The sequence below is a fragment of the Mauremys mutica genome, chromosome 2 (assembly GCF_020497125.1).
Source record: "Mauremys mutica isolate MM-2020 ecotype Southern chromosome 2, ASM2049712v1, whole genome shotgun sequence".
NCBI classification, from domain to species: Eukaryota; Metazoa; Chordata; order Testudines; family Geoemydidae; genus Mauremys; species Mauremys mutica.
The window spans coordinates 5,653,303-5,714,250 of NC_059073.1; the positions used below are offsets into that span (position 1 = coordinate 5,653,303).

The 60,948-nt window shown below is 63.7% G+C and overlaps 4 protein-coding genes across 8 annotated transcripts in view; 2 read left to right on the forward strand and 2 right to left on the reverse strand.

Moving 5' to 3' along the window:
* The window catches only part of LOC123364357, a 3,185-nt gene extending 1,152 nt beyond the window's left edge, over positions 1 to 2,033 (reverse strand). The window contains exons 1-3 of the mRNA XM_045006419.1: positions 1,811 to 2,033; positions 1,006 to 1,117; positions 1 to 181 (exon numbers count right to left, since the gene is read on the reverse strand). The exon at positions 1 to 181 is cut by the window's left edge and continues 1,152 nt beyond it. Of these exons, the coding sequence (XP_044862354.1) occupies positions 1 to 181; positions 1,006 to 1,117; positions 1,811 to 1,989 (472 nt within the window). The 5' untranslated portion in view covers positions 1,990 to 2,033. The remainder of the gene's footprint in view (positions 182 to 1,005; positions 1,118 to 1,810) is intronic.
* A 373-nt stretch (positions 2,034 to 2,406) lies between these two features.
* LOC123364355 (flap endonuclease 1-like) lies at positions 2,407 to 11,307 on the forward strand. Of its 4 annotated transcripts, none has more exons than XM_045006412.1 (12): positions 2,407 to 2,790; positions 3,485 to 3,605; positions 3,943 to 4,033; positions 4,464 to 4,566; positions 4,938 to 4,983; positions 5,524 to 5,609; positions 6,020 to 6,156; positions 7,692 to 7,752; positions 9,116 to 9,247; positions 9,618 to 9,769; positions 10,438 to 10,591; positions 10,945 to 11,307. In XM_045006412.1, the coding sequence occupies exons 2-12, from the start codon at positions 3,524 to 3,526 to the stop codon at positions 11,029 to 11,031; spliced, it is 1,131 nt and encodes a 376-aa protein (XP_044862347.1). In that variant the 5' UTR covers positions 2,407 to 2,790; positions 3,485 to 3,523; the 3' UTR covers positions 11,032 to 11,307. The 4 variants fall into 4 exon arrangements, with proteins under 4 accessions (XP_044862347.1, XP_044862349.1, XP_044862346.1 ...); XM_045006414.1 differs by having other exon boundaries at positions 2,776 to 2,785; positions 3,480 to 3,605; XM_045006411.1 differs by lacking the exon at positions 2,407 to 2,790 and adding an exon at positions 2,817 to 2,872 and having other exon boundaries at positions 3,480 to 3,605.
* Positions 11,308 to 23,527: 12,220 nt separating this feature from the next.
* Positions 23,528 to 54,841, forward strand: KIFC2 (kinesin family member C2). Of its 2 annotated transcripts, XM_045006387.1 has the most exons (19): positions 23,528 to 23,652; positions 31,763 to 31,844; positions 32,134 to 32,309; positions 34,611 to 34,863; positions 38,974 to 39,170; positions 39,613 to 39,678; positions 40,423 to 40,560; positions 41,367 to 41,564; positions 42,302 to 42,475; positions 42,857 to 43,004; positions 43,225 to 43,355; positions 44,449 to 44,560; positions 46,596 to 46,777; positions 49,544 to 49,648; positions 50,096 to 50,226; positions 51,400 to 51,523; positions 51,850 to 51,979; positions 52,798 to 53,027; positions 53,487 to 54,841. In XM_045006387.1, exons 1-19 carry the CDS (start codon positions 23,572 to 23,574, stop codon positions 53,610 to 53,612), a joined length of 2,784 nt encoding a protein of 927 aa, XP_044862322.1. In that variant the 5' UTR covers positions 23,528 to 23,571; the 3' UTR covers positions 53,613 to 54,841. The 2 variants fall into 2 exon arrangements, with proteins under 2 accessions (XP_044862322.1, XP_044862323.1); XM_045006388.1 differs by lacking the exons at positions 23,528 to 23,652; positions 31,763 to 31,844; positions 34,611 to 34,863 and having other exon boundaries at positions 32,181 to 32,309.
* Positions 54,842 to 55,737: 896 nt separating this feature from the next.
* On the reverse strand, positions 55,738 to 60,199 carry LOC123365200 (forkhead box protein H1-like). The gene is made up of 3 exons (XM_045007890.1): positions 60,076 to 60,199; positions 57,768 to 57,872; positions 55,738 to 56,667 (listed from the first exon to the last, which is right to left on the reverse strand). Exons 1-3 carry the CDS (start codon positions 60,196 to 60,198, stop codon positions 55,738 to 55,740), a joined length of 1,158 nt encoding a protein of 385 aa, XP_044863825.1. The 5' UTR covers position 60,199.
* Between the last annotated feature and the right edge of the window lie 749 nt (positions 60,200 to 60,948).

Sequence of the window (60,948 nt, forward strand, 5' to 3'; positions counted from 1 at the left end):
CACCGTTCAGCCAGTGGAATCCAAAAGCCAGCAAAGGGAGGCCAATGACGGTGGAGACCCAGGTACCGGACTGGGAATCTGCTGCCAAGGTAAGCCCAAGAGGTGTCCAGAAGAAGCCAACTGCTCCCACAAGTGCTGCCAGGGCCTGGAGGAGGAACCCTGCGGCGGCCCCGCGATTTATCTACAAACACACAGAGGCAAGCAATGAGCGGCAGGCCACGGTCACAGGGAACTCAGCAGAACAGACACAAAGCAATAGCTTGGACACCCAGGGTAACAGCCTGAGAATCCATCCCCCCAGCTGGTACCCAGAGTTGCATCACACTGTCAGCGGGAGTCCATCCTTCACCAGCTCCACTGCTTCCTTCCACACACAGCTCCTCACAAAAACATCTTTGCCTGTGTTCCTTCCTTCCTCTAGTGCAACTGTGAAACCCCTTTTGTTCCACTGACAACTGCCCACCCCCAAAGCAGATTCCCCAGCGCCACAGACACTGACGCCGCCTCCTGCCCTCACAAACAGATTCATCCTTCCCCCAGCTTCTGCAAAAAAATCATCTGGAGCTGGTGAAGCAGGTATGCCGCCAAGGACCGAGGAGTCATCCGGTAGAACAGAGCACATTAAACTTGGGCCCCAGGCCTCCTTATCTGACTCTTGACACGTGTAAGCGTTACGCTAACTCGCAATCAAGTGCCACGGGAAGAAACCGGGTAAGTTATCATTGGGCCTGAAAATCTGTTTGTCCAGTAAATATGGGGGCAACCAGACGCGAACGAGGGACAACGCAGATGGCCTTTCGCTCGGTCACAGCGCTAGCGCGCAGTGCGTTGATTTGTTCTCTGCGCTGGCAGTTTCCGTTAACAAGGCCTGTCTCTGGCAGGTGGAAGAACATGAACAGCTGCTCACAGCTGCCACCTGGGCACGGCCATGGTCAGAGGGGCACATTGGTCCCTTCCTGAGCCCTGCGCCTCCCCGACACGATGCTCTGCGGCAATCGCTCTCACCTGGAAAGTGCGGACAGCTGAGCTCAGACACACGGCGCACAGCCCCGCGCTGGGGAAAGCCGTGCCCCACTCCGCGGGCTGGCCAGCCATGGGGGCAGGGGCCCTAGCCAGCCTGAAAGGGAGAGCAGAGAGCTGGGTTACCGGGGGCCCGCAGCGCCCTCCGGCTGCTGAGCAGAGCCCCAGCCCCAGCCGCACAGGCAGGACACGCAACAGCAACTGCCTGGGCCGGGGCAGAGCCGTCAGCTGGGAAACCTCCTGAGAACTTCACGGCCATTGCCCGCCCCGGGGTGCCCCCCCCCGCTCCCAGGCTGGCGCCCCTCCCCCCGGGTACCCCTCCCCCGACCCCTCCGGGTGCCCCTCCCCCCGGGTACCACTCCCCCGCCCCCCAGGGCGCCCCTCCCCCGACCCCCAGGGCGCCCCTCCCCCCGGGTACCCCCCCCCGTGTACCACTCCCCCTCCCCCCACGGCACCCCCCCCCGCGCCCAGGCTGGCGCCCCTCCCCCTGGGTACCCCTCCCCCGATCCCCTCCGGGTGCCCCTCCCCCCGGGTACCACTCCCCCCCCCCCCACGGCGCCCCCCCCGTTCCCGGGCTGGCGCCCCCCCCTCCAGTTACCCCGACCCCCAGGGTGCCCCTCCCCCTGGGTACCCCTCCCCCGACCCCCAGAGCGCCCCACCCTCCGGGTGCCCCTCCCCCCGGGTACCCCTCCCCCGACCCCCAGGGCGCCCCGCCCCTTCCCTCCGGGTACCCCCCGCTCCCGGGCTGGCGTCAGCCCCTAGAGCGCCGCGCCCCCCGCTCCGCGCTCACCGGCCCCCCCACCGCACTTCCGGCACCAGGCGGAGAGCCCGGGCTACAGAGTCCTGGGCTAGAGAGGCGCAAGGGGAGTCACCATAGAGAGGCGCAGAAGGGCCCAGGACTGGGCGCGCTCTGTGCCCGGACACAGGCAGCGCTGCGCTTGGCGCCCCCTGCAGGCGCGGAGGAGTCATGGCAGCCCATCGGGCCGGGCCGGCCCGCCCCGGGCACTGAGCGCCCCCGGCCTGGGGGTCCCCCCATGGGCCGGGCCACCCCGCCCCGGGCACCGAGCGCCCCCGGCCTGGGGGTCCCCCCATGGGCCGGGCCGGCCCGCCCCGGGCACTGAGCGCCCCCGGCCTGGGGGTCCCCCCATGGGCCGGGCCGGCCCGCCCCGGGCACTGAGCGCCCCCGGCCTGGGGGACCCCCCCATGGGCCACTCTCCCCCTCGGGGGCATCAGCCCCCCCGCAGCCTCAGGGCTGGAAAAGCCTCTCTGCCCCCAGGCAGCCTCCCCCCGCCCATCCCTGGGCGTCCCGCTGCCGGGACCTGCCTGCCCAGGGCCCGGCCCGGCCCGGCCCGGCCCTGCGGCTGCCCCCGCTCCCTCCCCGCCCGGCTCCTCGGCCTCGCAGGCGGCGCAGCTTCGGGGAGGTGCCGGGCAGCGCTGCCCCGCCCCGCTCCTTCCTTCCTTCCAGCCCGGCCCGGCCCCCGGTGCGCTCCGGCCTCCGCGCCTCCCTGCCCGGCTCCGCACCCGCAGCGCCGGTTCCGCTCCTGTGGCTGCCGCTGCTCCTGGTTCCCTGCGCCTAGACCCGGCTCCGAGCCCCGGCCGCGCTGCCCCTCGCGCTGGTCCCTGCTCTGAGCTCCGCTGCCTGCCGGGGGCCTGCCCGGTGTGGGTCCCCGTTCTGGGGAGTGTCTGCCCCCTGCTCCTCCGTGCCCAGCCCCCGGGGCACCCCCCATCTCTGCCCAGTCCCTGGGACACCCCCCATCTCTGCACCCCTCTTCTGTGCCCAGCTCCCGGGGCACCCCCCATCTCTGCACCCCTCTTCTGTGCCCAGCCCCTGGGACACCCCCATCTGTGCACCCCCCAGTGCACCCCTCTTCTGTGCCCACTTCCCTGGGACACCCCCCATCTCTGCACCCCTCTTCTGTGCCCAGCCCCCGGGGCACCCCCCAGTGCACCCCTCTTCTGTGCCCACTTCCCTGGGACACCCCCCATCTGTGCACCCCTCTTCTGTGCCCAGCCCCCGGGGCACCCCCCATCTGTGCCCCCCCAGTGCACCCCTCTTCTGTGCCCACTTCCCTGGGACACCCCCCATCTCTGCACCCCTCTTCTGTGCCCAGCCCCCGGGGCACCCCCCAGTGCACCCCTCTTCTGTGCCCACTTCCCTGGGACACCCCCCATCTGTGCACCCCTCTTCTGTGCCCAGTCCCAGGGCACCCCCCATCTCTGCACCCCTCTTCTGTGCCCAGCTCCCAGGGCATCCCCCATCTCTGCACCCCTCTTCTGTGCCCAGCCCCCGGGGCACCACCCATCTGTGCCCAGTCCCTGGGACACCCCCCATCTGTGCACCCCTCTTCTGTGCCCAGCCCCTGGGACACCCCCCATCTGTGCACCCCTCTTCTGTGCCCACTTCCCTGGGACACTCCCCATCTCTGCACCCCCCATCTGTGCCCAGCCCCCGGGACACTCCCCATCTGTGCCCAGCCCCTGCAGAGATTCCCAGCTCGTGCCCATGGGCATTGCCAGGTTGGCAGATGTGATTAAGGAGGAGGCTGCGGAGGCCGTGAGCTCATTCCCTCTGCGGCAGTATCGAGGTGAGCGCCCCTCAGCTCTTCCCCAGCCTGGAGCACGGCGCCTCCTGCTGCCCCCGCGGCGGCAGGGGCCTGGGGGCAGATGGGGATTCGGAGCGCAGAGGAGGGTGGCAGAGGCTGAGATCGCCTGGGAATGGTGTGGGTAGTGGCTGGGGACATGCCAGGCAATGGGGAGGGGGGTGAATGGGGAAGGAGCCCTGGGGGGTGGCATGGAAGAGGAGGAGTGAGACTCCCCAGGCAGGCAGTTCCAGGGAGCCAGCCCCTTGGGACAGGATGGGGGGGGGGGCGGAGCGATGCCTGTTCCTGGGGGAATAACCCGGCTGTTCCCCTGGCTTCCCAGACCGCGTCATAGCCCTGGACGCATCCATTGCCATTTACCAGTTCCGCACGGCCATGCCGAAGCTCTTCAACCGCAACGGGGAGAACATCAGGTGAGTGGCCTGTGCCCCCGCAGTGCCCGGCTTCCCCAGGGCAGCTCCCTGCCCCCAGAGCCCCGAGGCAGCCCCAGCTCCGCGGTGTCGCTCGCTCACTCACACGCTGACGTGCAGTGCCGGGGGCCCAGCGGGGACAGGTCAGTGGCCTGATGGCTTGTGTGCGGGATTCGGAGCCAAGAGCCCCTGGGGCCTGCCCTCAGCCTTGCCACGGACTTGCTGGGTGGCTTTGGGCAGCCCCCGGCCCGTGGCTCCGTGCGTGGGGCTAAGGCTGCTGACACCCTCACGTGGAAGCTGAGAGGCAGCTGTGTCGTGCCGGGCCTGCACCCACATGGGCTTCCCGCGTTCTGTTGGAGCGGCTCCCGCTGCCAGGCTCTCGGTCCCGCGTGGCGCACGGGCCGTGGTGGCAAGCCGCAGGCTTTTGTCTCAGTCACTTGCAGGGGCTGTTTTACCGGACGCTGCATCTCCTGGAAAATGGCATCAAACCGGTGTTTGTCTTTGACGGGCGGCCCCCTGACCTCAAACAGCCACTGGTCGGTATCAGAGACGTGCTGGGATGTTTGTTAATGGCGCTGGGTGGGCTGTGCCTTTAAGGGCTGAGCTTCCTGGATAGAGAGTCCAGGCGGGGAGCTTGTTGTTAGGTCACTTACATGCGGGAGTGGCCCCAGGCGCAGTACTGTAAGCAGAGCTCCTGCGAGCACTGTGTGATCCCTGAACACGGCAGAGGGGACAGAACATGCAGCAATGGGGGCAGGGCGGGGGTGGGGATACCCGGCTGATCAGGGGGCGCTGCTGGAACTGGGACAGGGGCAGATGTTCTCTGTCCCAGCCAGTGGGGGACGCTGCAGGGCCCGGGGTGAGAAGGGGACGCGCAGATCCTTGTAACAGATTCCTTTCCTTGCAGCTGGCCAGGCGGGCGGAGGCTGCCGGGGCTAGGAGAGATGCTGCAGGTAAATGCCCAAGCCCGTGGGATTCTGCCGTGCCGCATTGTAAAGCAGCTGGGGTCCCTGGCTCACCTCATCTGCCCTGCCCCAACTAGGGTGATCAGATGAGAGGGAGAAAATATCGGGACACATCGGGGGGGGCGGGGGTGTCTGCCGGCAGAGCAAAAAAAAAAAAAAAAAAGGCCGAGTGCTGCTGGCGGAACGAAATCTTGGGACAAATTGTGTCCCGACCAAAAATCGGTCGTGACGCGGGACAAACACCTAAATATCGGGACGGTCCCGAATCGGGATGTCTGGTCACCCTAGCCCCAAGCGGGCCCTCCCCCGGCCCTGCCTCAGAGAGCTCCCTGGGCCCGGCAGGGCCAGCGTTACCTTCTCCAGCAGCAGTAGTCAGTGGCCCCTGTCCGGGTGCCAGGCCTAGATCAGGGCCTTCGTTGTCCAGGCCTGGGGTCCGGTTTGGACATGCAGCGCCTGTTTGCAGCAGCAGGGGGCACTGGAACTGGTCCCGGGGCGAACCCCTGACCCACATTCCTCCGCTGGTTACAGAGTCCGGCCGGGCTGAAAACCTGCCGCGGCCCCTGAAGCAGGATTGCGAGACCCTGCTGAGCTACCTGGGTGTGCCATATGTGCAGGTAACACGGAGCGGGACAGCACGGGGTTGGGTCCCCCGTGGGTCACGGGGGCAGCTGTCCGGGCTCCCCAGGAGAAGGGAGAGGCCCCTGTGCTTGGGCGAAGCCGGTTGCTTTGGTTGCAGTTTCTTGCTCTGCAGGGCTGGCCCGGGTGGCTCTGCTGGCCAGAGGGTCCATGGCTGAGTGTGACAGAGCTGCAGGGTATCGCTGTTGGAGATGGGGGTTATTTATCTAGGGCCTACACAAAGTGCTGTTGGGAGGGACACGGACCCTTGACAGAAGCAAAGCAGTTGCTGTGATTTAAAGGAAGCAGTGAAAGCTGGTCTGAGCGGGGAAGGGGGAGGAGCGGCCGTGTGCCCCCGGAAGGTCCCCACGGGGATGCTAGCAGAGCCGCTCTCTGTACCTGTGCGCAGGCTCCGGCTGAGGCAGAAGCCACCTGCGCAGCTCTGGTGAAGTCTGGCAAGGTTTGGTGCACAGCCACGGAGGACATGGACGCGCTGCCTTTCGGGAGCCTCCGCCTGATCCGCCACCTGAGCTCCAAGAACAACTGGTGAGTGGCGGGGGGCCGGGCAGGGGCCTTGGCGGGTCTGAGCCCTGCAGGGGGCCGTGGTGGAGAGAGGGGGATCCGGGAGCTGCTGGCACCGGGGAACTCGGGGATGTTCCAGAAGACTGGCATGAAGCTCATATGCCAGGATTTTAAAGGGGCAAACAGGATGAGCAGGGTAATTATAGGCCTGTCAGGCTGACGGCCATCCTGGGCAAGGGAATGCAGCGGCTGAAACGGGACGCAGGTACTAAAGCATGAAAGGAGGGTGATCGAATGAACCCAATCCGCACGGGTCTGGGGAAACCAGATCCTGTCAGACTCACTCGGTGTCTTTTCTGACCAGATGACAAGTCTGGCTGACAAAGGTGATAGCGCTGGCGTAACAGACTTACACTCCTGAAGGCGTTTGGCCTTGTCCTGCATGTCGGTTTGATGAAGAAACTAGAACGATATAAAATGAACGTGGCACACAGTGAGCACATTAAAAACTGGCCAAGTGACAGTCTCAAAATGTAACGGAAGCCAGGGACTCCCCGCTGAGCGGGTGTTCGTAGTGAGGCCGCACAGGGATTGGTTCTTGGCCCTAGGCTATTTAACATTTTTATCAATGACCTGGAGGAAAACATAAAACCGTCCCTGACAAAGTTTGCAGGTGACACGACGATTGTGGGAGTGGGAAGTAACAGAACTGGTCGTTGACACAGAGCGATCGGATCACTGGTGAGCTGGGCACAAGCAAACAACAATACGACCAGACGTAAAGACGTACGTCTAGGGCCGAAGACTGTCGGCCATACTCACTGGGTGGGGACTCTGTGCTGGGAGGTTTGGCGGTGGGGGTGGATAACCAGCTGAACATGAGCTCCCGGGCGACACTGTGGCCAAAAGGGCTCATGCAGTCCTGCGAGGTGAACACGGGAATCTCGAGGAGCCGAGCTTATTTCACCTCTGCATGTGGCCCTGGTGCGAGTGCTGCAGGAATCCTGCGTCCAGTTCTGGTGGCCACAATTCGCAAAGGCTGGTGATAAATTGGAGAGGGGTCAGAGAAGAGCCACGAGGATGATTGAAGGATTAGAAAACGTATTTTCTAGTGAGAGACTCCAGGAGCTCCAGCTATTACCTTATCAAAGAGCAGGTGAAGGGGTGACCTGACCAGTACGTCCGTGGGAACAGAGGTTTGACAGCGGGTTTGTCAGCCCAGCAGACTAAAGTCTAACATGAGCCAGTGGCTGGAGGCTGAAACTAGACAAATTCAGACTGGGCGTAAGGGGCAGGTTTTTAACAGTGAGGCTTAAAACCATGAACCCCTGGAGCAGCAGCCCAAGGCTGTGGTGGATTCTCTCACAGGCCGTATTTAAATCTAAGAGCTCTGCCCCGGGTTTGTGCTACACTGCACATGCCGAGCTCGCTCCCACGCAGGGGATGGCGGCGCGGCTCTGGGGATGCCGCAGAGGAAGCCGGGCAGGAATGGGGGCTTGGCGGGGGGAGGGTGCCCCAGGAGGGTGCCCAGGCCTCACGCTGCCCTCCGTCTCTTGCAGTGAAGTAGAAGAGTTTTCGCTGCCTGACATCCTGCAGAAGCTGGACATGACTCAGGAGCAGGTGGGGATGGACTGATGGATTTTGGGGTGTTGGGGTAGCGCTGTGGGGCCCCCTGGACAGCACAACCCCCTGTACTCGCTGCTGCCCAGACACAGAACAGCGACCAGCCCCGCCCAGAGCTGGAATCCGAGAATAGGAGACACCGGGTGGCAGCAGACAGCCCGACGGGCCGCCCAGGGGAACGGAGCCGACGCTGGCCAGCAGGAGTGATTCACCGTTCCCTTGGGCTGCCTGTTGGTCTGGGGCACGTTGACCCGGTGGGGAGGGACCGTGCTGGTGAGGAGTGTAACGCTGCCTGCCATGACTCCAGGGCGTGAGTGCCGGGAACCCGGCCCAGCCCCACATCGGCTGTGAGTTCTGTGTTCGATTTCACCCACCAGTTACCAGGTGTGAGCTCCTCAGCCCCACAACAGGGGAGTCACAGACAGGCCTGTGGGTGCCCCCCTCTGTCCTGCCACCTGTGTGATAGCCGGGCCCTTCCCCCAAGGATACAGCAACAGTCAGGTTACGCCCTGTCCCAAAGGCCCCGTCCTCACCCCCGGGCCCTGCGCTTCAGCTCTCACACCAAAGCCCCCGCTAGTAGCCAGCCCTATAACAAGCTGTCGAAAGCTCCATTACATGGGAAAGGAAACAGGAGGGTTCTTGGCGAGGTTCCGCAGGGAAGCACAGACACACACCGGAGTTACAGTCACAAGCTCCCAAAGGGAATCGAAGCGTCTATCACATGCAAGCTCCATACGTCCTTTCAGGCTGACCCAGGCTGAGCACTGGGGATCTCCTGCTTCTGCCTAGAAACCTGCCCCTCCAGAGTCCAAGCGGAGCATCATCATTTTCCCCCCCCCCGGGGGTTTATCCCCCTCCCCCCACGTGCTCTGAGCTGCAAACTCAGCTGATGGGAGGAAACCACTTGCAGGACTCAGCTTCATGGGGGCACAGTAGGTATCGATGGGCCCTTCCCTGTGGGGCAGGACATGACACCTCCCGCTGGAGCCAGCAGGTCACACTGGTTAGTGCCTCTCTCCTGCCTGGGGAGTTACAGGGTCACAGAGGCTCCCAATCCAACCGCTCAGCTGTTCCCCGGCACCGGGGGATACGGGTGTTACCCGTGAGATTGATGCCGGCAGGATTCCATGAAGGCTAAACACCGTCTTCCCATGCTAACACCTGCTTGAACAATACTACCCCCAGGTGGGCCAGGCTGGGCAGCCGCGTATTTGTCAGGGTTCGGTTGTGGCCGCTGCTCTGCCAGCCTCTCCGGGATGCGGGGGGTGGACAGGGACGGGGCGGGTGGCCCCCCAGCTAACCCCCCCGGTGATGGCCGCCTTCTGCTCCCTCTCCTCGGGCCGGGCCCGTCCTGGGGCAGTTCGTGGACCTGTGCATCCTGCTGGGCTGTGATTACTGTGGCAAGATCTGGCGGCTGGGCCCCAAAAAGGCCCTCAAGCTGCTGCAGCAACATGGGACCATCGAGCAGGTTCTCCAGAACATCGACCCCCAGGTACCGGGGGCGGGGCCGTGTGCTGCAGTGGGGGGGGTGAGCAGGGGAGGGGGGCTGGGGGGGCCGTACAGCTGCGCTGTCGGTGGGCAGGGCCAGGAGGGGTGACTGCCAGCGAGAGCCAGGTAGAGGGGGATGCCCGGGAAGTGGGCAAAGGAGCAGGGCTGGTTGGAGGGAACGACCCCCACGCGCCCTGGGGAAGGGAGCAGCAGTGACCCTCCGCCGGCCTGCGCTCCTGCGGTGTTGCTATGCACTGGTAACCAGCTGCTGGTCCCTCCCCAGAGGTGGGTGCATTGCAGCGTGGCCGCCAACGTGCTTTGGGATCCTTTGGGGGCACAGGGTGCTGCTGGCTTGTAAGCTGCTGCTGTTACAGAAGCACCCGCTGCCCGCCAGCTGGGACCTGGAGGGAGCTCGCCGGCTCTTCCTGCAGCCGGAGGTGGCCGACCCGGGCCGGATAACGCTGGAGTGGCGCGACCCCGACCCAGAGGGGCTGGTGCGGTTCCTCGCCCATGAGAAGCACATGAAGTCAGTGCCGCCCTGTCGGGATGGGGGGCAGGCGGGCGGCCTCGAACGGGGTGGAGTCCTGTGTGTGATGAGTTCGGGGGGGGGGGGTCTCGATTCATTGTGTGGCTGCCCCCAATCAGACCCCACAGCTGGCAGCCTCAGTACTGAAGCCAGCAGCTGCACAGGGCTTGGAGACTCACCCGCTCTCCCGCCCACAGGGGGGACGTCCAGGGCGGGATGGGGGGAGGTGGGGCACGTCTCCAGTGCTCCCAGCCTGGCACCTTTCGCACCAACATGGAGCTCACTCTGTGGCACCAGCAGACTCCCCCCCCTCCCCCTTTGGGGGCGACAGTCAGAGCGCCCCACACGAGTCTCCAGGCCCTGTGTGACTCTCAGAGCCCCGGAGAGGCTGGACGCGGCCTTGGCGGTGGAGCAGATTTACTGCAGGGTCATTGGACACGGAGCTCGGGAAGCCCCCAGGCCCCCTGTAGCGGGGAGCTCGGGGAGCAGGCCTGGCGCTGAGCCACTTCTGCTGAGATCCTGGCACGGGGTGGGGGGGGGGGTGTGTGCTTAGGGGATTCTCCCCAACCCCCCTTGGTTTCCGTTCCTCTCGCTGTGATGCCCCCCTGGTCCAGATCCCCTCCAGGCCCTGCCCCCCCCCCCCCCGCTGACCCGAGCTCTGTTTCCAGCGAGGCGCGGGTGTGCCGGCGGCTGCAGCGGTGGCAGGAGGCCCAGCCCAAGCCCCAGGAGGCCCAGCCCAAGCAGCGAGCGCCCGGGGAGGGCAGGAGGCAGCAGAAGCTGGGCGAGTTCTTCCCAGCCAGCAAACGGGCACGTCCGCCGCAGGTAAGGGGTGTGTGTGCCAGGCCCCTGGCACCGGGGGGGCCCGAGGGATGGCGCAGGGGGTCATCCTGCGTATGGGTCGAGATCTGCAAGCAGCACTGAGCAGGGTCTTCACTGTGCCAGTCGTGTGTGTGAGGAGGGGTGGGGGTGGGGGCCAGGCCTGGCGCTAGCCACCCGGGTTCCTCATGGCCCTACACGGATCCCTTTGCTTCCAGCCCTGCCCCCATTGGTCCCAGCCAGCAGGGGCCTGGGCACGTATCAGTCTGGCCGCCCTCTCTGCTGGGGGCTGCCCTTGCATCGACAGGACCCAGACAGTGAGACGAGCTGCTCTGATCTCGGCCACTTTCCTTCCCCAGGTGCCCGGCCCCCGGCCCAGCAGGAAGAGACAGAAACCGCAGGCAGAGATGCCCGGGGAAGCAGGCAGCCCGGAGCTGGGGAAGTGAGATGCTGCCTCGCTCCTGCTCCTGCCACAGCGCCCATACACTGCCGTCTGCTCTGCCCCAGGCCTTCTGCCAGCCACGCCCAGTGGGCAGCCGGGGCAACGTGCCAGGAGCCCAGTGGCTGCACCTGATGGGCGCAGACGGAACCAGATCGCAGCCGCTCTCCACTTTAACGCCCAGGTGCAGGCCATGCTCCAGCATGCAATACGGCCCAGACGAGGCACTGCATGCTGGGAGCTGCAGTCTCTGCCGGCTGCCCACTGGCACTGTCCTTAGGAGACTGGGGGTGTGTGTGTGTGTGTGTGTGAGAGAGAGAGAGAGAGAGATGTGGGGCAGGAACAGCCGGCTGGACAGATTGGTTCAGTAGCCCCATCCTGAGAGCTCCAACAGATTCTGCGGGTTGGGAGTGAGGGGCACTGGCAGAGCTGGGGGGGAGCCCAGGGCTGGGATAGGGGGCTGTGGATCGGGAGTGAGGGGCACCGGCAGAGCTGGGGGGAGCCCAGGGCTGGGATAGGGGGCTGCGGGTCGGGAGTGAGGGGCACTGGCAGAGCTGGGGGGGGAGCCCAGGGCTGGGATAGGGGGCTGTGGATCGGGAGTGAGGGGCACTGGCAGAGCTGGGGGGGAGCCCAGGGCTGGGATAGGGGGCTGTGGATCGGGAGTGAGGGGCACTGGCAGAGCTGGGGGGAGCCCAGGGCTGGGATAGGGGGCTGCGGGTCGGGAGTGAGGGGCACTGGCAGAGCTGGGGGGGGAGCCCAGGGCTGGGATAGGGGGCTGCGGGTCGGGAGTGAGGGGTGCCGACAGAACTAGGATGGGGAAGTAACACAGTTCCTACGCGCTCTGTGCCTGTAGCAGCAAGTTGAGGCCAGCGTTGGCCGCCTTTCAGAACTCTCAGGTTTCTGCTGCCAGGCCCATCACTGTGGTATCGGGGCACCAGGGCACAGAGCCACTAAACAACTTGCCCACGGTCACACAGGAGGCTGCGGCAGAGGCAGGATTAGAACCCAGCTCTCCTGAGTCCCCAGTGCTTGGCTCACAGGCTTGTCCGTCCTGTTGGCCTGGCTCCAGTGCCTGTTGGAGAGAGTCCGACCGGAGCGCCGTCCCTCAGCTGCCTGGTGCGCCGAGGGGGAGGCGGCTTGTTTTGGGTACCCAAGGGAGCAGAATGGGGATGGGGCTAAGGAAGGGAAGAATGAGGGTGAATATCGGGAGTGACTCCACGGCTGGGAGATGGATCCGACTGTGGGATCATCCGCCAGGGACATTTCAGAGCAGGCCGGACTGAGGAACGGGGGGGGGGGGGGCACACGCCATCCTGCCCCCAGCACGTGGACCAGGCAGGCCTGCTAGCGATAGAGGGAGGCCAGGCCAGCGGCACGACCTGCCCCGGAGCGGCCCCGTCTCTGCGCTGCACGGCTCGGCTGAGCACCCGCGGCACCGCCCTGCGCTGCGCATCAGCTGACGATGGTCCCGGTTCTTGGGGTGGCCTCTGCTCCTCGGCGTAGCCTGGACTGTCCTCGGGGAGGAGCCGGTGAGCAAAGGCCTAAGTGAAGCCCAGGGCCCCAGGAGCGGGCAGCAGAGATGGGAGGGGCCCAGCACAGGGAAGATGATTGAGGGTTTATTCAAGTACATCCAGGGGTGAGAAATCTCAGTAGCTGAGACTGGGTTTGAACCCCCCCCCCCACCTGCTTTCATTAGCTCTGCTGCACCCAGATCTGCGTCAGTGCCGGGAGCTGCCCCTGCCCCAGAGCCAGGCCCTGCTGGGCACGTCCACGCTGCAGCCGGGCGTGAGCCTCCCCAGTCCCTGACCGGTGCCAGCGGCCCGCGTGCCACAGAGAGCAGGGGAGATGCTCCGGCTCGGGCTGGCGCTCCGGCTCCCCAGTCCGGTGGTATCTGATGGGGCTGGGAGCTCGCGCCCGGCTGCTGCACAGAGGTGCCCGCTGCGGCTCTCCCGCTATCTCCGCCCTGCCCAGCCCAGCGGGGCACCAGGCACCGTCTCCTGCTCTGTTCTGGGAGCTCGGCAATAAAGTCGGAGGTGATACAATTCAGTCTGATTGTAATTGGTAAAGAGCCTCTGGCACCAGAGCTCCCGGGAGTCACAGCTGCTGGGAGTCACTGCGCTGCCATGCGAAGCTGCTGCAGTAACCGGGAGCTCCCCCCAGCCAGCTCCTGCCCCGCTCCCCACAGCGCCCCCTGCTGGGAGAGGTGGGGACTGGAGTAACCGGGAGCCCCCCCCCCAGCCAGCTCCTGCCCCACTCCCCACAGCGCCCCCTGCTGGGAGAGGTGGGGACTGGAGTAACCGGGAGCCCCCCCCCCGGCCAGCTCCTGCCCTGTTCCCCACAGCGCCCCCTGCTGGGAGAGGCTGGGACTGGAGTGGTTTTGAGCTCAGCCACCCTGATACCAGCGGCGTGACCTAGCCAGGCCCTGAGCTCTGTACCTCCGTTGCGCTGCGCGTGCAGCTGGCACCGGGAGCTGGCCGGTCCCACGGGGGGTCGATGGGTGGGAGCCAGCCAGGATGGACCCTGGTTTGGCTGATGAGCTCAGTTCAAGTGGACAGGAAGCTTCTGGCCCCCTCCTCCCCCCCGGCCGTGGGAGCGCTCGGCCCCTCAGGCCCAGCCCAGGTGGTGCCTGCTCAGAGCCAGGGGCCTTGCTGGGGGGGGCTCGGCCCGGGGAGGGAGCGTGAGGCGCTGGGCCGGCTTGCAGCGGGGAGGACGTGCCATGCGAGCCCAGGGACTTTGCCACCCCTCGCTGCAGAGTCCCAAAGGCGTGAGCCCGCTCTGGGCTGATGGCTGGGGGAAGATGTCTGCTGGGGCCCGAGGGGAATTGCTGCTCTCCCCGGGGGGAGCGGGACCCAGGCCGGCCTGCTCGCCGTGCTGTTCCCACTGCCCTGGCGGGACGGAGGCCCAGGGGACCCATTCACCCCTGCGCTGGTGGGCTCAGCGTGGTGCACTGACGCGCTAGGCAGGGCCTGGCTGAATTGGTTCCTGGGGCCAGCGCAGAGGAGTGGGGACAGAGGCAGCCAGCGCGCGCCTGGAGACCCCCTCCACACCCCACAGCACATCACGCATCCTACGGGGAAACCCCAGATAACACGGGGCTGGGGCCATCGCACCTCCAGCTGCACAGGGGCCAGCTCGCTTGGAGGGGCTGCGGGGAGCCTGGGTCTCCTGGAAGGGGCTGACTAACTCCGAGCTCACATCTCCTCACCCTGCCACCGCCCGGGCTCCTGGCCCGGTGAGTCTTCCAGTGAGCGCGGGCACCGTGGCCTGCTGGGCCGTACGGGGAGCCCGGGCAGGCGGGGGGCTGTGGTCACACAACGCATTGCACGCGGCTTCTGCCATGTGTGGGAGCAGCCGCCCTGCCCAGCGACGCCCAGGGCGGGCGGGAATTCAGAAGCAGGCTCCTGCCTGCCCCCTGCCCAGCGCGGTGCTGCAGTGGCAGCAGGAGAGGGAGCTGGAATAGCAGAGATCCAAACAGCTGCTGGGCTCAAAGGTAAGAGTCTCCAGTTACGGGGGGTGGCAGGGACCCCGATATTTACGCTGCCTCGTGCGTCCCATTATAGACTATTCCTGTGTCCCTGCCGTTGAGAGTCCCAGCCCCGCCCCGGCTGCCAGCAGGGCTGCTCCCTGGCTAGGGAGGGGCCCTGTCTGCCCCATTCAGGTCAGCTGAGCGGTGAGCTGTCAGACGTCCCCATTTCCCTCCCCTTGACAACCTGCCAGCCTGGTAACGGCCATGGGTGCTGGAACGGGGGTGCTGCAGCACCCCCGGGCTTGACGTGGCTGTCGTTAGAAACAGGGTTCACAGTTTGGTTCAGTGAACGGGCCCTGCTGTGCTGCTGGGCCAACCCTCCCCCTCCCCCCTAAACCCAGCAGCCTGTGCCCGCATGGGGCTAACAAACTTCTAGTAGCCGTCAGCAAAGTGAAGCTTTTAGCTCCAGCTGCCTGAATTCTGGCAATGAAGGTTGAGGGTTCAAATCCTGCTCGTGGGAAGAAAAACACTCGAGGCCGTGATGTTATGTCAGGAGGCTTTTAGCAATGTGGCAGGGCTGGAGTCAAGCACTGGGAAGTGAGGACATGCCAGAATGCAGGCTGCTCCCGCACCCGTCGCTCCGCCCCCCCTCAAGCGTGTGCATTACGTGACACTGCTTTAATGACATGGGCATCAATGGTTTTTTCCACAGGGCCCAGCCTCACTCAGTGCACAGGGCTCAGATCCCGGGGCGGAACTAAGGTCGCAGGGAGAACCATACATCTGGCATTTCCCAACTTCTGCGTGTTGGACTTAGCCAACGAAAAATGAGCTTGTAACAGATATTTGCACATTATTTGACATATGAACATTAAGTAGTAATGGGCTGAATCTGCAGCAAGGGAGGTTGGGGTTAGAGATTGGGAACAGGTTTCTAACTCTCCGGGTAGCTAAGCTCTGGAACAGGCGTCCCAGGGGGTTGTGGAATCCCCGGCCCTGGAAGTTTTTAAGAGCAGGTTGGACAAACCTGCCGGGCAGGTCTAGGTTTGCACGGTGCAGGGGGCTGGACTTGATGACTCCATGAGCTCCCTTCCTGCCCCCATTTCTGTGGTTCTGGGATATTTATACTGCAGCGGCCCCCACAGGCCAGCGAGGCTGGTGCTGAACAAACCCATAGCAAGTGCCAGACTGTGCCCCAGAGAGCTTACAGGGCAAGCACCAGGCAGGGCCGTGGGGGTAGAGGAGACAGGTATCAACAGTGATAGGGCACGTTCTTGTCGAAAGGGTTTGCCAGCCTCCCCCAGTCCCAGGCAGCACTCCGCTCGCAGCCTCCCCAGGCCCCGCTGTCCCGCCGCAGGTTAGCAATAGGCACACTCCTGCCCCGAGCATCCCCGGGGTGCGCAGCCCTGAGCCGTTGGGGACTCTCGGAACCGCCTCTCCCTGGGGAATGGTGCCCCCCACCCCCGGCTTACCCGTGAGACCTCCGCAGCACCGCGCTGGTTTGGTTTGTGGTGAAAACAAGTCAAAGTCGATTTACCAAAGACCAGAGCTGTGAGAAGCAGCAAGTAGAATTAATGTAACATATCAACTAAAATCAGCATGCTTCTGAGAGCCTGGACGTGACTGCCAAGTCAGGCCCCGCTCACGGAGCGTAGCTCACCGGCTGGTTCTCTGCCAGCCTCCAACCACCAGACCGGCCGTGAGCCTTGGTTCGTAAGACAAGCCAGCTGGCGGCCTGTCCCCTCGGTGACGGCGACTGGGGGGTAGCTCTGCAGCCCCAGCTACAGTTCCAGCCGGCCGTCGTCTTCACTTGGAGACAGGGCACCCGTTGCTGCTTGGTTGGTCCTGTCTAAAATATCTTTGCAGTCACTCGATTAGCATTTTGCTCTGGCTGTAAATAGGCCTCCAGCGTGCAGCACACTCACTCCACCTACATGGAGCCAGGTAGAGAATCATCTCTATCACGTTAGGGTGGTCCGAGTGCATGGCTACGCAGGCGGTGTCGGAGAGAGGGCTTTGGATTCTTTCACCATGGGCTGTTATTCCGGGAAGAAGGATTGCTAGGCAGAGACGGGCTCCACCTAACGAAGAGAGGGAACAGCATCTTCACTTGCTAACCTAGTGAGGGCTTTAAACAAGGTCTACCGGGGGATGGAGACCTAAACCCGGAGGTAAGTGGGGAAGTGGGATACCGGGAGGAAACACAAGGAGAAGGTGCAACCGGGGAGGCCTCCTGATTCACACTGAGAAAGCAGGGCAATCGGCTGGTTGTCTTAGGTGCATGTGCACGAACCCAAGAAGCCTGGGAAACAAGCAGGAAGAATTGGAAGTCCTGGCACAGTCAAGGAACTATGATGTGATTGGAATAACAGAGACTTGGTGGGATAACTCACATGACTGGAGCACTGTCATGGATGGATATAAACTGTTCAGGAAGGACAGGCAGGGCAGAAAAGGTGGGGGAGTTGCATTGTATGTAAGGGAGCAGTATGACTGCTCAGAGCTCCGGTATGAAACTGCAGAAAAACCTGTTGAGAGTCTTTGGGTTAAGTTTAGAGGCAAGAGCAACAAGGGTGATGTTGTGGTGGGCGTGTGCTATAAACCACCAGACCAGGGGGATGGGTAGATGAGGCTTTCTTCAGACAACAGAAGTTTCCAGATCACAGGCCCTGGTTCTCTCAATCACCCTGAGAGCAATACAGCAGGGCACAGAAAATCCAGGAAGTTTTTGGAGAGTGTTAGGGACAACTTCCCGGTGCAAGTGCTGGAGGAACCAACTAGGGGCCCTGCTCCTCTTGACCTGCTGCTCACAAACAGGGGAGAATTGGTAGGGGAAGCAATAGTGGATGGGAACCTGGGCAGCAGTGACCATGAGATGGTCGAGTTCAGGATCCTGACACAAGGAAGAAAGGAGAGCAGTAGAATACAGACCCTGGACTTCAGAAAAGCAGCCTGACTCCCTCAGGGAGCTGATGGGCAGGATCCCCTGGGAGGCTAATAAGAGGGGGAAAGGAGGCCAGGAGAGCTGGCTGTATTTTAAAGAAGCCTTATTGAAGGTGCAGGAACAAACCATCCCAATGTGCAGAAAGAATAGCAAATATGGCAGGCGGCCAGCTTGGCTTAAAGAGAAATCTTCAGTGAGCTTAAACTCAAAAAGGAAGCTTACAAGAAGTGGAAATGTGGACAGATGACCAGGGAGGAGTATAAAAACATTGCTCGAGCATGCAGGGGTGTAAGCGGGAAGGCCAAACACAACTGGTGTTGCAGCTAGCAAGGAATGTGAAGGGAAACAAGAAGGGTTTCTACAGGTATGTTAGCAACAAGAAGGTGGTCATGGAAAGTGTGGGACCCTTACTGACAGAGGATGTGGAAAAAAGCTGAAGTACTCAAGGCTTTTTTTGCCTCAGTCTTCACAGACAAGGTCAGCTCCCAGATTGCTGCACTGGGCAGCACAGTATGGGGAGAAGGTGACCAGCCCTCAGTGGTGAAAGAACAGGTTAAGGACCATTTAGAAAAGCTGGACATGCACAAGTCCATGGGGCCGGATGCGCTGCATCCGAGGGTGCTGAGGGAGTTGGTGGATGAGATTTCAGAGCCATTGGCCATTATCTTTGAAAACTCGTGGCGATCGGGGGAGGTCCCGGACTATTGGAAAAAGGCTACTGTAGTGCCCAGCTTTAAAAAAAGGGAAGAAGGAGAATCTGGGGAACTACAGACCAGTCAGCCTCACTGCAGTCCCTGGAAAAATCCTGGAGCAGGTCCTCAAGGAATCCATTTTGAAGCACTTGGAGGGGAGGAAAGTGATCAGGAACAGTCAGCATGGATTCACCAAGGGCAAGTCATGCCTCACCAACCTGATTGCCTTCCATGATGAGACAACTGGCTCTGTGGACATGAGGAAAGCGGTGGACGTGACATACCTTGACTTTAGCAAAGCTTTCGATAAGTGTTAGGATATAGCTATTCAGGCCTGCCTGCAAAGCCTAGACTTTAAGAACTTCGGTGTATTTTTATCACTTAGCTAGTTACAGGGGTATAAAAACAAAGAATCAGAATCACAGTCCGCCTGTGTCTCCCTAGGATAGTCTGAGGCCTTGTTCTTAGGTTAAGGCCTTTGCTCATCCTCACATCCCAAACCAGCCAGACTGAAATAAGGTGCTATTGGGCTGTCAGGAAGATGATCCTGTCCTGATCATGCCCATCACCACTAGCTAAAGAAACAGATCTTAAGATGGTTAAAGAAAACTTAGTTTGAGAGCATCCAGTCTGGCAAGAAATCACTGATCAGTGGTTGTGCTTGTGAAACCCTCATTTCTGTATTGTTTTATCTTTTCTATCATTAATCTGTCTAGTTCTCTACTTGTTTCTGTCTGCTGTATAATTAATTTTGCTGGGTGTAAGTTAATTAGGGTAGTGGGATATAATTGGTTAGAGGATTATGTTACAATATGTTAGGATTGGTTAGTAAATTTCAGTAAAATGATTGGTTAAGGTATAGCTGAGAATATTACTATATAAACTGGGGTCAAACAGGAAGTGGGGGGAAGGGAAATTAGAATCGTGTTTCACTAAGGGTGGGTGGGAACAGGGACACAGGCAAGGCTCTGCGGCTTCGCAGCTGGGAAAGGGGACATGGGGAACAGACTCTCTCGGCGTATAGAGATGAGCCCTGCTGGTGCGAAGGGTTTTGGAATATGCTTGCTTGGAAACTAACCCTAATAAACATCGCATTGTCTGCACTTCAGACTTCTGGTCTGTTGCTGTTTGCTGCCTGCGTGACAAGAACCAGGGAAGTGGGAGGATTGAGGGAAAGCCCTCTAACAATACAGTCTCCCACAGTATTCTTGCCGGCAAGTTAAAGAAATATGGGCTGGATGAATGGACTATAAGGTGGATAGAATCATCGGGCTCAACAGGTAGTGATCAATGGCTCCATGTCTAGTTGGCAGCCGGTATCAAGTGGAGTGCCCCAAGGGTTGGTCCTGGGGCCAGTTTTGTTCAATATCTTCATTAACGATCTGGAGGATGGTGTGGACTGCACCCTCAGCAAGTTTGCAGATGACACTAAGCCCTGGTCTACACTGGGGTGGGGGGAATCAATCTAAGTTACGCAACTTCAGCTATGTGAATAACGTAGCTGAAGTCGACGTACTTCCATCAACTCCGCCTGCGCCTCTCGCGGCGGTGGAGTACAGGAGTCAACGGGAGAGCGCTTGGGGGTTGATTTATTGCGTCTAGACTAGACACAATAAATCGATCCCCGCTGGATCAATTGCTGGCCGCCGATCCGGCAGGTAGTGTAGACATACCCTAAGCTGGCGGGAGAAGTAGATACTCTGGAGGGGAGGGATAGGGTCCACAGTGACCTAGACAAATTGGAGGATTGGGCCAAAAGAAATCTGATGAGGTTCAACAAGGACAAGTGCAGAGTCCGGCACTTAGGACGGAAGAATCCCATGCACTGCTACAGGCTGGGGACTGACTGGCTAAGCGGCAGTTCTGCAGAAAAGGACCTGGGTGTTACAGTGGACAAGAAGCTGGATATGAGTCAACAGTGTGCCCTCGTTGCCAAGAAGGCCAACGGCACATTGTGCTGCATTAGTAGGAGCATTGCCAGCAGATGGAGGGAAATGATTATTCCCCTCTATTCGGCATTGGTGAGGCCACATCTGGAGTATTGCGTCCAGTTTTGGTCCCCCCACTACGGAAAGGATGTGGACAAATTGGAGACAGTCCAGCGGAGGGCAATGAAAATGATCGGGGGGCTGGGGCACATGACTTACGAGGAGAGGCTGAGGGAACGGGGGTTATTTAGTCTGCAGAAGAGAAGAGTGAGGGAGGATTTAATAGCAGCCTTCAGCTACCTGAAGGGGGGTTCCAAAGAGGATGGAGTTTGGCTGTTCTCAGTGGTGGCGGATGACAGAACAAGGAGCAATGGTCTCAAGTTGCAGTGGGGGAGGTCTAGGTTGGATATTAGGAAAAATTATTTCATTAGGAGGGTGGTGAAGCACTGGAATGGGTTCCCTAGGGAGGTGGTGGAATCTCCTTCCTTAGAGGTTTTTAAGGTCAGGTTCGATAAAGCCCTGGCTGGGATGATTTAGTTGGGGTTGGTCCTGCTTTGAGCAGGGGGTTGGACTAGATACCTCCTGAGGTCTCTTCCAACCCTAATCTTCTATGAGTCTATGAACTCACAGACCTTATGAGCAGGATTTTCTGTACAGCTACACAGCCACTTACATAGTATCTTTACATACACTGCCTGATGATACTGCTGCTCGGTGTGCTGCAGGCTTTCAGCAGAGACCTTATGTCACCATGTCTCAGTGGGTCACAACGGAGAATACCAAATTTAAGGCAAGCTGCTGGGATAAAGGGCAGATTCACCCCAAATCTGGAGGTTATTCTTCCATGAGATATACCAATCCAGCAACAAAAGTAAACTTCTGTCTCACCACACTGGCTAACAAGAAGTCAGAAATGCAGCCTCCTTGGGTATTCCAGTCCTGGATCATCACACAGATACTAGACTTAATGATGAGTGGTTATTTAAAACCAATTTAATCAACCAAAGGGTTCTTCTGATCCCAAAGGACCAGCCACACACCCAGGTCAATATATAATTCAGATCTTACCCAATAATCACGCTGCTGCCAGTCCTTTAGTACCTAATATCTAAAGAACATAAGAACATAAGGTTTATTTATAAAAAGAAAGAAAGATGAGAGTTAAAATTGGTTGAAAGAATCAAATACATACAATAAATACAAAGTTCTTGGATCAGGCTTGTAGCAGTGATGGCATAAACTGCTGGCTTGTTAAATCTCTGGTTGCTTCCAAATCATTGGAAGGTCCTCAGTCCCTTGGTTAGGATGCTCCCATTAGTATAAGTTCAGAATCCAGAGGTTTGAGCAGGAAAGAGGCAAAATGGAGATGTCTCCAGGGCCTTTTATAGCTTCTGCCAAGTGAAGGAAACGCATTGTTCTAGTTTGTGGAAAATTACAGGTAACAAGATGGTGTTTGGAGTCACATGAGCAAGTCACATGTCCACACCCGCTTAGTCAGAGTAGAGGCCCTCACCCATACTCTAGTTAGAACGTTCACATGAAAGTCCATCAGGTGTGGATGGGTGTCTCCCATTGTCCATTGTGAGTTAAGTGTTCCCTGATGGGCCACTTAACTTGAATAGTCCCTTCAAGATGTGCAGGCTAAATACCTTGTGGGTGTTACTACAGGAGCAAACATTTGAAATCCAGGTCCATAGTTAATATTCATAACTTCAGATACAAAAATGATACATGAATACAAATAGCACAGCCATATTCAGCAAATCATAACCTTTCCATAGACACCTCACTTGACATACTTTGTACAAGATTCATTGCAATTATATAACAGTGGTAGCAACAATGATCTACATGGTCATATTTTAATCAGATAATGGCACACCTTACACGACCCCCGTTGATGAACTATAGACCCGAGCCCCAGGGGATCCCTGTGACCCTACAACCCCTGTGCCCTATGCCAGCTGGCACAAAGGGGTCCTCCAGTCACAGAACCAAGTATTTGATAAAGGCCTGATCAGTCCAGCAGAGGAAGGTCTAACCCCAGCCAATGGCTGGCCGGCAAAGCTAGAGAATTCGCCCTGGAAATGAGATGTACATTTTGCACAGGGAGGGTAATTCACCATGGGAACACCACTCTCTGCTGTGGTGCAAGCTCCCCTAGGGCTGGGGGGCAGAGAAATGGGCATGATGCCCACCCTGTCACAGCTCTCAGCATCGCCCACAGCCCACGGCCCTCCCCATGGCCAGCAGCTCACGCCCCCCGGGTCAGGCCCTACACTCACCATGGCAGCCTGGGACTTGGGACTCCACGAGGTTTCTGTCACTACCAGCAGGGCCTGAGGAGGTTGCAGGGCACCCGTGTCTTGCAGATCCACACTGCTCAGGGCACAAGGAGGTGGCAGGGGGTGCCCATGTCTCTCCCGTGCCCAGGGCGAGGAGAGCTGCAGGGGGTGCCCGTGTCTCTCCCGTGCCCAGGGCGAGGGGAGCTGCAGGGGCTGCCCATGTCTCACCCGTGCCCAGGGCGAGGGGAGCTGCAGGGGGTGCCCGTGTCTCTCCCGTGCCCAGGGCGAGGGGAGCTGCAGGGGGTGCCCGAGTCTCCCCTGTGCCCAGGTCGAGGGGAGCTGCAGGGGGTGCCCGAGTCTCCCCTGTGCCCAGGGCGAGGGGAGCTGCAGGGGGTGCCCGAGTCTCCGCTGTGCCCAGGTCGAGGGGAGCTGCAGGGGGTGCCCGAGTCTCGCCCGTGCCCAGGGCGAGGGGAGCTGCAGGGGGTGCCCGAGTCTCCCCTGTGCCCAGGTCGAGGGGAGCTGCAGGGGGTGCCCGAGTCTCCCCTGTGCCCAGGTCGAGGGGAGCTGCAGGGGGTGCCCGAGTCTCGCCCGTGCCCAGGGCGAGGGGAGCTGCAGGGGGTGCCCGTGTCTCTCCCATGCGAGGGGAGCTGCAGGGGGTGCCCGAGTCTCCCCTGTGCCCAGGTCGAGGGGAGCTGCAGGGGGTGCCCGAGTCTCTCCCGTGCCCAGGGCGAGGGGAGCTGCAGGGGGTGCCCGAGTCTCCCCTGTGCCCAGGTCGAGGGGAGCTGCAGGGGGTGCCCGTGTCTCCCCCGTGCCCAGGGCGAGGGGAGCTGCAGGGGGTGCCCGTGTCTCTCCCATGCCCAGGGCACCAGGAGGTGGGGGGTGCCCGAGTCTCCCCTGTGCCCAGGGCGAGGGGAGCTGCAGGGGGTGCCCGTGTCTCTCCCGTGCCCGGGGCGAGGGGAGCTGCAGGGGGTGCCCGTGTCTCTCCCGTGCCCGGGGCGAGGGGAGCTGCAGGGGTGCCCGTGTCTGGCGGCCCGTGGGCGGCTCCTCCCGGGCCCCGCCGGTGCCGCAGCGCCAGGGGCGGGCGGGGGCACTGGGCATGCTCGGAGCCGCTGCGGCTGGCTCGGCCGGTGCAGCTGCCGGGCGTGCGGCGCGGAGCGGAGCGGAGCGGGCGTGGGGATCCCCGGGCTGGGCTGGGCTGCAGGGCGCTCCGGAGCCCCCCCCCCCGCGCCCCCATGTTCGCCTTCTACTCGCTGCTGGTCTACATCGTGTACGCGCTGCTGCGCCGCGGCCCGCGGCCGCTCCCCCCGCCGCAGGTAGGGGGCTGGGGGGGGGCGCTCGGGCACCGGCTGGGGGGGACCCCGCCCCCCCTCAGGCAGGGTCATGTCCTCCAGCGATCCTGAGCCGCCCCCGCTGTAGTTAACCCCGGCCAGTCTCCCCCCGCTAGCAGAGCCTGGCCCCGGGGTGCGGGACACGGGGGGGCTGCCGGTGCCACCTCTGGGGAGGGCAAAGGATGGAGTTATTCCCCCCCCCTGCAGCCCCCCGACCCTGCCCCCAGCACCCCCCGACCCTGCCCCCAGCACCCCCCGCTGTGCCCCCAGCACCTCCCCGACCCTGCCCCCAGCACCCCCCCGCTGTGCCCCCAGCACCCCCCCGACCCTGCCCGTAGCACCCAGCTGCTCTGCGTGCCCCCAGCAGCACCTGCCCCTGGCAGCTGCTCACCGTCACCGGGTGCTCTGCAGATACCTGCGCTGGGGTTCCTGGCTGTCCCCAGCCCTGGTCCTGGTGCTCCCTGCTACCCCCCTAGTCTGCAGCCCCCTGCTACCCCAGCCCTGGGCTCCCCCCCACCCCACCCCCGGAGGTCTGTTGATGCTCCTCAGTCCCAGCTTGCAGCCCCCCGAGCCTGGCCGTCCCCTGAGCAGGCTCCCCAGGTGCCAGGCCGTGGGGTGGTTTTTGTGCCGTGGTGGAGGCCAGGCTGAGCCCTCCCAGCTCACGGCAGGGATGAGAAGCTGCCACCCGCCCCGCTGGGATGGGCTGTTCCGCTCCCCTCGCACTGTTCACTTTGCTACTGACCCGGAGCAGCCGGGCCCTGTCCCCTGCCCGAGTGGGACCGCTCTGTCCTGGGCCAGGTAGTCACTCCACTCCCAGCTCCACGGCCCTTCACACTACCTGCCCCGGCTCTCTGCCCCCTGCCCCCTTGGCGTGGTCCCCGGCAGCCTGGCTCCTGAGCCGCTGCCTGCCCGGGTCGCCGCAGCAGGGAGCCGGTTCACCCGTCTCTTGTGGGGATGCTGCTCCCTGATCAGTGCAGAGATGAAAGCCCACCTGGCTGCAGAGATCCAGATTTGCTGCGGTTGTCGTGTCTGCCTGGCGGGCCGGGGAAGGGGGCTCTTCAGATTGGGGGAAACCAGGTCAGTTTTGGCACTGCCAGATCCAGCCCTGGGGAGTGATATGGGACGCTGATCGTCTGCCGGCATGGGAAGGGGTGGAGGGAGGTACCCAGTCCTAGCCATGCAGACTTGGGGGCGTCTACCCCTGACCGGATGGATCCCCATTATTCCTGGCATGCTGGTGGAGGGGGGGTACCCAGAAGTAACAGTCGATCTGTCTCCATCATTCTGTGGAGGAATTTCAAAGGCACGTGTTGCCATGGTAACTGTGCAGCCGCTCTGTCTCCGTGGCAGCAGGCGCCTTTCCCAACCAGCTCATAGCAAAGTGCATGGGGAGTCCCCCTGTCCTGGGGTCCCGAGGAGAATGTAAAAAGCAGCTCAGTCCTTCTCCCCGTGCGGGTCGGCTCCCCACTCCTGACTGCTCAGCCCACACCCTAGGTCCTCTCCCCCTCCCGGTGCACTAAGGAGCCAGCTGCCTGAGTGAGTCCACCTGCCCCTCCCCAGCCGGGCAGCCCCCGTTCTCAGGCTAGGTGGGGTCCAGGCAGCTCCCCCGCCCCCGCTCACCATGCCTTGCTGTAGAGCTGTGATCCTTTTCAGAATGGGGTTAGTGGCCCCTCCGGTCTGTCTGGGTCAGCACTCGGGACATAGGAATGGGCAGATTGAACAGGCCAGGGATCGTCTCAGTCTGTCCTGTCGGTGACAGGGACCAGCCCCAGCCGTTCCAGAGGAAGGCGCAAGCACCTGGTACTGGATGGTTATGTAGTAACCTGTCCGGGGGGGCGTCTCTTCCTAATCCCCCATCATTCAGTTAGGGACTGCTGATGCCCTGGACCAAGAGAGATTATGGGTAACCATGGCTGGGGTAATGATCCTTAGAAGGGTCTGGCCCTGTTTTGAATCCTGCGAAGCTCAATAATGTCTGGTAGCAGTGAGTTCCACAGGTTAACGACACGTGTGGGGAAAGAGGCTCTCAGCTCAGTTGTAAATGTGCTGTATTTCAATCTCACGGACAGTCCCCGGCTCCCTGTATCCTGAAGGGGGGCTAAGTGCTGCTCAGTTTGCCGTCTCTATCCCCTGGCTCAAGCTCTTGGAGGTAGCAAGAGATTCGTCCCCTGGAAAAGAAGAAGGCAGGAGTCCCAGAGCCAAAAATGGGCACCAGCCCAGAGCGGAGGGGAAAGGCATGAGGGCAGCTCAGCCCTGCTGGAGGGGGAATTGAACCTGCCGACCCAGCTGTGCACTTGGCCCATTGACGTTATCCTTGTCCAGGCTGACAGGCAAAGCCCGTGTGACATCTCTGGGATCCTGCACCCAGCGTGGTGGGGTGAGCGCTCTCGGGGGCACGTGGGGGACAGGTGCCCTCCCCCAAATGTTCTCGGTCCTGTTGACGTCCCTTCCAAGGCCGCTGCAGGACTCTGGTGTTTTCACTCCTGGGCCACTAGTGATTTCCTGCTGTTTTTTCCATCGATTCTGAGAGCCTGGGGCCCGGATCAGGGGCGGCTCCAGACCCCAGCACACCAAGCGCGTGCTTGGGGCGGCATGCCGCGGGGGGCGCTCTGCCGGTCACCGGGAGGGCGGCAGGCAGGGTCCGCTGGTCCCGCGGCTTCGATGGAGCCGCGGGACCGGCGACCGGCAGAGCGCCTCCCCCGGCATGCCGCCCTGCTTGGGGTGGCGAAATGTCTAGAGCTGGCCCGGATGGATCGTTGTGAGATCTCTGTATCTATCGCATAGGCCCTAGGGGTGCCCCGCATTAACTCTTGTTTGGGTGTTTTTCTGAAAGATCTGCTCGAGGTCAATCTTGATTTAAAAATGTCCAGGGATGGAGAACCCAGCGCAGCCCTCGGCGGCCGCTGGAGATGCCGGTGCTGAGGCTGTCCCCTGGCTGATGGATGGCCTGGATTTCCCACATCCCATGCTGGGGCCAGGTGGAATCCCTGTGCCAGTGCTAACCCTGCCCCTGTTTTAACACAGGCTTGTTATTGAGGGTTGGCTGGCAACGCACGGGCTAATCCCCAACCTGGCTGTGCATGGAGCGTGGGAAGGGATGGCAGCGCAGGCGTTGGGGTCCCTGTTCGGGATCCGGTTCCGTGACATCCTTTGCTGTGGATTCAGCACCAGTGCGTAGGTCCCTATCACTTGAGCTAAAGGAATCCCTCCGTCAGCCAACAGCAGCAGTAGGCTCTTATCCTCTGTGAGCACCAGCCCCTGGAGACATGGCCCCTGCTTCACTAGCGTGTTACGACAGCACCAGGAAAAGGAAGCGGGAGAGAGGGATGTGAGTAGGGGTGGGGGAGGGAGTGGCTTCGGGGGCAGGGGCCCGGCTTCCTAGGGCCCGCTCGGAGCAGGCACCGGAAGGCGCCGGGATTGAAGGGGTCGGTCTGTCTGCACTGAGGGGAGGGGAAGGAGCCTCCTGGTCCCAGTCGGACCCAGCGCAGAGGACAGCAGATTGGGGTTCATTCACCCCTTCCCTCGCTGGGGTGCCCCATGCTGCCCCAGCTGGGGGCACGTTTAGCCACTACCCTGACTCCCAGCGCCCGAGCTCACCCCCACGGGGTGTGGCATCCCGGTGCCCGGCTCAGCCACCCCAGCAGATGTGCAGATGGCAGCTCAAGCTGGCTCCCAGGTGCCAGGCCCTGAGGGAAGGGATCCACCCCCCAGGGGAAGGGGGGGCAGCTCTGCTGGAACCCATGGGGCATTTCCCTGCCCCCAGCTTCTGCCACCTCCCCTGGAGCCCAGTCCTGCTCCCGGTGCCCAGTCTGAACACATGGGGTGGACGATGGGAGAATTGGGGGGCCAGTAGGGCTGGGTCCAGATCCTCTCCCCGGCTCTCTGGGTGGCAGTACTGCCCCTGGATGCTACACCCCCCGCAAAGGTTTAGCTGGTGGATCAGGATAGTTATGGATTTGCTGGCCCCCTTCCCCCACTGTGCTACAGTGGGTTCCCCTGCACAGGGGAACCGCATGGGTCCTGACCGCACAGAGGGGGGGTGAGGCGTGTTTGGGTGCAGGCGTCTCTGTTGGTACCTACTGGGGCGATTTGCCCTCCTGCCCCCTGCCCAGCATGGCAGTTAGTTGGGGGGCACGAGGGGGGCTGGGTCTGTCGGCAGGGTGCAGGACCCTGGCTTTCCCTGCCCGCTTTGCCCTGGGCTCCTGTTTGGCACTGGGGGCGGCTGGGGACAGGGGTGTTGTCTGTTGGTTGAATAGACGTCGATTGTTCCAATCTCTGACCCCTCCTCAGCCCCGCTGGGCCTTGCCAGACACGTCTCCAGGGCCAGGAGCGTTGGCCGAGCCTCGTGCTCCCCTGGCAGAGAGCTTCGTGCGCCGTTCCAGGCTGGGCCCCTCTGCTGGGGCGGGATGTGCGCGCCAGGTGTGCCCGGGCTGCCTCTGGTGGCGCTTTGGCAGCTGGGGGGTCGGTTCTCTCCAAAGGGGCCTGGCAGCACGGGGCCTGACCCCTCAAGGCCGCGTGATCTCCCCTGCCAGAGGGCTGATTGGATCCATAGGGCAGTGCTGAGAGCCTGCCCCATTTCCGCCCCTTGGCATCTCGGCTCTGGCGCTCTGCCATTTCCCCGCTCGGCTCCGCTCTGCGCAGCTGCCTCCGAGGTTGGCCCGGCTGCAGCTTGAGCTGATGCTGTTTCCAGCCGGGCTGTATTGATTGTCCAGGGAGGCGTGGCTCAGGCTTTGACTTGCCGCGCTGTGGGTCTGTCTCCCTGGCTGGGGCACAGACTCCTGCAGCAGGGGGGCCAGCTGCCCGCTGTGAGGACGGGCAGCACCATCGGGTGCCCCGGCCTTGCTGAGCTCTGCCCTGTCGCCGGCCCCAGACCTGGCTCAGGCCCCCAGACCCACATGTATTGGACAGTTCCTGAGCGTGGGGCTGGGGCCTCTGTCACAGCTATTCCCTGTGGGGCTGGTGAGCTGAGCCCGCAGAGACGGCGCCTGCGTGGCCCCATCAGCATAGCCGGGCGAGGGGCTGGGCCGAACCAGAGCTGTGTGACATGAGTTAAAGAGCCGGGCTTGCCACTGGGGGCACCTGGCACCGAGGGGGAACGGGCGTGTGCCCTCGCCCTGGGGAGCGCTAGCAGGGGCAGCACCCGGGCAGGGCCGGCTCTGCCCCATTAGGAGGGTTCCCATCTTGCCAGCTCAGCACCTTGCTGTGCCCCAGCCAGGCCTCGTAGGAGGGGGTCGGGTCTTGGGGTGTGGTCAGGGCCCTGGGCACGGGGTGCCGAAGGGAGCGATCCAGGAGCGTTCCCGGTGTCTAGACAGCTTCAGCACGGAGATGGATCCGGTTCAGGGCGTCAGTTGCACCCAGCAGGGTCAGCTCTGTGCCGGGCTTGGGGGGAGCGGGGGGGGGGAGAGGGGAGCTCTATGGGGCTGTCTGTGGTGGGGGGTACTTGAGGGGGTTCTGTGAGGCTGTCTGGTGGGGGGTAATTGAGGGGGTTCTGTGGGGCTGTCTGGCGGGGGGTCATTGAGGGGGTTCTGGGAGGCTGTCTGGCAGGGGGTAATTGAGGGGGTTCTGTGAGGCTGTCTTGTGGGGGGTAATTGAGGGGGTTCTGTGAGGCTGTCTGGCGGGGGGTAATTGAGGGGGTTCTGTGAGGATGTGTGGTGGGGGTAATTGAGGGGGTTCTGTGAGGCTGTGTGGTGGGGGGTAATTGAGGGGGTTCTGTGAGGCTGTCTGGCAGGGGGGTAACTGAGGGGGTTCTGTGAGGCTGTCTGGCGGGGGGTAATTGAGGGGGTTCTGTGAGGCTGTCTGGCAGGGGGGTAATTGAGGGGGTTCTGTGGGGCTGTCTGGCGGGGGGTACTTGTGGGGGCTCTGTGGGGCTATCTGTAGCCAGAGGTGTGTGGGGGGAGACTGTCTGTGGTGGGGGAGTGCTTGAGGGGGGCTCTATGGGGCTGTCTGTGGTGGGGGGTTTCTGGGGGGATCTGTAGGGCACAGTGGTGGAGGGTGGCATGGGGGAGGCTGTCTGTGCCCAGAGAGGTTCGGGGGGGCAGCCATGGTGGGGAGTGTTCGGGGGGTGGGGAGCTCTGTGGTGCTGTTCATAAAGGGGTGGTGCCATGGGGGCTTCTGTGGGGCCATTTGTGGTGGAGGGGGGTGTCGGGGGGGGGCACTGATGTGCCGTCTGTGGCAGAGGGGAAGGTTGGTCAGGGGGCTCTGAGACACCATCTGCGGTGTGGGGTTGCTCCGGGGGGCTCTGAAGCACCATCTGTGAAGGAGGGAGTAGTTGGAGGGACTCTGAGGTGCTGTCCATGGTGACAAGGAGAGCTCTGAGGACCCATTTAGTTGGGGGGCTCTGAGGACCCCTCCGTGGCAGGGGGTAGGTTGGTCGGGGGGCTCCGAGGACCCCCCTGTGGTGGGGAGCGGGTTGGTCAGGGGACTCTGAGGACCCATCCGTGGCGGGTGGTGGGTTGGTCGGGGGGCTCCGAGGACCCATCCGGGGCAGGTTGCTCGGGGGGCTCTGAGGACCCCCCCGTGGCGGGGGGGCGGATCGGTCAGGGGGCTCTGAGGACCCATCCGTGGCGGGGGGCGGGTCGGTCTGGGGGCTCTGAGGACCCATCCGTGGCGGGAGGCGGGTCGGTCGGGGGGCTCTGAGGACCCATCCGTGGCAGGGGGGCGGGTCGGTCGGGGGGCTCTGAGGACCCGTCCGTGGCGGGGGGGCGGGTCGGTCGGGGGGCTCTGAGGACCCCCCCGTGGCGGGGGGGCGGGTCGGTCGGGGGGCTCTGAGGACCCCCCCGTGGCGGGGGGGCGGGTCGGTCGGGGGGCTCTGAGGACCCGTCCGTGGCGGGGGGGCGGGTCGGTCGGGGGGCTCTGAGGACCCGTCCGTGGCGGGGGGGCGGGTCGGTCGGGGGGCTCTGAGGCCCCCCCCGTGGCGGGGGGGCGGGTCGGTCGGGGGGCTCTGAGGACCCCCCCGTGGCGGGGGGGCGGGTCGGTCGGGGGGCTCTGAGGACCCCTCCGTGGCGGGGGGGCGGGTCGGGCGGGGGCTCTGAGGACCCCTCCGTGGCGGGGGGGCGGGTCGGTCGGGGGCTCTGAGGGCCCGTCCGTGGCGGGGGGGCGGGTCGGTCGGGGGGCTCTGAGGACCCGTCCGTGGCGGGGGGGCGGGCGGTCGGGGGCTCTGAGGACCCGTCCGTGGCGGGGGGCGGGTCGGTCGGTCGGGGGCTCTGAGGACCCGTCCGTGGCGGGGGGGCGGGTCGGTCGGGGGGCTCTGAGGACCCCTCCGTGGCGGGGGGCGGGTCGGTCGGGGGGCTCTGAGGGCCCGTCCGTGGCGGGGGAGCGGGTCGGTCGGGGGGCTCTGAGGGCCCCCCCGTGGGGGGGGGTGGGGGCGGTCGGGGGGCTAGGAGGACCCGTCCGTGGCTGGGGGGCGGGTCGGTCGGGGGGCTCTGAGGACCCGTCCGTGGCGGGGGGGGTCGGTCGGGGGGCTCTGAGGACCCGTCCGTGGCGGGGGGGCGGGTCGGTCGGGGGGCTCTGAGGACCCGTCCGTGGCGGGGAGCGGGTCGGTCGGGGGGCTCTGAGGACCCCTCCGTGGCGGGGGTGCGGGTCGGTCGGGGGGCTCGGGGGCCCCCCCCGTGGCGGGGGGCGGGGTCGGGCGGGGGGATCAGAGGACCCGTCCGTGGCTGGGGGGTGGGTCGGTCGGGGGGCTCTGAGGACCCCTCTGTGGCGGGGGGCGGGTCGGTCGGGGGGCTCTGAGGACCCCTCTGTGGCGGGGGGCGGGTCGGTCGGGGGGCTCTGAGGACCCGTCCGTGGCGGGGGGGCGGGTCGGTCGGGGGGCTCTGAGGACCCGTCCGTGGCGGGGGGGCGGGTCGGTCGGGGGGCTCTGAGGACCCCTCCGTGGCGGGGGGCGGGTCGGTCGGGGGGCTCTGAGGACCCCTCCGTGGCGGGGGGGCGGGTCGGTCGGGGGGCTCTGAGGACCCCCCCGTGGCGGGGGGCGGGTCGGTCGGGGGGCTCTGAGGACCCCCCCGTGGCGTGGGGGCGGGTCGGTTGGGGGGCTCTGAGGACCCCCCTGTGGCCTGGCCTCTGTTGCTGACAGACGTTTCCTTTCCCTCCTGCTCTCCAGGGCCCAGATGCCTTCTCCGTGGAGCCGCCCAGGCGGCGCAGGCTGTGTGAGGAGCTGTGGCCGGAGCTGCCGGAGCTGGACAGTGCGTAGCCTCCTCGCCCCTCCCCGGGCACGGCTCTGAGCCGCAGTGGCTGCTCTGGTTGGCACGTGGCCCAGCAGCGGGGGAGGGTGCTGGCTGTAGATGGGTGCATGCCGGGCTGGTGAGCTGGGACAGGTCTCCCCGTGTCCTGAAGGGGGTCAGGTGTTGGGGACGATGGATCTCACACTGGGGGGGTGCCACTGGGCTGGGGCACATCTGTCTCGACAGTGGGGGAGCCAAGGGGCGCCCTGGCGCTGCGGCTCCCCCCCCAGCGCTGTTCCCCCCTTTGCAGGCAGCTCCGAGAGCGACCGAGGCAGTGGCACGGGGGAGGAGGAGGAGGAGGAAACTGGCCCTGACAGCGGCTTTCTGGAGGATGCCACCACCCCGCTCACCGAATTCCTGGCCCTCAAGCGGGAAGCTGCCCAGGGGAAGCTCTGCCCAGTGGACACAGAGGCCTCTGGCGGGAAGGTAAATCTGGGCGCGTTCCCCATCAGAGCTGCTGCCTCCCTGTCGCCACGGCAATGAGGAGCATGAAACACAAACAGGCGTGGCCAGGTGTGACGGGTCTCGGGGTGCCCAGAGCTGGGAGGCGCCTTGGACTCTTGTGTTGGGGGAGTCTTGCTTGTGCTTAGCTGGGTGTCCACACCCTCCTGTCAGCCACCCAGGCCCTCTCCTCCAGGCAGAGCCAGCCCTTACCTTGCCTCGCAGGTTAACAGGAGCTGCCCCCAGTCCCCGAGCCCGTCGGGCCCAGCCCGGTCTCCACGGGACACTCCCGCAAGTACCAGGCCTGCTGTCCCCCAGGGACATGTACACCTGTTTGTGAGAGTCAGGATCTGCGCTTTGTGGGCTATGACAGCACTGAGGGATTTTATAGTGAAAACAAGGGTGAGATCGTTGCCAGAGAACCATGAGCTGGTGAGGGAGAATAATAGAAACGAAAGGTCACCTATAAAACAAATCATAGCACCTTTTCTGGAGCCTGCACTTCACTCAGCAGGCTAAGCTGCCGGCCAGTGAAGCGTATCTCACCCCCAAACTCCTCTGCTGAGCCTCAGCCAAGGAGGGTTCAGATCCCGTTTTCGGGACCGTAAGCCCTCAGCCCGCTTCCTTCCTAAGTGCAGGATGCGGGGTGTCGTCTCTGCCTTCTGCTCACGTCCCCAGAGTTCAGTGTCTGTTCTCAGATCAGGATAACGCAGGATAGGGGCTTCTTTTTCCTGTGTGCCGCTTTCCCGGTGACTGCACATCTCCCTGCTGGCTCTGTATGTACGTGGGTATCCGCTGTGTTAGCTTATGCTGCTCGCGTCCTGCCCGAGAGCCAGGTGAACAAAGATCCCTTGTGTGGCAGAAAACCCGCACGCTGTCATTGGACATCCACAGCCCCTTATGCAGCATCTGTGTGGACATTTCACTCTTTGGGGACCCAGAACGCACAAGCCAGCATGGGGACCTTGCTGGGACCCTCTCGCCAGTTGGTGTTATGGGATTCTTGGGTTACCCCAGGACCCAGGGCATCAGATCTGAACTGGCCACATGCCGGCCCAGCAGAGCCCAGACAGCTCCCAGGGCTCATCTGTCCCTGTCCTCCACTCTGCTCGCTTTGCTGCCCTGACCGACCTGCTGGCTATTTACCAGGCAGTCGCCAGCACTCCTGTCCCCCCGGGAGCTTGTCCAGCTCTCGACTCTCCCCGGAAGGGGGTTGCTGAGGCCTGGAGCAGAGAAGGAGGGACCCAGTCCCTGTGTCTCCTTGGTCACCGTGAGCCTCAGACCACAGAGGGGACCAATGGGGCACGTGTGGGTTTCTGGAATCCGTCAGCGGTGCCCATCCCAAGCTCCATGTCCACCTGCCTGGTCTTGGATCGTGCCCGTCACGGGGATACCGACGGGCCTGGCGCAGCCTGGCAGAGCATGGGTAGAACTGGGAGCGCTGGCCTCTGACGAGACACAGGGCAGCCATGAACCGGGCCCTAAGGGCTCCTCTGCCCCTGACGTTCCCGGTGCCGCTGTCCCGGTGCCACCTGCTAGGAGCCCAGGCTCTGGGGCGGCACTTAGCGCATGTCTGGGTGTGAGCCGGGAGGCGATTCCCAGCCCGCGTGGGCAGACGCGCTAGCTCTGGTGCTAAACACAGCAGTGTAGCTGGGGAAGCACGGGGGGGGGGCCTTGGTCTAGCTGTCAGAATACCGACCCGCCCGCCCCCCTGGGTCTGTACTCGGGTGGCTAGTCTGAGCTGCCGCCTTTCCTACCCCGGCTACGCGGGTGACCCTGGGCGAGTCCCTTCTCCCTGACTAAGTGTGCCGTGGCCAGCGCTCGGGGCCTCTGCTCTTGGTGTGTGATTGCCGATGGTGCCAGCCAGCCGCAGGGGCTGCGCAGGCTGCTGGGGGTGGGGATACCTGCCTGGGGTTTCCTCTGGCCCCTGGGCGTAGTGCCTCACCGTCGCCGATGGGGTCTCTCGGAGCCAGCCCCGCTGCACGCGTGGGGGTCCGAGGTGCAGTGGATGAAGTGACCCACTCCAGAGTCACATGGGGTCTGTGGCAGAGCATCAGGGCCGGGTCTCCTGAGTCCTTGGCCCCAACCCTACCCACTAGGCAAACCATTCCCACCCTCCACCTGTGCTAACTGCTTTGTCTTCTCTTTTCTCCTTCAAACCACCCCCCTCATCCCCCCACATCCCATGTGCTCCTGCGACCTGCTCTGTCCGCCCCTCCCTCCCCGTCCCACCATCTCACTCGGGTCTCCCTCTCCCCCTGCTCCTCCCACGGGTTCCCACGCCAGCTCCCCGACTCCCCTCTCATCTCGGTGATGTCCCACCTCCTCTCCTTCCTGGAGCACTACGGGCAGATGCAGCGGCTGCAGGAGCAAGCCGGGGAGTACCGCTCCCGCCTGTGCCGGGAGGAGAGCCGGCGCCGGAAGCAGCTGCGGACGCTGAGGAGGGCCTACAGGCAGCAGGTGCAGGACAAGCTGAGCGTCATCGAGAGCCTGGAGGGCGTCATCTGCGAGCAGCAGAACGTCATGGAGACACTGCATGGTGGGGAGTCATTCGCCCCGACTGCAGCAACGCCCACGAGCAGCAACCTGGGCTTCGGGGGTGAAATTCACAAGGCCTGGGCACCACTGGCTGGGGTCCCGCCTCCGCTGAGGCCTGGGCACCACTGGCTGGGGTCCCGCCTCCCGCCACTGGCTGGGGTCCCACCTCTGCCGAGGCCTGGGCACCACTGGCTGGCTTCCCACCTCGTCCCATAGTGCCTACGCCTTTGTCAGGCCTTGTGTGAATTTCTCCCCTCTGAAGACAACAGAGTAGAGAAGCTCCTGAGGTTGTCACTGAGAACCAGGGTGATGGGCCTGCTGCAGCGTGGAAATGCAGGAGGGTGGCTGCACTGGTGATGGGAGGGAACCTGGCTGGCAGTTGGGCATGGAGAGGGGTTGGTATGGGGGTTGGAGGGTGGAGCCCCTCACCTCTAGGATGGTGGCTGCTCAAAGCCATGCGGCCGCTGGAGGCAGAGTTTTCTGGAGGGTCTTGGCTAAGGGGCAGCGTCCAAACGAAATGGTGATGAGTGGTGGTCAGTTGGCCCCTTGTTGGCAGCCTCTGGAGAGAGGCCAAGGACTGAATGAGTCATGGAGACTGATCTGCAGGGACCACGCTCTGCTGGAGGGAGAAGAGACTTCATCTTCTGAAGTGACCGATGAACCAGTGAACCCCAGCTCACACATCCACCTGTCCATGCACCCAAAGCACTCATCCACCCAACACACCCACTGATCCAACACACCATCCACCCGTCTGCCTGTACGATCATCCATCTGCCCGTACATCCAACACACCCACCCATCCAACACAACATTCACCCACCCAAAATACCGATCCACCCTCCCATCCAACACACCTGTCCATTCATTCATTCATTCATCCAACATACCTATGCATCCACCCACCCATCCAACACACCATCCGTCTATCTATCCAACACACTCATCCATCTGCCAATCCATCCAGCACACCCTCTCATCCAACACACTCACACCCACACCTCCATCCAACACTCCATCCCTCTATCCATGCAACACAAACATCTATCTGTCAATCCATCCACACACCGTCCCATCCAACACACTTGTCCATCCATTCATCCATCCAGCACACCCACCCCTCCACCCAAAATACTCATCCACCCTCCCATCCAACACACCTGTCCATCCATTCATTCAGCACACCCATCCAACACACCCACCCAGCTGCCCAGCCATCTAACACATCCAGACATCCAACGCACCCATCCACCTGCCCATCCAACACAGCCACTCATCCAACCGTCCATCCAACACACCTACCCACACATCCATCACACCCTCCATCCATCCACCCAAAATACTCATCCACCTTTCCTTACAACACACCCATCCACCTGTCCATCCAACATAGCCACCCACCCATGTATCCACCTGTCCATGCAACACACCTACTCACACATCCATCACACACTCCATCCACCCAAAATACTCATCCACCTTCCCATCCAACACACCGGTCCATCCATTCATCCATCCAATATGTCCACACGTCCAACCAACACACCATCCATTCATCCGTCCGTCCATCCAACACACTCATACATCTGCCCAACCATCCAACACACCCAGCTATCCATTCACCCATCCAACACACCCACCCAGCTGCCCAGCTATCTAACACACCCAGTCATCCAACACACCCATCCACCTGTCCATCCAACACAGCCACTCATCTGCCTGTCCATCCAATGCACCCATGCATCCACCCGTCCATCCAATACACCTACCCACACATCCATCACACCCTCCATCCATCCACCCAAAGTACTCCATCTACCTTACCATTCAACACACTGGTCCATCCATTCATCCATCCAACATGCCCACACATCCACACGTCCAACCAACACACCGTCCATTCATCCATCCGTCTATCCAAAACACTCATCCATCTGCCCAGCCATCCAACGAACCCATGCACCCATCCAATACACCTGTCCAGTCATTCATCAATTCGACACACTCACCCACCCATCCATCCCCCTGTCTATCCTACACACCCACCCATCCACCTGTCCATCCAACACAACCACATGTCCGCTGATCCATCTAACACATCCACCCATCTGCCCAGCCATCCAACACACCCATCGACCTGTCCATCCAATACAGCCACTTGTCCATTCAACACATCCAACATACCATCTATCCATCCACCCAAAATACTCATCCATCCTCCCATCCATCCATCCATCCAACCAACACGCCCACGCATCTGCCCAACACACCATGAATTCATCCATCCATCCATCCAACGCACTCATCCATCTGTGGTTAGATGTTGATAGATATTTGGCTGCGTGTGTGTGTTCCCTCTGTGTGCCACCCCAGCCCTGTGCAGACAGCTGGCACAGCAGACCTTGAGCAAACCGCCCAATGAGCACAAGATCTGTTAGGGGATGAAGGCACCCAGCCAGGTTTATTGTCGATGAAGCACAGTACTAGTATCCTGCAGACTACTGGACCACTAATACATGTAAGCCTATAACAATGGACCAGCTCAGTGAATGGTGGGACTTTCTGTTCCTTCCTAGACCAGACAAAGATACTCCCCCTGAGGTACCATTTTATACACCGATACAAACAAGTTCCCTATTCCCCCTCTGACATAGTTAGTTATTGCCCCTGATGTGGCAAATAATCACCCATCACCTTGTACATGTTGGTTCGATCAAAACATCTCTATTACATACTACAGAAGTAGTTTCTCCTCCCTTGGTGTTCACACCTCAACTGCTAGAAGAGGGCTTCATTCTCCCTGATTGAACTAACCTCGTTATCTCTAGACTGATTCTTGCTTGCATATTTATACCTGCCTCTGGAAATTTCCATTACATGTGTCTGACGAAGTGGGTATTCACCCACAAAAGCTCATGCTCCAATACATCTGTTAGTCTATAAGGTGCCATAGGAGTCTTTGTTGTCTATTACGTACTGTCATCCTGACCTTATCTTTCAGGAGGGGTCAGTGTGTTCCTGTTATCCTTGGGGAATGTTTTTGTACCATCCTTGATATTGGGATGTTCTGGTACCACTTGATATCGGGATGTGTTTGTGTGAGTACTCTGTGACTCGCACTCCTTAGGAATGTGTATTTCTGCAATATCAGCCCTGTTCTTGGCAGATTGTGTGAGCAGGACCTGCCTCATACCAGGCCTCTGATACAAGCGCTTATGTCTCAGGCTCTCTTCCTACTACACCATCCAACACCCATCCATCCATCCAACACATTCATCCACCCAACCCATCCATCCATCCATCACACTCATCTGTCTGCCCAACAATCCAAAACAACCAACCACCCATCCAACACACTCATCCATCTGCCCAACACACTCATCCATCCATCCATCCATCTGCCCAGCCATCCAACACACCCATCCACCCATCCAACACACTCATCCACCCAACACACCCATCCATCGGCCCAACCATCCAACACACCCTCCATCCAACACACTCATCCATCTGCCCGACCATCCAACACAACCAACCACCCATCCATCTGCCCAACACACTCATCCATCCATCCATCCATCTGCCCATCCATCCAACACAGCCATCCACCCATCCAACACACTCATCCATCTGCCCAACCATCCAACACACTCATCCATCCATCCATCCATCCATCCATCCAACACACCCATCCATCCATCCATCTAACACACTTGTTCATCCATGCAACCCTCACATCCACCTGTCCATCCAACACACCATCCAGCCATCCACCCAACAAGCTCATCCATCATCCATTTGCCCATGCAATGCACCCACTCATTCATCCACCATGTCCATCCACCATCCATCCATGCAATACACTCATCCATCTACCCACCCATCCAAAATATCTGTACAATGTCCCCCCACATCCATTCCCTCCCTCTGAGCACTTACCCACCTGCCCCTCACTGAGGGGGAGGGTGATTCTGTCTCCAGGCTGATTCTGTGGTGGGCTGCATCTCCCCATCCCCCTCGTCCCTTCCCCAGATGGCCCACCTGCCCCTGCAGGAGTTCTGCGCCCACATGGATGTCCTAGGAGTGACTGCCTACGTCCCCTCCTCCCCAGGTATGAAGCCACCCTCCACTTGCCCCCTGTACCCATGTCCGCCTGTGACCCCCGTGGGCGTGCACCGGCTGGTGGAATCCATCAGTGCCCTGCAGGGGGAGAGGAACAAGCTGCTGGAGGAGATCACAGGCCTGAGGCAGCAGCTGGAAGAGGGGGAGAAGGAGAAGCAGCAGCTGGCAGGGAGCTTCGACCTGCAGGTGAGAACCAGGGGCCGGCGCTGCTGGTGGAGCCACGGCAGGTAGGGGCGCCAGCGGGAATGATGCTCTTGCTGAGGAGAGGCTGGCGGGGCCCACAGCAAAGCCCCAGAAGGGGAGAAGACCCAGAGGATGGAGACAACTCCACAGGTGGGATCTCTGCTTGCAGGACAGGGATGGATGAGCCCCTGGGGAGCTGGGGCGAGAACCCATCCCTTCAGCGCCCCTGAGCAATAGAGGAACCCTGGCTAACAGGCACCGTCCTCATCCTCACGGCGCTCTGGGCCAATGGGGGCCCTGGGCTCACACCCGCCAGCCAGCCCCTTATGCCCTGGGGCTGCCCCTGCGCCCCTACATTGGCAGTACCCCTGTCTATGGGGAGGGGGCCGTGGTGCCCAGCCCTGGGAGAGGGGGGAGCCTCACATCGGATGTGTCTTTCCCCTAGGTCCAAGAGCTGAAGCAGCAGATTGAGGAGCGAGAGGAGGAGCTGACACGGCTGCGCACGGGGATGGTGAGGAGAAGGACACTCCCACCCCACCACCGTCCCCTTTGCCGCTGTCCCCCACCCCAGCCCCGGCCCCTCTGCCTCCTCCCCTAGGCCTGTCCCTTCTGTCCCCCCACTGCATCCCCCACCCCACTCCACTCCTCCCCCCACCCCACTCCCTAGGCCTGTCCCTTCTGCTCCCACCCACTGCATCCTCCCAGCCCCACATCCCATCTGCCTCCTCCCCCCACTGCACCACCTAGGTTTGTTCCTTCTGTCCCCCCACTGCAGTCCCCCACCCCACCTTTGCCTCTGTCCCCCACCCCAGCCCCGGCCCCTCTGCCTCCTCCCCTAGGCCTGTCCCTTCTGTCCCCCCACTTCAGTCCCCCACCCCACTCCACTCCTCCCCCCACTCCACTCCCTAGGCCTGTCCCTTCTGCTCCCACCCACTGCATCCCCCCAGCCCCACATCCCATCTGCCTCCTCCCCCCACTGCACCACCTAGGTTTGTTCCTTCTGCCCCCACACTGCATCCCCCCTCCCACCCCTGTCCTCTCTGCCCTCTCCCCCCATTGCCTCCTTTACAGGCCTGGCCCCTCTCCTGCCCCCCAGGGTGGGGGGAGGAAGATGAGAGAAGCGGGGGGTGGGGCGCCCGCGGGAGAGGGAAGCTGGCAGCTGCTGTGGGGGCAGGGGGTATGTGTGCGGGTGCCAAGGCTCCTGGGGGCAGCGTGTGGGGGGGCCCAAGCTCCCTGACCCCCCTTTTCCTTCCAGGGGGTGACGGATTCGGAGAAGCGGATCCACAACCTGACGGTGGAGAACGAGGGGCTGAAGCAGAGTCTCAGCGTCACCCAGGGGCTCCTGCAGCAGCTGGCGACCGTGTCTGCCCAGCCCTCTGCCACGCTGGCCAAGGTGAGGGCCCCCCCCCTGCAGCCCCCCCCCCGTTGCTGAGCCAGCACCCGCCCAGCCGCCTGTCGCTGACCCCTAGAGCCCCCCCGTGCCCACCCCTCTGCCACGCTGGCCAAGGTGAGGGCCCCCCCCCTGCAGCCCCCCCCCCGTTGCTGAGCCAGCACCCGCCCCGCCGCCTGTCGCTGACCCCTAGAGCCCCCCCGTGCCCAGCCCTCTGCCGCTGGCCAAGGTGTGGGTGCCCCCCTGCAGCCCCCCCCCCCCGTCGCTGAGCCAGCACCTGCCCAGCCCCCCATCACTGACTCCTAGAGCCCCCCATGCCCAGCCCTCTGCCACGCTGGCCAAGGTGAGGGAGCCCCCCCTGCAGACCCCCCGTCGCTGATCCAGCACCCGCCCAGCCGCCTGTCGCTGACCCCTAGAGCCCCCCTGTGCCCAGCCCTCTGCCACGCTGGCCAAGGTGAGGGGGCCTCCATCACTGACCCATCCCCCTGCCCCCACCCAGCCCCCTGCATCACTGACCCCTAGAGCCCCCCTGTGCCCAGCCCTCTGCCGCTGGCCAAGGTGAGGGGGCCTCATCGCTGACCCAGCCCCCTGCCCCCACCCAGCCCCCATGTCACTGACCCCTAGAGCCCCCCTATGCCCAGCCCCCGCGTCACTACCACTGTGGGACGCAGGACCCTGCGCTCCAAGGACCCGCTCCAGGCTGGCGCCCCTGTGTTCACACACATGCAGTGCACCGGGAGATCAGGCCAGGTAGGTCACCGAGGAGCCTCCTGGCACATAACCACGACCTGCCCACGGCCCCTCTCCAGGAGAACGAGGGCCTGAGGTCGAGGGTGCAGCACCTGGAGACGTCCCTGCAGCAGAAGCTGGAGCAGCTGGTGCGCCTGGAGGGGCAGGTCAGCGCCCTGCAGTGGCGGAAGGAGCAGGAGGTGCACAGGCTGGACGAGCGGATCCGGGAGCTGCAGCTCACGCTGGAGACCCAGCAGAACCGGCCCCCCGACGTACAGGTGAGCCCAGCTCAGGGGCCGCAGTTTGCCTCTGTGGCCACTAGAGGGCAGAAGCATCCTCTTGCTCTCACACATGAGTGCACAGGCCTGATTCGCCCAGCAGGGGGCAGTGGCGTGTGTGCGCACACACAGGACAGTGACACACACATGCACACATGCAGTTCCCCCAGCAGGGGGCAGTGACACACACACACACACGATTCCCCCAGCAGGGGGCGCGCGTGCGTGCACACACACACACACACCAGTCTCTCTCTCTTGCTCACACACACACACACACACACACACACACACACAGGTCCGATTCCTCCAGCAGGCGGCACTGACACACACACACACCAGTCTCTCTCTCTCGCTCACACACACACACAGATCCGATTCCCCCAGCAGGGGGCAGTGACACACACACACACATATACACACACACACACACACACACACGATTCCCCCAGCAGGGGGCGTGCGCGTACGCGCGCGCACACACACACACACACACACACACACACACACGTACGTACATACGTACGTACAGGTCTGATTCCCCCAGCAGGGGGCAGTGACACACACACACACACACACACACACACACACATACACACGATTCCCCCAGCAGGGGGCGTGCGCGTGCGCGCACACACACACACACAAACACGTACGTACGTACGTACAGGTCTGATTCCCCCAGCAGGGGGCAGTGAGGTCCTCAGCCCCTCACAGCATCCGTTTCACATCTCTAGTACGTGACCCAGACGGTGGAGGTGGAGTCCCCCACGACCCTGAGGTCTCTGGTGGAGGCCGAGGAGCGGAACCGGGGGCTGCTGGAGCAGCTCTCCAGCCAGGGGGAGCGGTGCCAGCGGCTGGCCGAGCAGCTGCAAGGCTCGGAGGAGGTGACTGCCGGGCTGCGGCACAAGGTGAGCGGCAGCAGCACCATTGACAGGGTGGGCAGGATTCGAACTTGTGCCCCCGCAGGCAGAATACCGTGGCCCACGGCTCCTTGCTCCTTTGCTGAGAGACCCCTCCCTGGGGCTGGCCATTGGGCACGGGAGAGTAGCCCAGACTCCATGAAAGAGGGGGCAGGTCCCCAGGGCCCGGGCATGGCAGGTGGAGGTGGGGGACTGGAGCTGCTCCGTCCAGCCCCCAGAGCAGGCGCTCACCTGTGGAGGGACCGACCTCCCCCGTCCCTCTCCCCAGGCCATAGCCAGGAGCCCTGCCCCTCACTCATGGGACCCCTGCAGCCCCTGGGAGGGGCCGACGAGCCCTCCCTGGTGACCCAGGGGTCTCCCCGCCTGCAGATCTCTGCCTACGAGTCCGAGATCGCCAAGCTGCGGGAGGAGCTGCTGCGGGAGATCAGCCACCTGGAAGCCCAGAAGGAGGAGGCCATCAAGGAGGCCTCGGAGAGCTCGGAGCAGCACCTGGAGCAGCTCCGCGAGCAGCTGACAGGTACCGCAGGCCTGAGTGGGGGGCTGGGGAAGCGACTCCGAGAGCCCCTCGGAGGGGATCCTGAGCCGTGAGCGAACAGCACAGATCCCTGCTGGGAGCAGATCCCTGGGGAGCGGATCCCCTGCACTTGATGGGAGCAGATTCCAGCCCTGTGGAAGGGCAGGGGCGGGGGGATGGACTAGCGAGGGCCTGTTTCTGAGGGTCTCTGCTCCCCTGGCAGGTGTCCAGAGGCGCCTGGCCACGCTGCAGCCCATCCTTAAGGGCATGAAAACCAACTACTCCAGCCTGCGCAGCCAGGTGTGCGACTTCTCCGAGTTCTACGAGGCGGCCATCCGGGAGGCCAGGAGACAGGTGAGGCTGGGGGAGGCTGCTGGGGGCCAGGCCTGTCGGGGAGAAGCGGGGCTGGTCCGTGGGGAATGGAGGGGGCAGGGGAGGCCCGTCCAGGGGAAGGAGGCAGTTGCTCCTTGTCCCCCAGTCCCTGCCCCCAACACCGGCGGTGCTGGGCGCTCAGCCTGGCTCTCTGAGCGCGGCCCGGCTGGGGGCTGAGTGTCCCTGTCCCCCAGTCCCTGCCCCCAACACCGGCGGTGCTGGGCACTCAGCCTGGCTCTCTGGGTGTGGCCCGGCTGGGGGCTGAGTGTCCCTGTCCCCCAGTCCCTGCCCCCAACACCGGCGGTGCTGGGCGCTTAGCCTGGCTCTCTGGGCGCGGCCCGGCTGGGGGCTGAGTGTCCCTGTCCCCCAGTCCCTGCCCCCAACACCGGCAGTGCTGGGCGCTTAGCCTGGCTCTCTGGGCGCGGCCCGGCTGGGGGCTGAGTGTCCCTGTCCCCCAGTCCCTGCCCCCAACACCGGCAGTGCTGGGCGCTCAGCCTGGCTATCTGGGCGCGGCCCGGCTGGGGGCTGAGTGTCCCTGTCCCCCAGTCCCTGCCCCCAACACCGGCGGTGCTGGGCGCTCAGCCTGGTTCTCTGAGCGCGGCCCAGCTGGGGGCTGAGTGTCCGTGTCCCCCAGTCCCTGCCCCCAACACCGGCAGTGCTGGGCGCTTAGCCTGGCTCTCTGGGCGCGGCCCGGCTGGGGGCTGAGTGTCCCTGTCCCCCAGTCCCTGCCCCCAACACCGGCGGTGCTGGGCGCTCAGCCTGGCTCTCTGAGCGCGGCCCGGCTGGGGGCTGAGTGTCCCTGTCCCCCAGTCCCTGCCCCCAACACCGGCGGTGCTGGGCGCTCAGCCTGGCTCTCTGGGCGCGGCCCGGCTGGGGGCTGAGTGTCCCTGTCCCCCAGTCCCTGCCCCCAACACCGGCGGTGCTGGGCGCTTAGCCTGGCTCTCTGAGCGCGGCCCGGCTGGGGGCTGAGTGTCCCTGTCCCCCAGTCCCTGCCCCCAACACCGGCGGTTCTGGGCGCTCAGCCTGGCTCTCTGAGCGCGGCCCGGCTGGGGGCTGAGTGTCCCTGTCCCCCTAGATGTGCTCGGCTGTCAGTGAGGCGTCGGAGGCCAGCCGGGACCTGCTGCAGAAATACCAGCATGAGATGCTGCTGCGCAAAAAGTACCACGCCCAGCTGGTGGAGCTGAAAGGTGCGAAGGGCCGTGGCAGGGCGGCAGGGGGATGGATTCCATGTGGGGGCCACGGCCAAGGCGGGATGGGCCCCACACCCCACCCAGCAGAGGCCCCAGGGAGCCTGAAGCAGCCGGTCGCTCTCCTGGGTTGGGGACTTTCAGAGCCGAGCATGGGGGGTGTGGCAGGCGTGAAAGGGTTAACTGGCTCTCAGGTGTCACCACCTGCCTGCTGGGTCACTGAGCAGCCAATGACAGCTTGGCGCAACTACGTCTTGTGTTTCATTGGCTGAGCAGCTGTGTGGGAGGAGCCAAGACATTCCCGCTCCGCCTCCTGCTTCGGTAGTTCCCATTGAGCAGGACCAGCTGGGTTCAGACCCCATGAAAACCAGGTGTGGTCCTGGCTCCAGGCCACCAGGATCCTGTGACCCGCCCCCAGCCCACGCCCCGGGCTCGGCTACCTGCGCCGACCCCCAGAGCCCCCGGCCCACGCCTCAGGCTCGAACACCTGCGCCGACCCCCAGAGCCCCCGGCCCACGCCCCGGGCTCGGCCTCCCGCGCCGGCCCCCAGAGCCCCCGGCCCACGCCCCGGGCTCGGCCACCCGCGCCGGCCCCCAGAGCCCCCGGCCCACGCCCCGGGCTCGGCCTCCTGCGCCGGCCCCCAGAGCCCCCGGCCCACGCCCCGGGCTCGGCCTCCTGCGCCGGCCCCCAGAGCCACCGGCCCACGCCCCGGGCTCGGCCTCCTGCGCCGGCCCCCAGAGCCCCCGGCCCACGCCCCGGGCTCGGCCTCCTGCGCCGGCCCCCAGAGCCCCCGGCCCACGCCCCGGGCTCGGCCTCCTGCGCCGGCCCCCAGAGCCCCCGGCCCACGCCCCGGGCTCGGCCTCCTGCGCCGGCCCCCAGAGCCCCCGGCCCACGCCCCGGGCTCGGCCTCCTGCGCCGGCCCCCAGAGCCCCCGGCCCACGCCCCGGGCTCGGCCTCCTGCGCCGGCCCCCAGAGCCCCCGGCCCACGCCCCGGGCTCGGCCTCCTGCGCCGGCCCCCAGAGCCCCCGGCCCACGCCCCGGGCTCGGCCTCCTGCGCCGGCCCCCAGAGCCCCCGGCCCACGCCCCGGGCTCGGCCTCCTGCGCCGGCCCCCAGAGCCCCCGGCCCACGCCCCGGGCTCGGCCTCCTGCGCCGGCCCCCAGAGCCCCCGGCCCACGCCCCGGGCTCGGCCTCCTGCGCCGACCCCCAGAGCCCCCGGCCCACGCCCCGGGCTCGGCCTCCTGCGCCGACCTCCGTCCCACGCCCAGGGCTCTGGCTGCTGTGCCAGTCCCTGGAGCCCTCCCTGCCCAGGCCCACACCCGGGGGCTGAGCCACAGAAGCCTCTTTAGACATCCCTTCCAATGGGTCTGGGCTGGGACATGCCTGGAGGAGCCAGGGCTGCACCCCAGCGGTGACGGGAGCATACTCCGAGCGTGGGGGCAGGGCCCCGGAGAAGGCCATGCCCACTGGGCTGGGACCCGAGGGTCCCCCAAAGAACCAGGGCTCTTGCCATTAAGGGACTTAGCTGCGAATGGAGAGCCCGCCCCAAATACCGGGGACCCTAAAAGTGCCCTGCACCCCCTCCCAGCCAGGCTGCTGCCCTGCCTGTGGCTGCAGCCTTGGGGAGTGGGGCGGGGGGGCGGGACGTCTGCAGGCTGGTCGCTGCCTGGTCTCTAGGGCAGCTCAGGCCTTGGCACCGCTGGTGGGTCCCACCTTGCTGTGCTGCCGCTCGGGCTCAGGGCAGGGATAGGATTGACTGCGTCCCCCCCCCCCCCCGCCCCAGGCTGGCCTGGCTCGGGGACGCTCACTGTGAGGTCACACAGGGCTGGCTTTGGCCCTGCCCCTGGCTGCGGGGTGAGCCCGGCTGCGGGCGGCCCTGGGGCTGGGGGTCTCAGCCTGGCTTCTCATGGGCCAGGCAGCCGTGGGCACTGATTGGCCAGGGGCTGGCTGGGCCATGGAGACGGAGGGCCCCTGGCTGTCCCGCGCAGAGGACTCCGGTCTCCAGGGCCCGGCAGTGACCCCGCGTCTCCCCCCCAGGGAACATCCGGGTGCTCTGCCGCCTGAAGCCGGTGACGGAGGCGGACCAGCGGGAGGGGGAGGTGAGCACGGCTGTCAGCACGGAGCCCGGCAGCGACAGCAGCGTCACCGCCCGCTACAAGGGCAAGGAGAGGACCTTCGAGCTGGACAAGGTCTTCCTGCCGGAGGCCACGCAGGAGGAGGTGACCCGCTGCCCGACCCCCTGCCGCGCCCCATGCCCTCTCTGCCAGCCTGGGCACCCTGCCCCTGAACCCAGGGTGGTGCCAGCCTGAGCCGGGGGCCAGGTGCCACCCCAGCCCCTGGCAGTCAGGGCCCTGGGGGCATTCTGGCGGCAGGACTGGGTCTGAGCCACCCCCTGCCTGTGTCTCATGCCCGGTGACTCGGTGCCCTGGCTGGGCCGCCCCTCAGAACTGGCCAGGCCCACGGGCATCTTCACCTCAGAGCTGTGGCCCCCCAGGCCAGGGAGGGGGGGTCTCAAGGCAGCAGCTGCAGCCAGACACTTGCTCTCCCTTCCCCTCATTGTGCCCGTGCCAGGGGTGCTGGGCCCCTTAGCCATGTCCGTGCCAGTCTCCGCGCTGGGCTGGGAGGCGCAGGCACCGTGCCCGTGGGGCTCGGCCGAAGGGCCGTCCCCTGGCAGCTGCGGGGGCAGCAGCAGCCCAGCGATTGGGGCAGTTATGTGGGTGTGGGGATGGGCTGTGTTACCAGGAGCCCCTCCACAGAGCTGCTGTGCGGCCGGCAGGCCCCCACCGGGGAGCTGCACTGCTCGGCAGCACTTGGGAATGAGGGAGGGCAGGCCGGGGCGTGTGCCCCCCTCCAGCCCCACATCTACACTGGGATGGGATGGGGCAGTGGCTTGCCAGGGGAGCAGAGCCTGGAGCAGCCCAGAACGCTGTGGGGAGGGGAACGGAGCTGGAATGCTGGAGGGGCTTGGGGGACTCCAGAAGGCTGCGGGGGAGGGCAGAGAGTTCCAGGGCGTGGGGAGGTGCAGCGTTCGAGAGGAACCGGGGAAGTGAGACAGGCAGAAGGGAGAAAAGCATTCTAGAAAGTGGAGCATGTCAGAGCAGTGCTGGCACTGGGGAGCAGTGGAGGAGGAGGAGAGGTATTCTAGACCACTGAGCAGCACGTGTTCCAGAACAGCAAGAGTTGCTGGCATTCTAGATCAGCATGCAGACCAGGTTGTTCTAGATCGGGGTGTGGGGAGAGCAGTCTAGCACGGTCTGGGTAGGACATTCTAGGACAGCATGCCTTTCTGAGTGTTCTACAGCGAGACACATGCTGTAGTGTTCTAGATCAGTGCATGGCATGGGGTTCTATAGTGGCCTACAGAGCTCTAGAATAAGAGGTTATAGTGAGCTAGGTGAGCATTTATGGCCCAAATGTGCTAGAGAATTGTCTTTGGGGGGGGACATTCTAGAATAGTTAACAGAGGGTTGAAAAATGCCACGTGGATTATAGTGTTCTAAGTAAATGGAAATATGGCACATTCTAGATCGATATGTGGAACATTCTAGATTCAAAGTGCAAGGGGGTGTTGTCCTAAGACAGCATGTGGGGGTGACGTGGAGTGTTCTACAGTGACATGTAGGCTGTGGTGTTCTGGGTCTGTCTATGGGAACAGTTTAGATTGATGGATGGCAAAGTGTTCCAGAACAACGTGTGGGGCACGGTATTCCCAGTGCATGGATGGTGCAGGGTGTTCAAGAGCAGTGAGAAAGTACTGATTGTGCGAGTGGACTGTTTTACAGCAGAGTGAGGTCTGGCTGCTCTAGATCGGTGAATGGCCTGTATGTTCCAGACCGGTGGCTGGGTGGACTGTTCTAGAACAGTGCCTGGCTGACCTGTTCTAGATCTCTGTGTGCATTTGTGGGGTGGGCTGTTCTAGAGCAGTGTGCAGCTGGGCCAACATGACATCTGTTCTAGAGCGCTGTGCAGCCGAACAGTCATACAGCCATCTGCTGTCTGTTCTAGAGCGGTGTGCAGGTGGACCATTCTAGAGATGTTTGCTGCCTGTTCTAGAGCGATGCTCAGACGGACTGTCCTAGAGCCATTTGCTGTCTGTTCTAGAGCGGTGTGCGGCTGGACTGTTCTAGAGCCATTTGCTGTCTGTTCTAGAGCGGTGTGCGGCTGGACTGTTCTAGAGATGTTTGCTGTCTGTTCTAGAGCAGCGTGTGGCTGGACCGTTTTAGAGATGTTTGCAGTCTGTTCTAGAGCGGTGTGCAGGTGGACCATTCTAGAGATGTTTGCTGCCTGTTCTAGAGCGATGCTCAGACGGACTGTCCTAGAGCCATTTGCTGTCTGTTCTAGAGCAGCGTGTGGCTGGACCGTTCTAGAGGTGTTTGCAGTCTGTTCTAGAGCGGTGTGCAGGTGGACCATTCTAGAGATGTTTGCTGCCTGTTCTAGGGCGATGCTCAGACGGACTGTTCTAGAGCCATTTGCAGTCTGTTCTAGAGCAGTGTGCACCTGGGCTGTTCTAGAGCGCTGTGCAGCCAGTCTGTTCTAGAGCGCTGTGCAGGGGGTGTTGTGTTCTAAGACGGCGTGTGGCGGTGCTCCGTGGTCTGGCAGAGCGTGCTAGGGCCCATCACAGCAGGGGAGTTCTGGGCACTGTCTCCCCCCTGCGGAGGGCTCGTTAATTCTGCGCTGACCTTTCCACCTGGTGCTTTATGACCCCTTGATCCCCAGGTGCCTAGCCAGGGACAGGACCCTGGAGCTCCTCCCGGACCACCAGAGCCATGATTGCCGGGGCCGCAGGTAACTGGCTTTCCCCCCGCACGACCGGCAGCCTCAGCCCCCAGCACTCACCCTGCCTGCTGAGGACACCCCCTGCACTGTGCCCCTCCCCCCACAGCTCTGCTGGCTGTCACCCACACTGGAGAACCTGCACCCCGCCCCGGGACACGGGTCCCTCGGCCCCCTGCTGACACGCGTCTGTTTGTCTGCCTCCCGCTCAGGTGTTCCTGGAGATCGAGCCCCTGGTCCTGTCCTGTCTGGACGGCTACAACGTGTGTATCTTTGCCTACGGGCAGACCGGCTCAGGGAAGACGTACACCATGGAGGTAGGCGGCAGGGCCATGGGGCCGAGGAGGGGGCCAGTCTGGGTTCGGCCCCACATGTTCCTGGAAGGGCTGGCGCTGGGGTGGGGGAATGGAGAGACCCCACTCTGCATCCCAGGCCTAGAGCCCTCCAGGGACGTGGGTATCCTGCTGCCCCCCAGATAGTCTCCGGCTCTTGGGAACTGGGATCTGTCTCTCTCCCCTTGGGAAGGGGGGCGTCATCTGTGGGCGTTTGGAGTTGCCTGGAAGCACGGGGCTCAGTGCAGGGGATCCCAACCTGCACACTCCTCCACACGGCTCCACACGTGTGTGCCAATGGGCTGTGACGCGCATGGACACGCCCCCACACACCTCCATCTTGATGGGACTCTGAGGGGGCCTAGGCTGCCTCCGAAGCCCCCAGCTCTGTGCTGGGCAGAAGCCTGAGGCCCTGTCTCTGTCTGGCTCCAGGGCGTCCCCGAGGACCCTGGCATAAACCAGCGGGCGCTGCAGGCCCTCTACCGGGAGATGGAGGCCAGGGCGGGGCTGTGGAAGTACTCGGTGACCCTCAGCGTGGTGGAGATCTACAACGAGGTGATCCGGTAAGAGGGGGGCCTGCCCCACGCACCGCTAGGAATGCCCTGCCCCCCACAGAACCTTCTCCTCACCCCACTGCACAGGCCGGACACCAGGGAGGTGTGGGCTGAGCCTGGGTCATGGCCCTGAGCACGGCAGGCTCTGGCCAAGGGACCTACTCAGCACTCCACAGTGACCCCAATACCCAGCATGGGACTAGGGGGCGCTGTGCTGGGACAGGGGAGGGGGTGCAGCAGGAGGTGATCTCAGCACTGATTGACAGGACCCCAGAGTGCACTAGGGGGCGCTGTGCTGCAGGGGCGCTATCGGCAACGATGACAGGACCCTAGAGCAGCACTAGGGGGCGCTGTGCTGCAGGGGGCGCTCTTGGCACTGACTGATGGGACCCCAGAGCAGCACTAGGGGGCGCTGTACTGCAGGGGGCACTGTCAGCACTGATTGACAGGACCCCAGAGCAGCACTAGGGGGTGCTGTGCTGCAGGGGCGCTATCGGCAACGATTACAGGACCCTAGAGCAGCACTAGGGGGCGCTGTGCTGCAGGGGGCACTGTCAGCACTGATTGACAGGACCCCAGAGCAGCACTAGGGGGCGCTGTGCTATAGGGGGTGCTCTCAGCACTGATTGACAGGACCCCAGAGCAGCACTAGGGGGCGCTGTGCTGCAGGGGGCGCTCTTGGCACTGACTGATGGGACCCCAGAGCAGCACTAGGGGGCGCTGTGCTGCAGGGGGTGCTGTTGGCACTGATTGATTGACAGGACCCCAGAGCAGCACTAGGGGGTGCTGTGCTATAGGGGATGCTCTCAGCACTGCTTGACAGGACCCCACAGTGCACTAGGGGGCGCTGTACTGCTGGAGATGCAGATTTAAGCAGAAACATAAAACCACCTTAAATCTTCCTGTTGGCTTCAGTTGGATCCAGGATTCCTCTTCATTTGTTCTAAGCTGCTGTTCAGAGCCCCACTCCAGAGGTGGCTGCATTTCCATGGAGAGGGCAGGCACTGCTCTGTACGGTTTGTGAAGCCCTAGGTCCTAGACTCCCCATGGCCCGTCCCCTTCCCTAGCATCCCTGTCTGCAGACTCGATACCATCTCAACCCGCGCTGAGGGACCCAGAGAACCCAGGGACCGTCCTGGGCATGGAGACCCAGCCTGAGCCAATGTTCTCACCTCCCTGCAGGGATCTGCTTGGGAAGGAGCCGCAGGAGAAGCTGGACATCAAGCTGAACCCTGACGGGAGTGGGCAGCTCCATGTGCCGGGCCTGACCAGCGTGGAGGTGCAGGGGCTCCGGGAGATCCGCAAGGTACCAGGGGACAGGGCAAAGCCACACATGGCCTGCGGGTGCAGAGGAGGAGTGAGGGGGCGGAGTGGAGCTAAAAGGGGCGCAGTCAGTGCTTATGAATTGGTGAAACCTGGTCCAGCCGCCCCTCTGCTTCCTCCCTTTACTGGTGCTACTGACTCAGTCGGTGCTGCCCAGACCGGTGCTCTCCGGGCACTTTGCCGAGCAGAGCGGGAGGCTCCCCGCGGCTGCCGCACGTCACTGCACCTTGGAGGGGGGGGCTGGGAGGTTCTCTCCAGCTCCCCCCATTCCTGGTGGGTTCATTCCCTCGGCCTGTGGCTCTGTCTCAGATGCTGTCGCTGGGGAAGAGGAACCGGGCGACCTACTGCACCAACATGAACGAGCGCAGCTCCCGGTCCCACGCCCTGCTCACCGTCACCATCACCGGCACCAACTCCAGCACCGGCACCAAGACCTCAGGTACCCACTGCCACGGGCCTGCGCCACAATCCTCTCCTGGATCCCCGGCCTGCTGCGTGTCGCCCCCTGCTGGCTGCGCCGCGACGGGGAGAGACGCCCTGGGGCAGCCTTGGGGAGTCTGTCCATAGCCGCTGATGGACAGGAGGCGAGGAAGAGGGCTGGGGGCTTTGGATGTCATGGTCAGTGCCGGGGACACACTGATCCAGGATTTCCAGGGTGGGGGGAGGCGGCTTGGTGTTCGTGGGAGGCCCCTGAGCCTTCCTCCAGCCACCCCCACGCAGGGGCAGAGGTCCCCCGGAGGCTGCATTGAGGTCAGAGCAGGCTTCTCAGGACAATGTGGGGTTCTTAGGCAGGAATGGCCGGCTGAGGAGGTGTCAAGCTGCCCGGGGCTTGCTCGGGGAGGGCTGGCTCTGATTCCAGGGCAGGGACCGTCCGTCGTTCCTGGCTGCCAGCTGGCCTGCGCAGGTATGTCTGTGCTGCACTTTGGCCCGTGTCAGCTGGCTCTGGCCAAGTGGTCTGAGTTTCAGGCTCAGATTTATCACTGTTGATGCAAAATTGTGCTCCCATCTGTGTGCGGGAATGGAGAGGTCCCAGCTCCTCTCCTGTGGGGCAGTGTTAGGTGTGGTTCGGCTCTGGGAGCCCAGTGCCAGCTGGAGGGGGAGCGAGGGGATCTGGAGGGCGGGCAGGGAAGGGCTGCGGCTCCCCCAAGAGCACCCCAGCCCTGGCCCCTTCCTGGCAGAGCCAGCCTGGCTCCCCGGAGCCCGCCACGCAGGTCCTGCTAAAGCCCAGACTCTCCTCCTGTGTCTCCGGCGCCCCAGGGAAGCTGAATCTGGTGGACCTGGCGGGTTCTGAGCGGGTCTGGAAGTCGGGGGCGCAGGGCGAGCGGCTGAAGGAAGCTCAGAGCATTAACAAGTCCCTGCTGGCCCTGGGGGAGGTGATCCAGGCCCTGCGAGCCAAGCAGGCCCACGTGCCTTTCCGCAACTCCAAGCTCACCTACCTGCTGCAGGACTCCCTGGGCAAGGGCAGCAAGACTGTAATGATGGTGCAGGTGGGTACCGCCAGGCCTGGGGCATGCTGGGGAATGGCCGCACTGCATGCTGGGCTTTGTAGTCTCCGCAGGCCGCATCTCCCACGCGTGAGCTGCTGCACCCGAAAGGCCTCGTGGAAATTCGCCGTTCTGTGGCAGAAAAAATGGGGAATAGCCGTTGTTGTTTGTGTAGGACCTTCATTATTTCACCCTGTGCTGCTGCTGCCTCTGGCCAGCAGGGAGAATGCTGCTGACTAACAGACGTCCCAGTCCAGGGCGATATGGGGGTCGCCGAGGGCTCTGTTGGTTTCTGCGCATCTGAGCAGTGGGCCCATGTCGTCCCACCCCGCACACCCCAGCCATGTCCCTTAGTACCGTGCTGAGGGACCCCTGTGTGGGGGGATGGGGCCCACTGCCCCTTGGTGGTGGAGGCAGGTTATTCTAAACAGGCCCCCTTACTCCGGCCGTCTCTCCCCCCAGATCTCGCTACTGGAGAAGAACGCGGGGGAGACCATGTGTTCCCTGAAGTTTGCCCAGCGCGTCTGCAAGGTGGAGCTGGGCCCGGCTTCCCGCAGGATCGACTCCTGGGGCCAGGGCGAGCTCTGAGCCCGTCCCTGTGGCCAAGACGCAGGCAGCAACCCCACCTGTCTCCAGCCGTGGCAGAGCAAGGGGGCACCAGGGCAGGGTAGGCAGGGGCTGTCAGCTGGGAGGGAGCAATCACCTCCAAGGGCCAGCGTGGTCCCAGACACCAGGCGGCCGGTGGAGCCCTGCCCCCCGAGCCCAGCAACGGGGCAGAGAAGCAGGCAAAGGGAAAGACCTGGCCTGACCAGACCATGCTAGGCTGGTTCCCTCTGCCCACCAGCGGGGACCCCGGCAGTGCCCCCAGCTCGGCAGGGCAGGGCTGGGCTGCTACTCCCCCCACCCTGGGCGAGGGGCTGGGCTGTGATTTGCTCCAGCCAGGGCGGGTCTCTTGGCCAGGCACACGCCTGAGCTGGGCCACTCTGGGCCCATTGTGACTAGGTGATGTGCCCCCCCCCATTACCCCTGTAGTATAGGCCCCCCAGCCCCCCATGCAGCCCTTGCCCTGGGTGAATGAAGGCTTGGCCCAGGGGAGGGGTCCTGGGTCTCCCCTCTGACGCCGCCGTGCTCGCCTCTGAGGAAGGCTGTGTGGGACAAAGGGCTCCCACCCTGCAACTGTTATTGTAGGGCCTATCATAATGCCGGGCATGCTCCCTGCGTGTGCGTGAAGCACACGGAGCAGTCGCCCTGCCCTCTGCATGGGTGAATAGGGGGCCTTGCCCCTGCCCCACAGCAACGCTCCCACGCACTGCCTGACAATTGCTGAGCAGCCGCTGCCTTGAATAGTCACGCATGCTCCTCCGCACACGCATGTCCAGATGCACATGCAAAGCCAGGCCCATGTGCCCTACATCCCCCTCTTGTGGGGAGATCACGGAGGAATCCTCTTCCCCTCCCCTTTCCTCGAACCTGAGCTCTGGGCCAGAAGTTAATTAGTGCAATAGCCTGGAGGGAGGCATCCTCATGCCCATGCTGCTGGCCACCTCCACAGCATCCCCTGCTGGAAAAACTAGGAGCCTCCCCCCGCCATACCCAGTGCTGCCCCATTCCCTGCTGGAGTAGCTGGGCACTCCACTCCCAGCCAGTGCTCCTGCCCCACTGCCTGCTGGGAGAGGCCCTTCACGCCCTGCCCCCAGGTCTGCGTCCAATGGGGCGGAGGGGCTGCTGGGGGAGGGACGGGGCCCCCAGGCTCGATTTCTGCTACTCGAGCCCCATTCCCGCTGGACGCTTGCAGGGGCAATAAAGAGGAACCTTTGCACCCCAACCTGCTCTCGATGCTGCCTCATTAGGGTGAGGGGCCCAGGTCTGAGACATCCCTCCCCCTCCCAGCCCATCTCCCTCCCTGCAGCCGCCCACCGGACCCTGTCTCCTGCGCCCTCAGACCCATCTGCCGTCCCCCTCCACTGGCCAGCCTCTGCCACCCCCACGGGAATCCCTGGCCCCCTGCTGGGGGGCCCAGCCCCAAACACCCTCTCACAGCCGATGCCCATGGCCCTGTGCCCTGGCAGAGGGGCTCCGCCTTGTATTTTCTGCCATGGGTTCCCCCCACCCCATGGAGAAGAGCATGGAGGAAGGGGACGGGCTGCCGAGCACAGCAGGGGGCAGGTTATGAAGCACCCCCCCCCTGCGGTTGCCCTCACCATGCTCCTATTCTCTTCCCCCACCCCATAGTGAGGAGTCGCAGCTGGGGCGGGGGTGGAACAGGACAGGCTCAGGGAGCCGGGGGTAGCAGGCTGTGGGTCAGCGTAGGGCAGGGGCAGCGGATGGGGTCAGCGCAGAGAGCGGCACGGCCGAGTCTCCATTCACCTTTATTCATAGCTGTGCGTGCGCACACGTTACACACATACCCCCCCCCCCAAACCCCACCCGCTCACCTTCCCACTGGGGCAGGCCCGGCCCCTGGAGACACCCCGCCGGGCCCTGCTCCCAGGCCACGCCCCAGCATGCACCGCTCCCGCCGGAGCCCAGTGGCCGGGCCATGCTGCGCGCTGGGCCTGCCGGCTCCGTGGTGCAGGCCAGGGGCTCGGGAGAGGCTGGGCTCCAGGGCAGGGCCCGTGGAGAGCTGCCCGTCCCCCGATTTTGGCCTTTATTGCACATTTAGCATCAGCCATGGCCCGGCAGCCGTGCCGGAAAGGGGCTGCCCCCACGCTCCTCAGAACCCCCCGTACTGTGGCAGCACCAGCGGCTGGGCGTGCCAGGGCGGAGGCGCCTGGTGAGGGGTGTGACTGGCCTTGCTGGCGGGGAGGGCCGGGAAGGGGCCGTCCAGGTCCATGGGGACGCCCAGCAGCGGGGGAAGGGGCGCCGGTGAGGGCTGGGGCAGGAGGTCCCAGTACGCCGGGCTGACGTAGGCAGCCGGGCAGCAGCTGAGGTAGGGCAGCCCGGGGATGGGCGGAAAGGCGAAGCACGTGGGGATGAGCGGGGGCAGGCCCAGGGCATAGGAGGGGGGGAGCTGGGGCCCGGGGGACACTGGGGGGGTGCGGCACGCGGAGCCCTCAGAGTCGGAGCTGCTGTTTGGGAAGGCGTGGAGCAGCCGGGGGCGCTTGGCCAGAGCCGGGGCCTGCGGGCTGCCTGGGCTCTTTTCATCCAAGGGCAGCGCCGAGGCAGAGGAGGAGCGAGTCCTTGGGATGCCAGGGCCCCTGGAGGGGCAGCTGGGGCTGCCAGGGGCCCTCAGCGCAGGGGGGGAAGGAAGCAGGAAGGCAGAGGGCTCCTGGCTCCTCCCAGGCCTGGGCAGTCCCTGGTCCCCAGGCTGCTCGTTCAAGTCCACCTTGTGCAGGTTCTGCAGCAGGGACTGGATGGAAAAGGACGTGTCCAGCCGGGGCCTGGCCTGTGGGGCCTGAGTCTCCGGATCGGCCCCGGGGGCGGGGGCTCTAGCATCCATGCTGGCTGCAGGCTGCAGCTGCTGGGGGCCCCCCCTGTAAGGCTGCCCGTGCAGGATGAAGGGGGCCAGGTCGCTGGCGAAGGAGGCCGCCTCCTGCCGGGAGATGGCCGTGTTCTGCAGCTTCAGGGCGTCCGGGGGGATCTGGCTCACGTCCACCGTCCAGAAATTCCCTTTGGCCTTGGGCTTCGTGGGATCCTTCAGCAGCTGCCGGGGAGAGAGCGAGACGGGCTCAGCCTGTGGGAGGGGGGAGTTCTCCAGGGACAGAGCTCCCCAGAGTCAGAGACCTCCTGTCAGCCTGCCCCCCCACCAGCTGTGGGAGGGGCAGGGGCGGCTCTACAAATTTGGCCGCCCCAAGCAGTCATGCCCGGGAGGCGCCCCCGAACCGCAGGAGCAGCGGACCTCCCGCGGGCATGACTGCGGAAGGTCCGCTGGTCGCGCAGCTCGGCTGGACCTCGGCTCCGGTGGACCTCCCGCAGGCATGACTGCAGCAGGTCCGCTCAGCCTGCCGCCCCCCTGGGAAAGGGCCGCCCCACGCGGGTGCTTGCCCCGCTGGGCTCTGGAGCCGGCCCTGGGGAGGGGGGGAGTTCTCCAGGGACAGAGCTCCCCAGACTCACAGACACACACCCGTCAGCCTGCCCCCGCACTGCCAGCCTGTGGGAAGGGGGGAATTCTCCAGGGACAGAGACCCCCCCATAAGGGACAGAGACCCCCCCACCAGCCTGTGGGAGGGGGGAGTTCTCTAGGGACAGAGATCCCCAGAATCAGAGAGCCCCTGTCAGCCTCCCCCCCCATTTCCTGTTAACCCCCCACTGCCAGCCTGTCCCCCATCCCCACCCCCTACTGCCAGCCTACCCCCCCAATGCCGTCATCCCCATACCCCATGAACCCCTCCCCACTCCCCCACTGTCAGCCTGCTTCCCATGTCCTCTCAGCCCCCCCCGCCAGCCTGCCCCCCCATATTCCATCAGCCCCCCGCCAGCCTGTCACCCCATAGCCGGTTAACTGCCCCCCAACACCGCCAGCCTGCCCCCCAATAGCCCATCATCCCCCCCAGCCTGCACCCCCCCATCCCATCACCCCCCGCCAGCCTGTGCCCCCCCATATCCCATCACCCCCCACCAGCCTGTGCCCCCCCATATCCCATTAGCCCCCTGCCAGCCTGTCACCCCATAGCCGGTTAACCGCCTCCCCAACACCACCAGCCTGCCCCCCAATAGCCCAACATCTCCCCCACCCTGCGCCCCCCCAGCCCATCCCATCACCCCCCCCCCGCCCGGTGTCTGTGGCACCCCGGCCCCGCTCACCTTGGCGAAGCAGCGGTTGGAGGACAGGTTGTGGCGGATGGAGTCCTTCCAGCCCTGGTAGCCCGCCGTGAAGAAGGGGAAGAGGGCGCCGATCTCCTGGATGATCTGAAACCAGAGAGAGGCGGTGAGAGCCCCTGGCCATGGGCGGAGCAGGGCCCGGCGCCGGGCCCTGCTGGGGGACCCCCACGCACCCCTCCCGGACCCGAACCAGTGACCCCCAAACCCTCTCTCCCAACCCAAACCACTGACCTCACCTCTTCCCCCAGCACCCCAACCCCAACCCCAACCCAGCCAGTGACCCCGCCCCAACTCCCTTCTCAAACCCAAACCACGGACCCCCCCCCGCCCACCCGGAACCAGGGACCCCCACCTCCATTTCCTCCCCCCGAAACCATCCCCCACCCCGAACCATTCCAACCCAGTGACCCCCCCAAACCACTGACCTCCCAACCCCTCCCCCACTCTATACCAGTGACCCCCACCCCAAACCACTGACCTCCCAACCCCGCCCCCACTCTATACCAGTGACCCCCACCCCAAACCACTGACCTCCCAACCCCTCCCCCACTCTATACCAGTGACCCCCACCCCAAACCACTGACCTCCCAACCCCTCCCCCACTCTATACCAGTGACCCCCACCCCAAACCACTGACCTCCCAACCCCTCCCCCACTCTATACCAGTGACCCCCCCAAACCACTGACCTCCCAACCCCTCCCCCACTCTATACCAGTGACCCCCACCCCAAACCACCGACCCCCCCACCCCTCCCCCTCTCTATACCAGTGACCACCCCCGCAAACCTCTGTCGACCGTAGCCCTCACGCTTTCTATACCAGTGACCCCCACCCCAAACCACTGACCTCCCAACCCCTCCCCCACTCTATACCAGTGACCCCCACCTCCATCACCCCGAACCAGTGACCCCCCTCCCTGAACCACCGAACCCAACCCCATCCCCCAACCTGGACTAGTACCCCCCACCGTCACTGCCCCACCCCAACCCAGCAGGGGCGGCTTCCGCGGGACCGGGCACCTCCCGCAGGCAAACCCGCAGCCTGGCTGCCGTGCGTGGGGCGGCGAAATGCCTAGAGCCGCCCCTGCAACCCAGTGACCCCCCCCTTCACCACCCCGAACTAGTGACCGTCCCAAACCCTCTCCCCACCCGAAACCAGTGACCCCCCCTCCCCCAACTACCCCATCCCCACCCCAAACCAGTGACCTCCACACCTCCACCCCCTCAAACCAGTGACCCCCCCCTCTCCCCCAACCACCCCAAACCAGTGACCCCCCTCTCTCCCAACCACCCCATCCCCACTCCAAACCAGTGACCTCCACACCTCCACCGCCTCAAACCAGTGACCTCCAGCCCCTCAAACCAGTGACCCCCCTCTCTCCCAACCACCCCACCCCCACCTGAAACCAGTGACCCCCCCTCTCCCCACCTGAAACCAGTGACCTCCAGCCCCTCAAACCAGTGACCCCCCTCCCCCAACCACCCCATCCCCACCTGAAACCAGTGACCCCCTCCCCCAAGCACCCCAAACCAGTGACCCCCCTCTCTCCCAACCACCCCATCCCCACTCCAAACCAGTGACCTCCACACCTCCACCGCCTCAAACCAGTGACCTCCAGCCCCTCAAACCAGTGACCCCCCCTCTCCCCCAACTACCCCATCCCCACCTGAAACCAGTGACCTCCACCCCCTCAAACCAGTGACCCCCCTCTCTCCCAACCACCCCATCCCCACTCCAAACCAGTGACCCCCCCTCTCCCCACCTGAAACCAGTGACCTCCAGCGCCTCAAACCAGTGACCCCATCCCCACCTGAAACCAGTGACCCCCTCCCCCAAGCACCCCAAACCAGTGACCCCCCTCTCTCCCAACCACCCCATCCCCACCCCAAACCCGTGAACCCGCAACGGTCCCCAAACCTGAACTAGTGACCCCCCCAACGACCCCATCCCCAAACCAGTGATCGCCCCCCCGCCACTGCCCCTATCACTCCCAAACCGGAGACGCCGCCCTGCCACCACCGCTCCACCCCAGCGCCCCCCATAGCCACCCGATGCCCCCCAGGTCCCCGCAGGCAGCCGGCAAGAAGCCGAGAGCGGAGCTGACCCCGGGGCTGGTGACCCTAAACTGGGCTCCCCGCCCCCCAGCTCCCGAGCCCCACGGCCTCCTGCAGGGCCCCCAAGGGGGGCAGTGCAGCCTGGGCTTGGGGGTCGCTGGTTCGCGGCGGGGGTCTCCAGCCCGCGAGGGGCCCCGATCCGGGCCGTGGCGGGTTGCGCGCTGCGCTGCCCGTACCTGGGACAGCTTCAGCCTCCTGCCGGGCGAGGCCTGGATCACCAGGGCGATCATGGCCAGGTAGGTGTAGGGCGGCTTGCGGTGCCGGCGGTAGCGCTTCTTCTTCGGCGGCGGCTGCTCCATGGCGTGGGGTGGCCGGCGGGGCCCGGGTCCGTCCGTCGCGGCCAGGCGCCCGGAGCGTGTGAAGGGGCCGGTCCGGCGCCGGCGGCGGCTGTTGGGAGCTCTCCGGTGGGCGCATCAGGGGCCATCGCCGCCTTTGTCATGCTGATGGGCGGCTCGGCCCCCGCTGGAGCCAGCCCGGCTGGGTGCGGCCCAGGGCAAGGGGCTGGGCGCGGGGGAGGAGGCGGCTCTGGGCTGATTGAGGTGAGAAGTGGCCCCCGCCTCCCCCCGCCCCCACAGCTCACGGTGCAGCCCAGCTCAGTGGGGCCTGAGACAGCGCTGCTGGGGGGCGGGGAGCCACCCCCAGCCAGCTCCTGGCCAGAGCCACCTGCTCTGCCTGGCTCTGGGGTGACCCTGCCTGGCAGGGGGGCACCTGCCGCCTCCTATTGAGCCCTGGGGTGACAAGCAGCCGCAGAGGAGCTGAGCTTCCCCCTGGTACAGTGACAGCGCAGGGCTGGGCCTGGCTACCTTAGGGTGCTGGGTGGGGGGCCTAGGAGCCATGAGCTGGGGTGAGGCCAGGAAGAATCGTAGCTTGGCAGGGCTGGAAGGGACCTCCCTGGCGGGACTGAATATCCTCTAGCCCAGCCCACGGGGGGTTTGTCCAACCTGCTCTTAGACAGCTCCAGGGATGGAGACTCCACAGCCTCCCTGGGCCGTTTATTCCAGTGCTTCACCACCCCGACAGTCAGGAAGCTTTTCCTAATGTCCAACCTA

Coding starts and splice junctions, on each gene's coding strand:
- LOC123365200 (XM_045007890.1), bottom strand. CDS start 60,198: ATGGAGCAGCCGCCGCCGAAGAAGAAGCGCTACCGCCGGCACCGCAAG. Junction 57,873..60,075: donor GGAGGCTGAAGCTGTCCCAG/GTACGGGCAGCG, acceptor CTCTGGTTTCAG/ATCATCCAGGAGATCGGCGC. Junction 56,668..57,767: donor CCAACCGCTGCTTCGCCAAG/GTGAGCGGGGCC, acceptor TCTCCCCGGCAG/CTGCTGAAGGATCCCACGAA.
- LOC123364355 (XM_045006412.1), top strand. CDS start 3,524: ATGGGCATTGCCAGGTTGGCAGATGTGATTAAGGAGGAGGCTGCGGAG. Junction 9,248..9,617: donor TCCAGAACATCGACCCCCAG/GTACCGGGGGCG, acceptor CTGCTGTTACAG/AAGCACCCGCTGCCCGCCAG. Junction 10,592..10,944: donor AACGGGCACGTCCGCCGCAG/GTAAGGGGTGTG, acceptor TTCCTTCCCCAG/GTGCCCGGCCCCCGGCCCAG.
- KIFC2 (XM_045006387.1), top strand. CDS start 23,572: ATGTTCGCCTTCTACTCGCTGCTGGTCTACATCGTGTACGCGCTGCTG. Junction 43,356..44,448: donor TCCGGGAGGCCAGGAGACAG/GTGAGGCTGGGG, acceptor CTGTCCCCCTAG/ATGTGCTCGGCTGTCAGTGA. Junction 51,524..51,849: donor GGCTCCGGGAGATCCGCAAG/GTACCAGGGGAC, acceptor GCTCTGTCTCAG/ATGCTGTCGCTGGGGAAGAG.